At 47.0% G+C, this 72089-nt stretch overlaps 1 protein-coding gene across 1 annotated transcript; it reads left to right on the plus strand.

Annotated features, from left to right (window-relative positions):
• Window positions 1–19976: 19976 nt before the first annotated feature.
• LOC141198126 (forkhead box protein I1c-like) lies at window positions 19977–47915 on the plus strand. The gene is made up of 3 exons (XM_073662941.1): window positions 19977–19987; window positions 46370–46809; window positions 47362–47915. Exons 1-3 carry the CDS (start codon window positions 19977–19979, stop codon window positions 47913–47915), a joined length of 1005 nt encoding a protein of 334 aa, XP_073519042.1.
• The last annotated feature ends 24174 nt before the right edge of the window (window positions 47916–72089 follow it).

A 72089-nucleotide genomic window follows, 5' to 3' on the forward strand; every position in this document is an offset into this window, starting at 1 on the left:
CTGACAGAGAACCATGGTTTTAAATAGTAGGCCTGTAATTTACTAATATTATTCTACACAGAGACCTAGTGTGAATAGCTTCACCAACACACTGCAACAGAATGAAAATGGAAGAAATGTCTGATTTTTGAACAGTCTTATAGGTGATATGTCTGACAGAGAACCATGGCTTTAAATAGCAGGCCTATAATTTACTAATATTATTCTACACAGAGACCTAGTGTGAATAGCTTCACCCACACACTGCAACAAAATGGAAAAAGAGGCCAATATTTCCCACGTTCAGTTCATATTTCTGGATTTTTGGAACAAATCTGGCTTTATTTTGCAGTGAGAACAAGCAAATGGAGCAGAAAAATGGTGTACTCTGGATTGCTTTTTAAGAAAATAACCAGGATTAAGAATGAAAAATTTGCCTTTTATGTCTAGAAATATTTGTAATTATTACAGCAGCAGCAGACAGGACGTTCAAAGGACTTTCTTGTGCTGTATCATACACTGCAGTATGCCACATACACTGCCTGCCTAGCACTGATTATATGCAGCTGGATTAGCCCTCAGAAGGACTGTTAGTTCAGATGGATATATATATATATATATATATGTATATATATTTATATATGTTGTGGAATACCTATATTAACAGGACGTAAAATGGACCATCTTGTGCTGTATCATGCACTGCAGTCTGCCACATACACTGCCTGTCTGCCTCATACACTGCCTGTCTGCCTAATTCCTGCTATCACCACTGAATATATGCAGCTGGATTAGTCCTCAGAAGGACTGTTGGTTCAGATAAATATAAATATATGTTGTGGAATACCTATACTTAATATAAACAAGCAAATCTCTCCCTTACTCAGCAGCATCTCTGACTACTCTGCCTGATTCCGGGGTAGACTTTGACGAGCATGGCGGCACCCGGTCTTATATACACCTGATGATGTTGTGCTGCCAGCCGATCACTGTAATGCCCACAATAAACATTGCTGCAGCATTACAATGCATGGCAGGCAATCCCTGCATGTTCATTGGCTATAAAGAGCGCCAAACATGCAGGGAGGGGACCCGAGTTCCCGTCCGAGCAACCCGGAAATACTCGCTGAGTGCCAAGCTCGTCGAGCACAGTGATGTTCGGCCGAGTACCGAGCAGTGGTGAGCACATTCGCTCATCTCTAATTATGATCTATTTTTTCATTTTTTTATTTTCTTTAAGGTTTAAGACTAAGATTTACAAATATTTTAAAAAAAGTTTCTTGGAATTTTTATAACGTGTAACCTTTATATTAAACTCTGTATAAACTAGTGTTATTCCAGCTTTGTTTCTTTAGCTTTTTTTTGACCAGAACAGCCTCGTATACTACATTAACCTTGTCTTCAAAAATACCAGAACCATGAGAGAATCCAGCCGCCATTATAAGGCAATCATATTCTCTTCTTCGCTAAGGCTGTGTAACCACTATGCATGTTAGGCGTCGGGCATTTGCTGCATTTGAAATTGGTTCACAACCATCAGTGGATTCTGTGGTCTCCCATTCTGATACAGCTGAGGCTGATGCTGCTCAGCATCATCGTCAGTCCCAACACCTAGCTGGTGCACGAGATGTACAAGTTGTCTCTTGGATCTTTGTTCCTAGCAACATGAAGCGTAAGCAGCCTTAGATGGAGGGAGGCAGGTAGCTTCGTCTGACAGTCTGGCTCCGACAAAGGGGTCGCCATACACCCCGAGTAGTCAACAGACACCGTATTACCAGCACTGCCTGTAAGCCACATGGAGAGATACTCCTCAGTCCGGTAGCACGCCGGCTGGGAGCACGTATATGCCGGCGTGTATCACACACGCATCCTAGCACCTGCTGTGTAGTCCCTGTGCTGTAAACAGGGCTACAGATACATTGTTTATCGCACATCCCTCGTGCAGTTAACCGAGAGTGCGAATCCCTATTCCCATTCTGGTGTGCAGTTACACGGAAGGGATTGTTATTTCAGTTGGTTGTTTTAACTTCTTACCCGGAAGGTGTTCGGCCGCAGTCCTCCAGGCTGCATAGCGGACTCCAGGTTCGGTTGCTTTCCATTATTTAATAAAGTTGTTTGCAACCGTCCTCTAACAGTATCAGAGCGCCAAGGTCTTGCCGAACATGGCTGACAACCAGCAACTGCAGCGCTATATACAGCAACTTGAGGCCAGACTTAGGACTCTGGAACAAGCTTCCCCGGTGGCTGATATCACTGCAGTAGCTACCCAGGCAGCTTCTCATGTAGCCAATCTGGTTAACTCAGCAGCTGCGAATGCTGCGGCAGCTGCAATCGCCCCATTACCCCGTTTTGCTCTCCCAGAAAAATTTTCTGGTGACAGCAAATCCTGCAGAGGTTTTATTAATCTGTGCTCCATTCAGTTGGAGATGATGGAGGCATGGTTCCCCTCCGAAAGGGCCAAAGTGGATTTTGTCATCTCGTTACTTTCTCACAGGGCCTTAGAGTGGGCTACACCCCTGTGGGAGTGGAGTGACCCGGTAGTGGCTAATGCAGGTCTCTTTCTTACAGCCTTAAAAAATGTCTTCCTAGGACCTCAGGTCATGCATGATAAGGCTCTTAAGCTTCTTGCGTTGGTCCAGGGTTAGGTCACCGTCAGCCACTATGCCATCCAGTTCAGAACCTTAGCGGCTGAATTGGATTGGTCTGAGGGGTCTTTAATCCTGGTGTTCTGGAAGGGTCTGGCTGGGCATATTAAAAATGCTCTATCTACCAGAGAGATTCAAACCTCCCTGGAGGAGTTAATCTCTCTCGCTAACCGAATAGATTTGGGTCATGCAGAACACAAGTTAGAGCTGTAGGTCCCCAGACCTCAGAGTCAGTTGGCACCTTCATTCTCTAGACCCATTTACAAACCCGCGACTCCCGACCCGGAGCCTGAGGCTATGGATGTATCCCGGATGGAGTCGAGCCCCTCTCGTTCCCGACCTGCACATCTCTTGGAGTACCTCATTAATAAGGGTTCCAAGCAGTCGGGAAAATGAGTGTGTCTAACCGCCGCTGGAGGAGGTGTGTTAGATTCCGGGGCTCCTTCCTCCAAATTATTGTATAAGGTGACATTGATCTTCGGAACAACCACGGTTACTGCCAAGGCGTGGGTGGATTCCGGTGCCGATAGCAATTTTTTGTCATCTATGTTTGCCCAGAAGTACACCATTCCTATGGAGTTACTTCCAAGACCAATGAACATTAGGGTAGTCAATGGTTCACTACTGGACACACAAATCACCCACCAGTCGATTCCCCTCACCATGTCATTTCCTCAGGGTCACCGGGAGGTTATCTCCTTTCTTATCATTCCCGATGGATTAGATGAGGTGCTATTGGGTCTCCTGTGGTTACGTTGTCACACTCCACACATTGGCTGGAATTCGGGGAGAATTTCTTCCTGGAGTGAGAATTGTGTGTCTCAGTGTATGGTTACAGTCGCTCGGAGGGTAGTCTCTGAGCCTTCTTCCGACTTGGCCACTCTCCCTGTGCAAAATCAGACCTTTGCGGATGTCTTTCCCAAAAAGGCTGCAGACACTTTACACTGACCATATGGCTGTCCTATTGATTTGGTCCCCGACACAGATCCTCTGTCTGTCCCCGAGACCCAGGTCTTGTCAGATTATATCAAAAAGAACCCTCGGGTAGACCTTTTGTCCCAGTCCATGGATACGGCTGAGGACGATGACGAGCTCAGGCTCACTCTTCCTTCTGGGAGGACGTTCGTTCCCCCTAATCTACAAAATGAGGTGCTCTCCTGGGCACATGCCCCTATGATCAGAGGTCATTTTGGGGTCAAACGTACCACAAAGTTCCTTCAATGGTCGTATTGGTGGCCCCGGTGGCGCCAGGACGTTAAGGAATATGTTCTATCGTGTGTCTCCTGTGTGAGAGATAAATCATCCTGTCAAAGTCCGACTGGTCTTCTCCACCCATTACCCGTGGCGGATTCCACAGATCTGACTCCGCTTCTTCTGAATAATGGCCAACATCGGCGCATTCCGGTTCCTATGCCAGTTCCCTCTATGGAACCTGGGGTCAGAGATTTGGCTATGGAAGAGTTGGAGGTTTGGGACCATACCCAGGATGCTATATTGGCCTCCAAGAATCGAATGAGAGAGTCGGCTGACACTCTTCGTCGTCCTGCTCCCGTATTCTATCCGGGCGACAGAGTGTGGCTCACGGCTCGCAATATTAAAGTACGCGGGGAATCTCTTAAGTTTGCCCCCCGCTTTATTGGTCCATTCAAAATTTTGGCCCAAGTAAACTCAGTAAGGTACCGCTTACAGTTACCACGACACCTGAGGAGTCACGACAAGTGTTGAGCCACCCCCGTAGTGTTCGAGTTCGGTTCGGTTCGTCGAACACCCGTGTGTTCGCCGAACTGTTCGTCGAACTGTTCGTCGAACACCTTCGAACACCATTAAAACCAATGGCAGGCAAACAAAAACACATAGAAACACATAGAAAACACCTTCAAAGGTGTCCAAAAGCTGACAAACTGCTCAGAAGACACAACTAACACATGGAAAAGTGACAAGTACATATAGTCATGCGAAAAGAAAAGAGGTGGAGGAGTAAAAGGAGAGGGAGACACAGATATAGGCATGTCATGCCCTTCTAAAATCCAAAAAGTGAGAAGCCGACACGGCCAGTCCGTTCCTGCCTGTGCCACCTCTGTGTCGCCGGGTTTGTGCCAGAGCCGCGGTGGACATTGACGGCCAGCCCCCCTATCCCAATACTGGTGCCTGTCCGCCGGTGGGTCGAGGTCCCCCACGGTGGGGGGGGAGTAACATCTGCAGAAGAAAGACCATCTTCCAGCCAAACTAAGATGTCGACTTCTTTTCGTGGACAATGTGATACGATCCCATTCTTACGGACACGCCCATCGCTACAAATTCTAGATGAGGCACAAAAACAGCAGGTGCTTCAACGGATATCAAGTGCTCCTTCAAGTGGGCTCTCCATCACCTCAATTTCAACATCACAAATACTCCAGTCCTCAGAGGTGTCACCCCAATCGCACTTGCTTCCTCACAGCTCCCAAGTCTCCAGCTGCCCGTCTGAGTATGGGGTAACACAGATGGCTGAGTCTGCCCAGCTGTTTACTCATACTATAGCCTGGGAAACGGAGGTCTGCTCCAGAGCTTCTGTTAATCCAGATGAGGAAATGATCTGATCCGATGCCCAGAATCTTTATAAGTTGGATCCAGGACCAGATGAAGAAGGTTCTGAGCATAATGTAGACCCTTGTTCCCAAACTGTAACTCCTGTTGGTGGAGACAATGATGAAGACGATGATGAGACTCAAATACCTGATTGGAGCGACAACTTGACTTTTCGGTCAGGGCAGGAAGAGGTTGGCTCTGAGGGCGACGGGTGTGATAACACACAGGGTGATGATGACGAAGTTGGAGATCCCACTTACTGTCAACCCACAGTCAGACAGTCGATGAGGTCAGCAGAGGAGGTGGAGGAGGATGTGACTAGCTCTGGGGATGGGGATGACTCGGTACCTGGGCATTTGCCTGGCCTTGGGGATGTCGCGGTGGTCGGCTCCCTGGCCCGTACCCTGGGGTCTCTCTTTAAAAGGGTGGATAATTGTTAATTTTATAAGAGTTCATGACGCCACCTGTGGTATCTGGTGACAAGCACCAGCGCTGCAGCAGTCCACTGAGGCCGGTGATAAGGCAGCTCGATGGTATAGCTCCCCACAGGTGGAGCTAGGTCTCAGGGCAGCGTATGCAGGGGGAATGCAGGACAGGCGAGACCCAGCTGGGTCAGAGCAAGAACGGGAACGGACACGGTAGTCACTTCAGTACCTTTTACTGGTGGAAATTCAGGCACATCCCGGAGCACTGTAGGGTGAAGGGTGCATATCAGGATCCTCTCCAATGAGCGGGTGTAGGGCCTCCTGTTTCTTGCCTCTGCGTAGTAAGTTTCTGACCTGCCTGGAGCTAGGCCTAACTTTGTCTCTGTCCTGCGCTGGCTGACCTTGTGGTAGGGCCTTCTCTTGGAGTTCACGCTCCCAGTATGCGGGGCCTAAGCGTCTCCTGGCTCTGTTACATATCAGCACCTTAGCGATCCTGGGACTTGTAGTTCTCCAGGGATTCCGGTTATGCCTTACTGGGTCATAGAGATACTGGTAAGCTCGGATCCTGTGTCCGGTAAATGCTTCAGGGTGAGCTGGTTAAGCTCCTCTGCCCCTTATGTACTAACTCGCCACTCGCCTTCGGCCTACTCGGGCCCTCACTAGGCTATACACACTAACGGCAGCTTGCCGCGCTTCACTGATCTTACGGCACCGGCACACCTTAAGCTCTATCTGGGCTCCCTGAATCTAGCAAGCAGGAGCCTCGTGCTCCACTGCTGAACTTTTAACTGCGTTCTCTAGACTAGACTGAGCTCCACTGCAGACTGACCTCTCTTAGGCTTCTCTACTGCAGGAACTCTTCAGAGGAACTGAACTGCCTAGCTCCACCTTCCCTATTTATATCGCTAACGGGCTCCCTCTGCTGGTCTGAGGTGGAAGGTGGAGATGTGTGAATGTTTATGGGGGCCTCTTGTGGAGGATTCCATCAATGCACTCTTGTAGGATCTGTGATACCAAGCGCAGCGGGGCATCACAGATGCTATTGACGACGAGGTTAGGTTGCGCCTTCCTGAAGAGAGACGGAGTACTGGAAGCACGTCAACAACTGCATCCTCAACCACAACTCTGCCTCTGACCACAAGTCGTAGTGGCTCTTCAGGTCACATGGGCTCTAAGCCTTGCATAGCCTGGGCATTTATTCAGATCGATAAGGATGACCCAACTCGTGTTATCTGTAATATTTGTCAGCAAAAGCTAAGTAGAGGCCAAAAAATACATAGTTTGAGTACTTCATGCAAGTACCGTCACATGGATATGAAGCATAAGTTGCAGTGGGAAGCTCACTGTGCTACAATGCGGCCTAACCGGCTGGGCCAACCACCGTCTGCCCCATCTTGTGCATCCGCAACCTCTTCATCCTCTGTGACTGGGGGGACAGAAGTCACACATGTTTTTGGACGCAGACCTGCCACCTCTTTACGCGCAACAGCCAGTGTGATTGGCAGGTCGTCAGTTCATTGGGAAGTGGAAACACCTGCTAGTGTTGAGCGCTCTCCGACATCGAGAGCACCACCTTTGGATCAAGGCAACCTAACATGTCCGCCTGCATCTTCCTCACAGACCAGCAGTTGCCGGGGACACCCTACTCAACACCGTCTAAGCACAACAGCCAGCCCTCGGTCCCTCAGATGTGGAAAAGTAAAAGACCATTTCCTCCTAGCCATGAGAAAGCTAAGAGGTTGAATTTCACCATCTGCAAGCTGTTGGCTACAGAAATGCTGCCTTTCCACCTGGAGGACACAGAGGATTTTCAAGACCTTATGTCCGTCACAGTGCCCCAGTACCAGATGCCCAGTCGGCACTACTTCTCAAAGAAAGGTGTGCCTGCGCTCCACCAGCATGTCGCACACAACATCACCGCTTCTTTGAGAAACTCTGTGTGTGACAGGGTGCACTTCACCACAGACACTTGGACGAGAAGGCATGGACAGGGGCGTTACATGTCGCTGACTGGGCACTGGGTAACTATGGTGACAGCAGGACAAGGGGCTGCTGTCCAAGTCTTACCGTCCCCACGAGTTGTGTGTTAATCCTCTTTATCTCGAACTTCCTCCACTGCTTCTGCCTCCTCAACCTCCTCTCGGTCCTCCACCTGCACCCAAAGCCTGTCTGGTAATGCCACCTGCTTTCTAACTGCGCAGAAGGAATCCTGCACACCTCCTTACTATGCTGGCAGCAGGGCTCAACGCATCAGTGTTTACTTTGAAATGTCTGGGAAATGTGAGTCACACAGCTGAGGAGTTTTGGTCAGCTCTGGAGACCCAGTTTCATGAAAGGTTGTCTCCACTGGACCTGCAACCAGGGAAGGCCATGTGCGACAATGCTGCAAACTTGGGTGCGGCACTTCGCCGGGGCAATGTCACACACGTGCCTTGTATGGCTCACGTGTTGAACCTGGTTGTCCAGCAATTTTTAGCCCACTATCCCAGACTAGATGGCCTTCTGCAGAGTGCACGGTCGCTGTGTGCTCACTTCCGCCGTTCGCATCCCGCAGTTCAACGACTTACATCTCTACAGAAGTCGTTGGGCCTGCCAGTTCACTGGCTGAAATGCGATGTGCCGACACGGTGGAATTCAACTCTGCACATGTTGCAGCGACTGTGGCAGCACCGACAAGCCCTGGTGCAATACGTTCTGACGTATAGCCTGGGCCAACGAGATCCAGAGGTGGGGCAAATCACGCTGGATGAGTGGTCTCAGATCAGGGACCTATGCACCCTTCTGCACAGTCTTGAAATGGCGACGAAGATGTTTAGTGCTGACGATGCCATTATCAGCATGACTATTACGGTGATTTACATGCTGGAGCACATGTTAAACAGAATTCGGAGTCAGGTGGTGGGACAAGAGGAGGTGGAGGAAGTAGAGGAGGAGTCGTATGCGGAAGGGATAACATCTCCAAGGTCCAGACGGTTGGCAGCACCAAGGCGGCAGGCATGGGAGGGTGGGGGAGAGGGATTAACAAGGGCGCATGGTAGCAGCCAAACTGTTGAGGAAAGTGCAGGAGCCGAGGAAGAAGTGGAGGACGAACTGGCAATGGGCATGGAAGACTCATCAGATGAGGAAGACCTAGATCACATTTCTGTTGTGCGAGGTTGGAGGGAGAGGGCAGAGGAAGGAAGCATGATTCTTACCTCGCTACCAACACAACAAGGACTTGGTCCTTCTGGATGCGCAAGACACATGAGTGCCTTCTTCTGCACTACCTGCAACATGACCCCCGGATTTTCAGAATTCGAAGTAATCCCGACTACTGGGTTGCCACACTCTTAGATCCCCGGTACAAAAGTATATTTGCCGAAATAATTCCTGCCTTAAAAAGGTATTGACGAATGCAGGAGTATCTGTTGCAGAATCTTACATGTGCTTTTCCACAAAACACCAGTGGTGCACGTAGTGAATCTCACAGTTCTAACTTGCCAACGGTGGGACTGTCGAGTCTTCATCACTCAAACAGTAACAGTAACACAGTATCTGCTGGTAACAGCAATTTTGTGGAATCGTTTCACCACTTTTTTAGACCATCCTTTGCAAGGCCACAGGAGACAAGAAGTCTGACACATAGTCAACGCCTAGAGAGGATGGTACAGGAGAATCTCCAAGTGAACATCGAAGCCATGACTGTGTCACTGGACCCTTGCTCATTTTGGTATTCCAATCTTGAAAAATCGCCGGAGCTCGCCACTCACGCCTTGGAGATCTTGTCATGCCATGCAGCCAGCGTTCTCTCTGAACGTGTGTTCAGCGCTGTTGGTGGTGTTCTGACAGATAAGCGCACGCGGCTGTCCACTGAGAATGTAGACAGACTCACGTTCATAAAGATGATCAAATCATGGATTCGCAAGGACATTTCTACCCCTGTGTCATCCTTGGGAGACTAAAAGCTTGGGGATTTGGTAAAATCACCTCACCAACCGTTTTAAGCAACAGTGGGGCAATTGATGCCACTTAACCCTAGAACGCATGACCATAAAAATCTACACTTTCACATACCTGGGGCCCTTTAGGCCCGTGTGCAAATAACATGGAATAACTCAAACTCAAATGACAAACAACTATATACATGAAGAATACCTAGAGTTTCAAAATTCTAACTAAAGCAATCTTGCAGAAAATAGAAAACAATTAACTGGGCGGGCCTGCAAGGCCACAGGTATGCGTTCTAGGGTTAAGTGGTGTCTGTGCCACAATTTTGGGAGTCCCCTTGCTGTGTCTTACGTGACGTTGGCATCGTCAATTCCAGGTGGGTTGGGTCGCACCCCCCCCTTTTAACTGTAAGAAACTACATACACTATGGCTTGGGGTAACACAGATGGTTGAGTCTGAAGAGCTGTTTACTCAGAGATCTGCTCCAAATCTTCAGTGTCTGCTAGTCAGCGTAGAATTTTTAACTGCATCTTGCCTAGGCAATACTTTGGGCGTAGTAGCCCAGCTGCGAAGCAAGCTGCACCGCCTGTGTATCTAATAAGAATTTTTAAATTAATCTAGCCTAGGCAGACTGTGGGGACCCCCAACAAAACCAAGATGCTCAGCCCCCCTACCGCCCCCCTTTCATGGACAACCCAATAATGTAACTCTTACAACTGGATGGGTGAGGATCGGTCACAGCTTTATTAACTCTTTATACTCATTCCATTAGAAAGGCATTTTATTTCTAAAATAATTCAGCTTGTTGCAGCATGCCCTGGGTCCCCACTCCGGCAAGTTGGCCAACAAGTGTAACTCTCCAACCTGTCCTTTCTATTTCCAGGCCACGGAGGATCCAGCGTACTCGTATGCAGGACTCTGACCCCCACCCATCACTCTTAACGCTTGTTCCACTCCGTCCTGGAGTCCTGACAGGAATATGTCCAGTCCAATACCTATTAAGTGAACACCGTCGGGCCGTATGAGGCCTGCTTTATCTCCTTCCAGTTGTCGGTGTCGTATCACTACACCGCCTCTGTCTCTTCTAAATTTTGCCATCTGAATATTTATTACCCGCCTTGTCCATTCGATGGCCGTGATGTCTCGCGCACCTTGCCATACCGCTATCGGCACAATCTCTGACCATACTATAGCTAATTTTGTGAAAAATTCTCTGAAGCGCTCAGTGTCTAGTTTCATTATTGCCATTAGTTATGCGCTCTTGTGATCACCTAGGTTGTTTCCCCCGGCCTGTATAACTAAGATGACCGGACCTCTTGCCTCTCTCCCTACCTTGATTACCTCCATTAGTACCTGTGGCCATAGCAGGCCTCTAATACCTCTCCAGTTGAAATATGTGTTATGAAACTCTAATTTCCTCCCGCCTGGGTGGACTTTCGCCCTTTTTTGTGTCCAATATATATACGAGTGGCCTATCACTCACACTGTTGGCTTAGCGTCATCTGTAAAAGAAACAAACCACGTTAGGATAACAAGTCCAGTCTTATGTATCTCGCCAAACACGTGGATCGCCATCTCCCTATCCTCTGAACTTCCGTTTCTGACAGTCCTGCTCTTGCTGCTTCCGTGGCCGCACCTATGCGGAATGAGTGTGTCCCGTAATCTTTGGGGTGGTTCCCTGCCGATGTTATGCATTTATTAAATATAGCTTGGAACAGGTATCTTGATAATGGCGTTCCATCAATGTGTGATACGAAGAAATTACTTTGCGATCTGATGGTTAGATATGTTTTTAGTATTGTTACCCGACTCAGTGTACCGTTTGTGGGTTGTAGAAGTACCCAAGTACCCCTGCCCGCTGGAACCGTTTTCGATTGGTGTATGCGTACACGTATTGCATTATTGGCTATGACTACTTCCTGGTGTAATAAGCGTCCACTGGTGGTAAATTTGGATTGAGGGACTAATTCGCTTATACATAGCGCCCCGAAGAAGGCGATCACAAATGCAGTAGACATTAGTGTTGCTTCAAATTGTGAGTGTCATGTTAATGGTGTTAGGGATAAGATGTGAGAAATCAGTTTTAGTGACACGGGACGGGACGTCTACATTCCTGACTTGGCTGACCCCTTTTCCACCCTTTTATGGATTGTCTGATGATGAATCTTTGTCACATCTCCCCAATTCAGTAGTTGGAAGTGAAATGCTACTCCGGTCAGACACCGCTGCGCTGACGCCCCTGATATGCCCCTCATCATTAGCTGGTGGAGAAATTCTATGGTGACTTGTGATCTGGCTTGTTCACATTGGTCAACCCGTCTGCCTGCTACTAGTCGTGTCCACTCTTCCCATGCCTTACCGTATGCTTGCCACGTTGACGGGGCAACTGACGCTCTGATTAATGGCATCAACTATTCGCCACTAGATCCCATAGGGAGGGTGGGCAACTGTTGCCCGATGGGTGGGCGTTGTGGAAGAGCTCTGTGAAAATCTGCCAATTGAATTGTTATAAAGCATTAGCAGCAGCTTTATACCCCTCAGCATAGTGGCTAGCGCGGACCCATACATTGTGTTTTAGGCACAGGAATACTAGCCTGCGTAGTAGGCCTAGCACTGGGAGAGACGATGATGCCATCTTATTAATGCAATGCGCTAGGCTGGTGTTTTGTGTTATGAAGCGTATATTTTTGTTAGCCAGGCGCGCGCCCCATATTTCTATTGCTACCACTATTGGGAAAAATTATTTTCAGGGCTAGATGCAGCTAAAAATTATTAATTTCAAAGCTGGTGGAGCTTGGTATAGATGGCCTAATACAATGAGTCCCACACACTGCTAGAAGCCCAAATATTTTTTCAGAGGTAGATGCAGATAAAAATTATTTTTAATTTGCAACCTGATTGAGGTCAGTATAGATGGACTAATAGAGAAAGTCCCACACACTGCTAGAAGGCCAAATATTTTTTCAGAGCTAGATGCAGATAAAAATTATATTCAATTTGCAACCTGATGGAGGTCAGTATAGATGGACTAATAGAACAAGTCCCACACACAGCTAGAAGCCCAAATATTTTTTCAGAGGTAGATGCAGATAAAAATTATATTCAATTTGCAACCTGATGGAGGTCAGTATAGATGGACTAATAGAACAAGTCCCACACACAGCTAGAAGCCAAATATTTTTTCAGAGGTAGATGCAGATAAAAATTATTTTTAATTTGCAACCTGATGGAGGTCAGTATAGATGGACTAATAGAGAAAGTCCCACACACTGTTAGAAGGCCAAATATTTTTTCAGAGCTAGATGCAGATAAAAATTATATTCAATTTGCAACCTGATGGATGTCAGTATAGATGGACTAATAGAACAAGTCCCACACACAGCTAGAAGCCCAAATATTTTTTCAGAGGTAGATGAGGATAAAAATTATTTTTAATTTGCAACCTGATGGAGGTCAGTATAGATGGACTAATAGAGAAAGTCCCACACACTGCTAGAAGGCCAAATATTTTTTCAGAGCTAGATGCAGATAAAAATTATATACAATTTGCAACCTGATGGAGGTCAGTATAGATGGACTAATAGAACAAGTCCCACACACAGCTAGAAGCCTAAATATTTTTTCAGAGGTAGATGCAGATAAAAATTATTTTTAATTTGCAACCTGATGGAGGTCAGTATAGATGGACTAATAGAGAAAGTCCCACACCCTTCTAGAAGGCCAAATATTTTTTCAGAGCTAGATGCAGATAAAAATTATATTCAATTTGCAACCTGATGGAGGTCAGTATAGATGGACTAATAGAACAAGTCCCACACACAGCTAGAAGCCCAAATATTTTTTCAGAGGTAGATGCAGATAAAAATTATTTTTAATTTGCAACCTGATGGAGGTCAGTATAGATGGACTAATAGAGAAAGTCCCACACACTGCTAGAAGGCCAAATATTTTTTCAGAGCTAGATGCAGATAAAAATTATATTCAATTTGCAACCTAATGGAGGTCAGTATAGATGGACTAATAGAACAAGTCCCACACACAGCTAGAAGCCCAAATATTTTTTCAGAGGTAGATGCAGATAAAAATTATTTTTAATTTGCAACCTGATGGAGGTCAGTATAGATGGACTAATAGGGAAAGTCCCACACACTGCTAGAAGGCCAAATATTTTTTCAGAGCTAGATGCAGATAAAAATTATATTCAATTTGCAACCTGATGGAGGTCAGTATAGATGGACTAATAGAACAAGTCCCACACACAGCTAGAAGCCCAAATATTTTTTCAGAGGTACTGTAGATGCAGGTAAAAAATTATTTTTAATTTGCAACCTGATGGAGGTCAGTATAGATGGACTAATACAACAAGTCCCACACACAGCTAGAAGCCCAATATTTTTTCAGAGCTAGATGCAGACAAAAAATTATTTTGAATTTGCAACCTGATGGAGGTCAGTATAGATGGACTAATAGAGAAAGTCCCACACACTGTTAGAAGGCCAAATATTTTTTCAGAGCTAGATGCAGAAAAAAATTATATTCAGTTTGCAACCTGATGGAGGTCAGTATAGATGGACTAATAGAGAAAGTCCCACACACTGCTAGAAGGCCACATATTTTTTCAGAGGTAGATGCAGAAAAAAATATATTCAGTTTGCAACCTGATGGAGGTCTGTATAGATGGATTAATAGAACAAGTCCCACACACAGCTAGAAGCCCATTATTTTTTCAGAGGTAGATGCAGAAAAAAATATATTCAGTTTGCAACCTGATGGAGGTCTGTATAGATGGATTAATAGAACAAGTCCCACACACAGCTAGAAGCCCAAATATTTTTTCAGAGGTAGATGCAGATAAAAATTATTTTTAATTTGCAACCTGATGGAGGTCAGTATAGATGGACTAATAGAGAAAGTCCCACACACTGCTAGAAGGCCAAATATTTTTTCAGAGCTAGATGCAGATAAAAATTATATTCAATTTGCAACCTGATGGAGGTCAGTATAGATGGACTAATAGAACAAGTCCCACACACAGCTGGATGCCCAAATATTTTTTCAGAGGTACTCTAGATGCAGATAAAAATTATTTTTAATTTGCAACCTGATGGAGGTCAGTATAGATGGACTAATACAACAAGTCCCACACACAGCTAGAAGCCCAATATTTTTTCAGAGGTAGATGCAGAAAAAAATATATTCAGTTTGCAACCTGATGGATGTCTGTATAGATGGATTAATAGAACAAGTCCCACACACAGCTAGAAGCCCAATATTTTTTCAGAGGTAGATGCAGAAAAAAATATATTCAGTTTGCAACCTTATGGAGGTCAGTATAGATGGACTAATAGAACAAGTCCCACACACAGCTAGAAGCCCAATATTTTTTCAGAGCTAGATGCAGAAAAAAATTATATTCAATTTGCAACCTGATGGAGGTCAGTATAGATGGACTAATAGAATGATGCTATGCCCAAAAGATTTTACTTCACTAGGTGCAGTAAAAAAATTGGTATTCTATACACAGGTGGTATATCTTGCAACACAGATAGGCTACTCCACTGACTAACACACTCTGCAATAGGCCAAAAAGGATTAGCTTTGCTAGATTCAGACAAATGCTGTGAAAAAAACTTGCACAGCACTGGCACAGACCTGCCTGGCAAAAACTGATAGGAACTGATGTAACCTAGTCCTGAAAAGGACTCCAATTACAATTAGTCTTTACTCCCACAACCTATCTATTTAAGAGCACAGACCTGCCTGATAAAAGTCATAGGAAATGCTGTAACCTAGTCCTTAAAAGGACTGCAATCACAACTATTCCCTACTCCCAAGCTATCTGTAGATTTGTGCGAAAATTGGCTTGAAATTAACAAGGTATAGCGCACACAGCAACAGCGGTGCCGTCTAACACGCAGCTGCAGCAGTGAGAAAATGGTGGCGACGGGGAAAATGGCTTGGTCTTATAGGGCAAGGACATGTGACATACACTGCCAATGACACATGCCCTTGCTTGTGTGAAAAAAAGCACTTCGCTCCGTGTGTGCGCTGCTGATAAGCTGACAGATTGCACCTCCCCACTTTAAATGCGGGAAAGAGAAAAAAAAAATGGAGTTGTTCCTGCAGAGATCCATCCCCTGCCCCTCCCCCCACCCCGCTGTACACTCAAACTGCGTATTAACATTAATTTTCATCATCATTACTGAGAAAAAATCCAGTTATGATTTTGGTGCACGAACAGTTATCGAACATAACCTCGAACAGCCGAATTTTTCTCAAATTGTTCGTGTTCGCCGAACGGCTCGAACACCGCCAAAAACAGCTCGAATTTCAGATTGGCGAACAGTTCGAGTAGAACAACGCTCATCTCTAGTCACGACACTTTTCATGTGTCGCTCCTTAAACCCGTTCGCCTGACAAAACTCGCTGAACCCCAACCTGTTACAGACACAAGGGGTGATAATCTCGAGGTGCAGGCTATTATGGGGTCTAAGATGGTTCATGGAAGAAAAGGTTACCCAGTACATTGGAGGGGCCATGGATCTGAGGATCATCCCTGGGAACTGGTGGACCACATTCATGCTCCCCTGCTCATTGAGGAATATGAGCGTCAAGTGGAGGGGGATGTTAGAAGGGGGGATAATGTTAGGCGTCGGGCGTTTGCTGGATTCAAAATGGCTTCAGAACCATCAGTGGATTCTGTGGTCTCCTATTCTGGTCCAGCCAGGGCTGATGCTGCTCAGCATCATCGTCAGTCCCAATGCCTAGCTGGTGCACGAGATGTACAAGTTGTCTCTCGGGTCTTTGTTCCTAGCATCATGAAGCGTAGGTTGTGGAGGGAGACAGGGCTGCTTCAGCCTAAGTCCAGGATTCACTGCACTGAGCATGCCCGTGACATGGCGGACCGTGATTGGTGGTTTGGGAGTCAGCTGATCCAGTGACCTGGCACCGCCTGATTGGTCGTGGGTGACGTCACCAATAGTGTGACGGTGGGCAGGGCTTAATCTTTAAATAGCCCGCCCACAAACATGGCGGCGCGCTCTGATCATTGAGCTGTGATGTTGTTGTTGTGTGGACGCTTGGTCGTTTGGGCTCCACGTGTGCTTTAGCTTCTGTCAGGCAGGTTTAGCGGGGGATAGGCAGCCTTAGATGGAGAGAGGCAGGTAGCTTCGTCTGAGAGTCTGGCTCCGACAAAGGGGTCGCCATAAATCCCCAACAGTCTACAGACGCCGTATTACCGGCACTGCCTGTAAGCCACGTGGAGAGATACTCCTCAGTCTGGTAGCATGCCGGCTGGGAGCACGTATACGCCGGCGTGTATCACACACGCATCCTAGCGCCTGCTATGTAGTCCCTGTGCAGTAAACAGGGCTACAGATACATTATTTATCGCATATCTCTCGTGCAGTTAACGGAGATAGTGCGAATCCATATTCCCGTTCCGGTGTGCAGTAACACGGAAGGGATTGTTATTTCAGCTGGTTGTTTTACCTTCTTACCCGGAAGGTGTTCGACCGCAGTCCTCCAGGCTGCATCGCGGACCCCGGATTCGGTTGCTTTCCATTATTTAATAAAGTTGTTTGCAACCGTCCCCTAGCAATGCGTTTTTCAAGCGTTTTTGATGCGCAATTTCCTCAGCATAAATGCTTGAAAAATGCTTGGTAATCTGGGCCCCATGATCCCCAATGAATATCCGCATGTTGTGTGCACATGCTGCGGAATTTTCCGCAACAGATTTTCCTTGCGGAAAAATTAGCAGCATGTCCATTATCTGTCTGTTTCCGCATGTGGATTTGAGGTCACAATGCATTTGAAAAACGCTAGTCAAATCTGCATGTAAAAACTCTTAAAAAAGCGTGTAAAATCCGCAAGCATTTTTACTACCAAAACATGCAGAAATGCTGTGGAAATTTTCTGTTTCAATTCTGCATCATGGGTACATAGCCTAAGAAGAGAAACAACAGTCTAATGCTAACAAAGCCTAAAGGTGGCTATGAAGCGAAGGTCTGAATGATTGGCCCAACTTCATTTTAAACTTGTACGCTCAGCCCTGCGCGTATATTTTTTTCAATGTGGAAAGGGAAATACTCATGTGGTTGGCACCAAAATTGCTCGTCCCCTAATCAGTGCTGATTGGGAGAGAAGACTGGTGGCGGCTGCTCATAGTTGTTATTATAAGGATATTTTCCCATAGAAGCTCTGCCCTGATTCAACTAACAGTTTTTGCCAAATTACTTGAGTAAAACCGATGAACAGGTTGCAAATTTTTAGGTGCTACTTTTTTTCATTTATACACCATTTCTGGACAACTTTTTGAAAAGTGGGGAAATCATTAGTGTTGAGCGAATTTGTTTGGCATTTCAAATTCATGTTCATGTTTGGGATTCCGGTTTGTTCATGCCAAAAAATCATCTCCGGCCACGAACATACCTGATTTGCCACGCTGTCACGCAGATAACATCGAACATGAACCCAAATTTGAAATGCCCGACAAATTCGCTCAATACTACAAATCATCCCCAGTACAGCATCCTGAAAATTGATCTTAATTTAATGCCATAAACGTGAATGAGTCCATTGCACTCTCAAGACGAATTTATGCACAACTCTGCTAAAGTCATGCAAGCTTCAGGCTACTATGTTAGCTGCTACAAATAAAGTTTTGAGAGCTAATGATTATGCAGAAAGCAAAATTCACACCCTTATAGGAATGAAGAATGACCCTAATTATCCACCATTATTATACTTGGCACTCTCTGACTAAATACAAAAGGTATTCAATTCGGTTGTGTTTAACACTTGCATCAGACAGGTTGTCTGCGATTCTTCCCTTCACTCATATGTAAACTATGACAGGGCGGGGGTCTCCAACCACTCTAGTGCATTGTAGTGCGTCCACTGATTAGAGGGGCAGGAAAGATGGTGTTTAAAAAATACCTGTAAAAAGTAAATATAAATGAAATGAAAAAAGGTAGTAAATGACTTAAATACTTTCGGTTTACAATAATGATGCTTAAAAGGTATATTTAAAATATACATACATGTAAAAACATTAGCAATAATATAAATGCTATGAAACAAAATAATTATTTATTATTATAGCGCCATTAATTCCATGGCGCTTTACATGTTTAAAAGGGATATAAATAGCAAACAACAAATACAATAATTTGAACAAAAACAAAATAACTATAAAGACAGAAATATATTTAGTTTATAATAATGACATGTAAAGTCATGTTTAAAATATGCATATGAGTAAAAGTATAAAAGAAAAAGCAATAATCTCTAAATATAATATGAAATAACAGGTAATGACATAAATACACTAGGCTTGCAATATTTACAGTACATATACTGCAAAGAATTTTATAAAACATACATAGTTAAAAATATTAAGAAAGAGAAGAAAAACCTCAAATAAAATTAAACAAAAAATAAAATCTTATAAAGAATTAAATATATTAGGCTAAGAATAATTAAATGTAAAGACATTACCAATAATCGTAAGAAAATGAAATTTATTTTATAATAAACTATTGTTATATACATTATAATGTTTTATTGCTTATTAACTTTTGATTCTATTATTCATAAAATTTTGTTTTTTTTAAGTATAGTCATAAAATATATGGAAAAGTAAAATATCTAAGTAAATATAATAAGACTAGTCATACAAGTAGCAGTGACGTAATGATCATGGCAATTAAATGAATATTATAGGTGGAAAAGTTGTTGGTAGGATTGTTGTAATATTATTTTTCCTCGTCTACTACTACTTTTATTAACGAATTCCTAATTTTATAAATACTTTTCATCACAAGTGGAAACGATCTGATTGTAAAACAGCACATGTTCTCCTTCAACTCATCGGAAGACTTAGCTCTATGTCTTTGGGTTTGTTCTCAATACCATTGTTACTAATGTAGATCTTATGTACAGAAGATTTCTGTGAGGGGGATATAGCAAACCCCGATGGACCCAAACTCTCGAGTGGCCCATTAGATAATGTAACCTTTCAATCAGTTTGTAATTATCAAATAATAAATCTCTCCTCACAACCAAGGAAGGTTCATAGTGATCAGAATCTAAACTACAACAATCAGATGATACTCCTAGGTATAATATACTTTCCCAATGTTCTCTTATTCTCTCCTATCGACACAGTTGTTCTACTCTTCAGATGATTTACTCTTGAGGTCCCAAGTTATAGTTGACTGTCGAATTCGTATCAAGACCTCTTGACTGATCCCCAACACATGAAGTCGGAAGGGAATAAGAATCAGGTAGTATGAATTTAAAAACCCAATCTCTTTGTTCTCCATCTTACTCAGTTCTTCTCATATAAAACAAATGCATGCTCAGCAAAGCTGAACATTCATGTGTATGGGAGAGTTGGAAGAAATAGCTGTCTAAAGCCTAGATCTCATTCATGCCTCAGCTGTAAGATGGGCACTTTTATCAGGGGTTCTATTTAAATCTCCCAAAAATGGAATTCATTTGGAACCCCGGGGGAGCCATTGTAACTTTTTATTCGGTATAGCCTCTGTTCCAGCAGTGCTTGTCTTTTTTAGACAGACACAAAAGAAATGTTTGACCATGCTTAAAAAATACACCACCAGAATGGACACCATAGTATAAAAAGACCCTGTTCACCTCATAATACTGAATGGCTCCATCAGGGGTTTCTCCTGAATTTTGTTTTACAGGATTTAGATAAAAACACCTGACACAAATACTCATAGTAGAGCACTATATCAATATGAACCCAGCCTTAGGTGTATGGGAGCCTAAAGAGATCAACAAGATCAATGACATCTAGTGGTGGTATGGCTTTGCAGTTAGTTACCATAGTACAAAAAAGGAGGATTCCCCATATTTGGAGACAATTTTTTCATAACATTCAATCCTAATTAGACAATATCAGCACAAATTACTTTCTTGAGAATAAGGCTTTCCAAAGGCCACCTAACGATAAGACCATTCTCTAGAAATACAGAGCAGATTTTCTGTGCCAGATTCTTAGATCTACCATATATTATCCTGTTTGAGAAGACCACTTTTCAATGCAACTGTAGGGAATCTTCCTAGAGAAGGTTCATTGTATTCTATCTTGCTCGGACATTCCTGGGGCCATGTCAAGTTTTGCAGTTCAGCATCATTGAAATAAATGGTGCAATACAAGATGCTGCCCATAGTAAAGAGTGGCACTATTATAGATAAAAATAAATTGACTATTTCACTGAATTTTCCATGACAATCTTTTGCTCCATCTTGGAAGCCTGTCCATCTAGTATTAAATTCCATTTAGATTTATTGTAGTGTTTTTTTAATTCCCCCTTAGCTGTAATGATTGTATCCCTGCTCAGAAGGAAGAAGCCGGGGACAGGAAAGTTCTGTAAACAAAAAGTTTAATCTCTAAAGAGATTTATTGTTCCGCGTTGACTCACAATTGAGAACATTATTTTTCTCTCCACCTTCCAGACTGGAAAGAAAAGCAAAAGTGTCTGGGGGTCTAATTACAAAACAAACAGTGTAAATGGCGGAGTGTGTAGTGCTAGACTGCTGAGCATGCAGAAATTTCTTTTACTGTACTACAAAATTATTGGAAGGCTACCTTTCACAATTAAAAATAAATGAAACCTTAATTCCACCGATTGAAGACTTCCATCAAAGTCAGAGACAAAGGGAATACTATGAGCTAGACGTTTAGGCCCATAAATTTGTAATTACACAGATATTATATGAAACTTTTAGAGATTCTATTCGATTTGCAAAATTCAAATTTAATTTATTTGTCATAAATCGAATTGTTGAAAGCTGTTAATTATGCTCTGAGGCTTCTCCAAACTACAGAGCTGTCAAAAAATATGCTTACCTCATCCTTCACTTCCTACCCAGTCCTCCTCTGGTTTGCTTCCCCTTTTGGCTCCATTCTTCTCTTCTATTTTCAGTTGTCTTAAATTTTTGGCATCAACGGAACAGTGTAGGCCTCACATAATGCAATGATTTCAATTGAGGCACAAAAACTGGGGGCGGAAGTAAATACAGAAGAAATAGGGAGCATGCGAGCCAGCAGAGTATCATGCAGAGAGTTGTGGCACCAGTACTGGTGAGGGGCAGGTTGAGAATATTGGGTTTTTTTTTTTTTTTTTTTTTACCTCTTAGCAACTGCTAAAAGAATCAAGAAAAATTAAGTCGAGCTGCCATTTTACTTTATTTGAGTAGCAAAAAATTAAGCTCTTGCAATTAATTTTTTTGTGGGGAAATTCAGTTGTTGCCTTATTTTGTTTCCTTTCTTGCTTGTAACTACAACATTGTATATATTTTACAACAAATCCCTTGTCAAATACCCTCTTAAAAAATCCCAAGTTATTAGGCTGTGTGCACACGATGCGTTTTTCATGCATTTATGCTGTGGAATTTCCGCAGCGGAAACGCATCAAAAACGCATGGTAATCCGCACCCCATGGTCCCCAATGGCATTCAGCAATGTCAATGCTCATGCTGTGGATTTTTCTGCAGCATTTCTGCAGCGCAAATAAATCCGCAGCATGTTCATTAATTTTGCGGAAGCGCAGTGGAGCGCCGCCATTGACTTGCATTGAGACGCATAGAATCCTTGTCTGTACATTTGTACAAGCGGATTATATGCATCTCTATGTGCGGATGGTACCCGGGTGTAGAGGAGTGAAGACTCTCATCCAGACCTGGGTACCATTGTACCTGTAAAAAAAGAATAAAATAATAAATAAAGTTTATATTCACCTGTCCGGCGGCCCCTGCAGCGCTTCTCCTTCCAGGACCTGAGATGACGTCGCAGTCATGTGTCCGCAGGCTGTCTCGCGAGATGCCGGCAACCCGGAAGAAGCCAGGACGAGCACGACAGCACACGCCGGGGCATCGAGGGTGAGAATAGCTTTATTTTTTATTTTTACGGTCACACTATATAAACACATGCCGGTTGCATGGATTTATATAGTGTGACCTAGTTGTCAAGCACTTTCCAAGTGATGCTATCGCTTGGAAAGTGCTTGTCAGTCCGCATGCGGAAACACATGCGTTAACACATGTGGGTACGCATGTGAATCCGCATGTATTCCACATGTATTCTGCAGGAAAAACGCATGCACAATATGCATGCGTTTTTTCTGCCAGGGAGATGCAGAAATGCTGCAGAAATTTTCTGCTTCATTTCTGCATCGTGGGCACATTGTCACGCTGTCTTTGTATACTGGAGGTAGGGGGCCTAAGCTGACCCTAAGCTGGGGCCCTGACTAATCCCTCAACCTGGAGGTACTGTTAAAGGTACAGAGGTCCAGGCCGCCAGCGTAACCCCTACCTCCTGAAGATCCCTGCACCTCAGTAATCTAGTCCTGAGAAGGACCCCGATCACAACCAAAGGGAACAAGAAATAATATGCCCAAACACAGTATTTAGACGAACGAGACAGTACAAGGGAAAAACCAAAACCACCTTGCATACAAACAACTTCTCAACTACAACAGAGGGAAAACCAACGGGAAAGGAGATAAATGATAAAGCGAGGAAAGGGAAAAAACACTTCCAAATACACTTATCTCAGCAACTCCAAACACCACGATCCGCTCTGTCAGTCTGAATGAAATGCTTTCACCGACACCTCCCAAACAGACCAGCAGGTATATGAAGGAGTCTCACTACAGAAGTATTGATTGCAGCTGGGCGAGGCTGGACCTCATCTAGCCCAGAGAGAGAGAGAGAATTAACTCCCTCACTGCCGAGAAACACAAAGCACCAACAAGTCAGCTGCGAGAAGTCAGGCTGTGTACTCGTGATGATCTTCGTGGCAACACACCCGTGACAGTACCCCCCCTTCTACGAGGGGCCTCCGGACCCTCAGGGCCAGGTTTATCCGGGTGAGTCGTGTGGAAGGCCCGAACTAATCGGTCTGCGTTAATATCCGACGCAGGAACCCACATCCTCTCCTCAGGACCATACCCCTTCCAATGAACCAGGTACTGAAGGGACCGGCGATTAAAGCGTGAATCAATGACCCTCGATACCTGGAACTCCAAGTTACCATTGACAACCACTGGAGGGGGAGGTAAAAGTGACGGTACCACCGGCGCCACATACCTCTTAAGCAATGATCTGTGAAACACGTTGTGAATTTTAAACGTAGGGGGGAGGTCAAGACGGAATGCCACCGGATTAATAATAGAACTGATTCTGTACGGCCCGATGAACCTGGGACCCAGTTTCCAGGAGGGAACCTTAAGTTTTATATTCCTGGTAGACAACCATACCCGATCGTTCACACTTAGGTCCGGACCAGACACTCTCCTCCTATCAGCCATACGTTTGTATCGGTTCCCCATAGTATTCAGATTCTTCAGCACCCCTCTCCATACTGAAGCGAGTGATGAGGAAAATCGTTCCTCCTCAGGAACCCCCGAAGAGCCCCCCCCACTGAAAGTACAAAACTGGGGGTGAAAACCATATGCCCCAAAAAACGGGGACTTACCAGTGGACTCGCTCCGCCTATTATTAAGAGCAAACTCTGCCAGAGGTAAGAAAGAAGCCCAGTCCTCCTGGTTCTCTGACACAAAACACCGGAGATATGTCTCCAAGCTCTGGTTCATACGTTCCGTCTGACCATTGGTCTGAGGATGAAAAGCCGATGAGAATGACAACTGCATCCCCCGCCGTGCACAAAACGCCTTCCAGAACTTAGACACAAACTGAGACCCCCGATCAGACACCACCTCGGAGGGTACCCCGTGAAGCCTCACAATCTCCCCAATGAACACCTGCGCAAGAGTTTTAGCATTAGGGAGAGCCGGAAGAGCGATAAAATGTGCCATCTTGCTGAACCTGTCCACTACAACGAGTATGACCGTTTTACCCGAAGACGGAGGGAGGTCCGTAATAAAGTCCATAGACAGATGAGTCCAAGGACGCTCCGGGATCTTCAAAGGTAAGAGGGCCCCAGACGGACGGGTATGTGAGGTCTTAGAGCGCGCACAAACCCCACAGGACGCGACAAAAGTAACCACCTCCTTATGTAAATTAGGCCACCAAAACCGACGCGAGAGGAGATCCACAGTTGCTTTACTCCCCGGGTGTCCTGCAAAAACTGAGTTATGGTGTGCCTCGATCACCTTTTGTCGCAACTGATCTGGAACAAACAGTCTCCCTGGAGGTCCAACAGGGGCGTCCCCCTGAGCCTCCAATACCTCCTCCTCCAGCTCAGAGCATACTGGCGAAACCACCACCCCCTCCTGAAGGATAGGAATCGGGTCGTCCGTATTCCCGGCCCCCGGGAAACTACGAGATAAGGCATCCGCCTTTACATTTTTTGACCCAGGACGATATGTAACGACAAAATTAAACCTGGTAAAAAACAATGACCACCTAGCTTGTCTGGGATTCAGACGTTTCGCGGACTCCAGATATAGCAGGTTCTTGTGATCGGTGATGACGGTGACCGGATGAACTGCCCCCTCCAGAAAATGGCGCCACTCCTCAAAAGCTAACTTAATGGCCAAGAGTTCCCTATTGCCGACATCGTAATTCCTCTCAGCGGACGACAATTTTTTAGAGAAAAAGGCGCACGGATGCCACTTACCAGGGGACGAACCCTGTGACAATACTGCTCCCACCCCTACCTCTGAAGCGTCTACCTCTACAATGAATGGCTGAGACGCATCAGGTTGAATGAGTATGGGCGCCGAATCAAAACATTTTTTCAAAGAGGAGAATGCTTGACAAGCCTTGTCAGACCACCTAGAAAAATCCGTCCCCTTTTTAGTCATGTCAGTGAGAGGCTTAACCATGGACGAGAAATTACGAATGAACTTTCGGTAATAATTAGCAAACCCCAGGAAACGTTGTAGTGCCTTAAGATTCTCTGGCCGATCCCACTCAAGAACTGCCCGCACTTTCCCAGGGTCCATACGAAAACCGGACGCTGAAACCAGGAAGCCTAAAAACTGGAGTTCCTGTACGGCGAACACACACTTTTCCCACTTGGCATACAGTTTATTATCCCGCAAGATCTGTAACACCTGCCTAACGTGCTCCTGATGAGACACCAGATCCGGCGAGTAAATTAGGATATCATCCAGATATATGACAACAAACTGTCCCACCAAGCGGCGAAAAATGTCATTAACAAAGTGTTGGAACACCGCCGGGACATTAGTCAGACCGAATGGCATGACAAGGTTCTCATAATGCCCCTCCGGAGTGTTAAACGCCGTCTTCCACTCATCCCCCTCCTTCATCCTAATCAGATTGTACGCCCCCCTGAGATCCAACTTAGAAAACCATTTGGCGCCCACGATCTGATTAAAGAGATCGGGAATAAGTGGGAGCGGATACGGATCTCGGACCGTAATCCGATTAAGTTCACGGAAATCCAGGCAAGGGCGTAGGCCTCCATCTTTCTTCTTAACAAAGAAGAACCCCGCAGCCACCGGTGAAGATGAAGGTCTAATATGCCCCTTAGCCAGACTTTCTGAAATATAATCCTTCATGGCCTGCCTCTCAGGACCAGAAAGGTTATACAACCTAGCTTTAGGTAACTTGGCCTCAGGGAGCAGTTTTACAGAACAGTCATACACGCGATGAGGAGGTAGTTCCTGACACCCTTTCTCCGAGAATACATCCTCAAAGTCCGCCAGAAATGGAGGTAAGACGAAAGGAGTAACCGCACCAATGACCGTGTTCATGCAGTTTTTATTACAGAATTTACTCCATTGGCTTATCTCCCTGGTTTGCCAATTAATAACCGGGTTATGCTTAGCTAACCAAGGAAGGCCCAACACAATAGGAGTGGGAAGACCCTCCAACACGTAGCAAGACAACAGTTCTTTATGTATTGCCCCCACTTGAAGTTTTACATCATGCACAACTTGCAAAAAACTTCCCTGCCTGAGAGGCCTGGCATCGATCGAGAATATGGGGATGGGTTTAGCCAACTCACTCAACCGCATACCTTGAACCCGGGCAAACCGAGCATCAACCAGATTAGCCCCGGACCCACTATCCAGAAGAACAGATATCCTCTCAGTTCTCGTACCCACCACCACCTCCGCCGGTACGAGAAACTGAGACGAACCTAGGGACGAAATACCTACTCCCAGATTGCCGTCCACCACACAACCTGGGATCAACAGTTTTCCGACGACTCTTCACTCTGCAAGGGACGGGATGGACACCCCCCAATAAAATGTCCCTTTCTCCCACAGAAGAAACACCTTCCTGCCTTATGGCGCACCACCGGTCCCCTCCCCCAAAATGATGTCCCTCCTAATTGCATAGGCTCCTCTGGACTGACCAGGGGAACCACCATATGAGGGGACCTTGTAGGAGGTGGAGTCATCACAGGGGGTAGAGTTATCCCGCACCTCTCCCGAAGCCGTCTGTCCACGCGAATAGCAAGGGCCATAGCGGCTTCCAGAGACACGGGAGAGTCATACTGTGCCAACACATCCTGTAATTTGTCGGATAAACCATGACAAAACTGGCTCCTAAGAGCCGGGTCATTCCACTGGGTGTCCGTGGCCCACCTACGGAACTCCGAACAGAATTCCTCCGCCGGACGATCTCCCTGCTGGATCCTACGTAACTTAGACTCAGCAAGGGAGTACCGATCTGGGTCATCATATACGAGTCCCAGGGCAGCGAAAAACCTATCCACTGACTGGAGAGCCGGGGAGCCCGGGGGAAGAGAGAACGCCCAAGATTGTGGGTCCCCTTGTAGGAGCGAGATGACAATTCCCACCCTTTGTTCTTCACTCCCCGATGACCGAGGCCGCAGCCGAAAGTACAATTTACATGCCTCCCGGAAAACAAAAAACTTGTCCCGCCCCCCAGTGAACCTATCAGGGAGAGCTACTTTAGGTTCTGGTCCGGCTTGCTCCTGAGGATGCCAAACCTTGGACCTAACGTCCGCCAGCTCCATGGACAAACTCTGCAATTGCCGAGCTAGACCGGCTACTGGATCCATAGTAGCTGGAGAAAAACTAAGTGGGTCGGTGAAAATGTCACGCTGTCTTTGTATACTGGAGGTAGGGGGCCTAAGCTGACCCTAAGCTGGGGCCCTGACTAATCCCTCAACCTGGAGGTACTGTTAAAGGTACAGAGGTCCAGGCCGCCAGCGTAACCCCTACCTCCTGAAGATCCCTGCACCTCAGTAATCTAGTCCTGAGAAGGACCCCGATCACAACCAAAGGGAACAAGAAATAATATGCCCAAACACAGTATTTAGACGAACGAGACAGTACAAGGGAAAAACCAAAACCACCTTGCATACAAACAACTTCTCAACTACAACAGAGGGAAAACCAACGGGAAAGGAGATAAATGATAATGCGAGGAAAGGGAAAAAACACTTCCAAATACACTTATCTCAGCAACTCCAAACACCACGATCCGCTCTGTCAGTCTGAATGAAATGCTTTCACCGACACCTCCCAAACAGACCAGCAGGTATATGAAGGAGTCTCAATACAGAAGTATTGATTGCAGCTGGGCGAGGCTGGACCTCATCTAGCCCAGAGAGAGAGAGAGAATTAACTCCCTCACTGCCGAGAAACACAAAGCACCAACAAGTCAGCTGCGAGAAGTCAGGCTGTGTACTCGTGATGATCTTCGTGGCAACACACCCGTGACACACATAGCCTTAGAGGGGTAAGACCGGCTTGGTCAATTATTAGAATGAACAAGTCAGGGATTGTACCATTGGTACAATCTGTGCAGCTGAACAGGGGCACAAGAGTTAAGGAGACCCACTTTCATGCATTTACGATTAGTAATTGATCATTCTATGCTTATAGTCAGCAATTGTCCACATTAATGTGCTGATGAGAATGATGATCTTTTGTAGAAAACAAGAGATCATTTCATCTGATGATCGAACAATTTGCTTGTTTGTCAGGTGATGGGCAGCCTGTTAATATTGAATGATTATGGTTAATCGAGCATTCTTAGGTAAGCTCAATCACAATAATCGTGCAATGTAGCTGAACCTTTATGTGGCAAGCACGTTGATTTTAAAATTGTGATAAACATCTGGTTAACCCTCAGCAAAACTTGAGACAACCTAATTGTGGTTTGGTGTTAGCCTAAACTTTCACACACGCATGCCCTAGAGCTTTGACTATAGGGGGAAGCAGTCAAAGTGAGCAAGAAACCACAAGAAACTATCACCGATATGAAAAGTGATGTCATGATCAGTGATGTCTGTTTCAATGGCTAGGTTGGTCTTTGCTTTCCCTGTTTATGCATTTTCTCATTTTCAATGCTCACTGACAGTGCGCTCTTTTGCCAGCTTGTCACTTCTCATTAGATCTGGCGAGGGAGTGCACTCTCACTACATAGTCAAAGGAAATTAGCACTTGGAACAGGGAGCTCATATTGGTCATACCTCACAATTGACAAGTGACGCACACAAAGTACAGCAGGGACTAGCCCAGACCCTTAAACAGACATCGCTGATGACTCTTCCTTTCAGTTTGGGACAGAGCATGCACTGGGGATTCTCAAACTGAACGTCATCGAATTGAAAGTAAAAAAAAATAGCTAGTGTAGAGAGGGAATGCTAGAGAATTTTTAATTGAAATATATTAGAAAAGTTATTAGATTGTTGAATTAAATAGACATTTAGAATAAAATTGGAGTTTGGTTTCGGTTAAATCCTTGCTAGAAAGTGCAAACAACATGGAAGGGATACCTTTATTCCTGCACTCCATTTTGCCCATTGATACTATTTTCAACAGATATTACAATTAATCCTAGCCAAATGGTGGATCAGCAATTATAATGAGCACCATGCAGTACAGCATGCAGTGGCACTGTCGGGAAATTTAACAGTTATATGCAAGTTTACTAAAAAATAACAGGTGATCATTGCACACTCTAATAAAAAGACCCCTTTATAACACAGGAAGCTTTTTAATTTAAAGGCTTTCTACAAAGGTTTTTTTTTCTTTCAAGTAAAGGTTTTTTTTTCTCAATATCAATTAACTCTTGCAAATGTATTTCAATACTGCCAACTACTGTTTACTGGGCTGTGTTCAAAAACACATTTTGTATGCAAATAAATGTATTCACAACATACATACTGTACATTGCATTGTAGTTAATTTTCACAGCTCTTTATATTTTTTTTTGCGGAGACTTCCTGCACATCAGGGGTTTGTATCTGAATCTTTTTACAAGCTGCCATTGTTTTTATATGTAGAGTTTCATTGCATGTGAAAAAGGATGTCTCCAGCGGCGGACCTTCTGTGTTTATACACAATATTGATATTCATTGACCAGAGAATGCCATCACAAAGATAACAAAGACCCCAAATTACTCTGTAAAAAAAGTCAAAATATCAAGATTTTATTGAATTGCCAGCCTTTATTTTTCCCCTATTTTAACATATGCAATTCCACTGAATAAAAAAAGGCACAAGTTACTAGCACACCACAGAAATGCATCAAGGCACATAACTAAAGGACTGCAAAATCATTAGCACAACTGAAAAAAAGATACATGCAATTTAGAATTCATGCCACACCTGACTGCTTCCCTGTAGCCGGCCCTGGTCTTTCAACTATCTCAGATTGGGTTGCAAGCCACGAATATGCATGCCACGAATATGCATGCCACGAATATGCATGTGAAAAGCTGAGCATGGAGACATTTGAGTTAAAAGAATGGGGAAATTAATTAAAAGGAACCTGCCAGCTGAAAAATGCTGCCCAATCCTTGCCCAAACTAGTACATTTTATTTGACCTTAGCATGTCCGTGAATTTGTAACTGAAATACCTTGAACAAAAGACACACTAAGGCATTTATATATGTGGTCCTGAAGAAGGGGACTTGACACCTTTTTATACTAGCAGAGGTAGGCAATTAATTAGCTTGAGGGGCCACATGAGAGATCTTGACTGTTGTGGAAGGATGCAGAGAGTGGTGATATTGGGACACCGGGCAGTGGCAGTATGGTGCGGCCGGTGGCCCAGTGTTTTCAGCCCTTCGGCTGTCTTGGTTCATGAAGCCTAGAACAGTTGGAAGGCAGGATTTGGCCCACAGGCCACACTTTGACCGGGTCTGCTGTAGTGACACCGTGGCCGCACTCATTAGATGGGGTGGAGGCTAAGGGAGAATGATGCCAAGCCATTCAACAGCGTAGCTGAGAGCAGCTCCTGCAACACTTAAAGTCAGTGCCCATCTCAAAGCTTTGCACAGGATGTGTTTGGTACCAAGTGTGTGGGGGGTTTGTCCTGGGTGTTTTCTATATTCCAAATAGCTGATACCTTTTTATTATGACTAGAGATGAGTGGATCTTTTGAAATTGAAATATATCCAGTGTCCCAAAAAAATTTGATTTGAACCAATAAGATTGCATGCGTAGAATACTATGAATTTCCTTTGAAGTCAGTTGAACATGTTTTGAGCTCTGTAATGGAAACAGTCTTTTTAATGTCTAAATGACTTCCAGTTATGTGGCTAGGGGAAACCGGATGGTAACTAGAGGTTAATAACAGCATATTTCTCAACACACTGCAGTATCACACTTTTTAGGTTACTAAAATTGTATAAACAGTCTAAAAAAATATCTTTTTTTTGCAGGAGCAGATGCATGCATTGTTATTGTTTATAGAAAGGTGATGCAAAAGGAAGGAGCCGTGGCATTTTTGCATGGTTTGGTGCAGCAATTAATAGCCCTGTTTGGGAGAATAAAGGGCTTTGCGCTTTGCTAAATTAAGAAGTGAATCTGCCAGGCCAGCATCAGCAGGGGAAGCAAAACTACCAGCCTGACTACCACCAGCATGCTCAGGCACATGACAGCAAAGCACCCGACTAGTTGGGCTGAATGCCAATAGACCAGAGAAAAAATAAGACAGACTTGATGCTACTGGAGCTGGAATTACCACTTCACAACTCTCCAGTGCTTTGTTTCCATCCATTTCTGGGGGCTTCTTGAAGTATGTTTGGCGCCATTGTCCTGCTGGAAGACCCATGACCTAGGATGCAAATCCAGCTTTTTGACACTGGGCACTACATTGCCACCCAAATCACTTGGAAATATTCATATTTCATGATGACTTGCACACAGTCAAGGCACCCAGTGCCAGATGCAGCAAAACAACCCCTAAATATCTTTGATCTCCACCATATTTGACTGTATTTACTGTGTTCTTTTATTTGCAGGCCTCATTCCATTTACAGTAAGCATTTGAATGATGTGCTTTACCAAAAAGCTCTATCTTGGTCTCATCTGTCCCCTAGATGCCTGCTGGCTCTCTAAAATAGTGGATGCTGTCTGCTGGCACTCTATAAATTGTGAGGGCTGCCTTCTGGAACATACAAGTTTCAAAATGTACAGTATTAATACGAAAAAGAAAATTTGCCCACCTAAGATGGATAAATTATATTGCAGTAGCAATATACGGCTATGCATAGCATAGCTGGCTGCTGGCCCACTAACAATAGTGAGGGCCCACTGATGGCTCTCTACAAATAGTGAGGGCAAGCAATGTGAACTGAGGTCTAAGATGGTACACATGCAAGAAATAGGAGCAAATAGTATGGGCCGCCTGATGGCCCTGTGAAAATAGGCTTTGTGACTTTGAGTCCCTCCTTCATATATGAAACAGCATGTGTCTGATCATGTCTCACACACCACATGGCCAGATAAGATAGTATACCAATAAATAGGCCAATTATATAATAACCTCTCCACTTCACCAAGTAAACTGATATAACCAACCAGAGATTTTTAATAACAATTAACAATTCTTTATTCTAAACATGATTAAAAACAATGAACAGTAAAAAAAGCATGAGGTATCACAATGATGGGCATCAAGTGGCATGACCAATTAAATGACACTTTATTTTTATTGATTGTATGACAGTTTACATAGCTCAAGTGCTTAGTGCTTAATGCTAAAGACTAGTGTTGAGCGAGTATGTTCTATTAATCCTTTCGCCGATTGTATGCCCGGGCCGAGCTCCGAGTATTTATAGCTGCTCGGTGATAAGGTTAAATCGCTCCCGTGTGCATGATTTGAAGCTGTTTGACAGCTTTATTACATGTGAGGAATGTGTAAGAAATAGACATTCCTCCCATGTAATAAAGCTGTCAAACAGCTTTAAATCATGCACACGGGAGCGATTTAACCTTCTCACCGAGCAGCTATAAATACTCGGAGCTCGGCCCGAGCATACTCTGACAGAACATACTCGCTCAACCCTACTAAAGACACATTATAATGGTGCCACAAAGTGGTGAAAATTTTTGTTTTTACAAGCAAACAACTGTAACTTATTTAAATAACCGACACAGAAAGCAATGTTGTTTTACCACACATTTTATGCACCTTAGTGTAAAAAATATTAATCTTAAAGAGAGCTCGTAGACTGTCCCACAGATGGTGTAACATGGGCATTGAAGTTAGTACATCTAAAAAAGACTTAACTCACTGTGATATCATGATTCATCTATGCCCAGGAGACACCATCAAAACACACAAGTCCACATTAATTGTAATAACATAGTTACCCAAATGGGGAAAGAAGACCGGTCAGCCACCAAGAAATACCCCCCTTACGCGCGTTTGATTTCGCACAAGCTTCTTCAAGAAGGGGTGATGCTATACAGGGACATAGATCTTATATACCCTACCTCAATTGCGGCATATACTCAGGCGCGGCCCCGCAATGACAAACATCGCAGGCCCGGACCTCGGCGTCTGATGTCAGGCTCCCACAATCCTCCACTTGACGTGTCAGAGCATGAGGCAGGGAGCTAGACATCACTGAGATGCTTGTGGTTGTCATGGCTGCGGAGCTCGGTTGTAGAAGGACACGCACCATGCTGCCATCTAGAGGTTTTTTAAAAATCATACAAGCATCCATACTAGCCATAGAAAAACAAACAAATGTATCAAAACCACCGGGCATTATGTTCTTTCTATTCCTCCTAAAATTTTAATAATCATTATACTATAATAGATAATTAAATATTATACATACAAAGAAAATAATTAAAAATAAATAACAATAAATTTTACATAAGAGAAATATCATTAATAGCAGCATTCCATTTCATAATTAAAAGAAATTCATCAAAATACATAATTTGTAAAAAAAATATTTTATTGAATGTAAAACATTTATGTGAAAAAATCTGTGATAAAACAAGTGAGATGTGAAAAATACATCAAAATATATAAACAGTGGTGTACGATAAATCTCAAATTGCTGTAAGATATGATAAAAAAGGGGAGGGTAAGATTTTAAATACTTGATCCAGAGACTGGATCAAGAAGATAAAATCACCCATCCAGACAATAAAATGCAAGATAAGACCTTGAAAAAATACAGGGAAAAAATGTGACAGAAAGGAGTGTTAAAAAGAAAGGGACACTGCAATTGGACTATCAGCCCACCAAAATGGTGGACAGAGAGTGCAATCACAACGTCCAGTGGAGTGAAATATGCTGAACAGATGAAAATTAATATTTGATTAAACTTGCTATATATATACTCGTTACAACCATTACAAACTATGAAATAAATAAAAAGAAAAATGATTATTAGCGATGAGCAAGCATGCTCGCTACTGCTCGGTGCTCGCCTGAGCATCTCACTGCTGGAGATGCTCGGCGCTCGCCGAGTATTTCCGGGGTTGATCGGCGGGAGCTTGGGTCCCCTCCCTGCATGCTTGACGCTCTTTACAGAGCCAATGAACATGCAGGGATTGTCTGCCACTCACTGTAATGCCGCAGCCAGGTTGGTTGTGGCATTACAGTGATTGGCTGGCCGCACAGCTCGTCACAGTCACTCCGGAATCAGACAGTGTAGGGAGAGCTGCTGCTGAGCTAGGGGGAGCTTTGCTTGTTTATAGTTAGTGTAGGTATACAGACTATATTAGAGACAAATATCCATCTCAACAAACAGTCCATCTGAGGACTAATCCATCTGCAGAAATAACAGCCAGGCAGTGTATATAGGCAGGCAGGCAGTGTATATAGCAGACTGCAGTGCATATAGCACAAGAGGCTTCGAGGGCCAAGAATAATTTTTTTTTGCATTTTAATCCTCATTATTGGCTAAAAACCAATCCAGAGAACACCTTTTTTCTGCACCATTTGCTTGTTGGCACTGCAGAATACAGCCAGGTCCTTTCCATATTACAGCGCTAAAAATCCAGCTATTTAAAACTGTGGTTTATCCGTCACAAGGATCACATATAATTGCGCTGAAAATACTGCCATTTCAGGCCTCCATTAAAAATTTGTTTCAGTGTGTCAGTTAAGCTATTGACACCAGTTTGCTGTTCAGAATAGTTACCTACAGGCCAGGCATTTAAAACTGTGGTTTGTCCGTCACACGGATCACATATAAGTTCGCTCCAAATTCAGTCATTTAAACAAACTGCGGCCTACATAGTAGATGGTGTGGCAAGGGACGGGAAACTGGACCTGATGATGATGGTGCATGCAGAGGCCAAGGCCGTGGGCAAGCTGGAATTGTGGCACACCAAATACCCACATCTTCTCGCTCGACCTTCCTGTCCCAATTAATAGGGTACCTCAGAACACAACTATTGAACACAGAGCAGTGTGAAAAGGTTATTGGTTGGATAGCAGATAATGCTTCCAGCCACTTAGCCACCTCCACCCTGTCTTCCACACGGTCAAGTCTCAGTAGCCGTGAGTCTGGACCGCATATTCCTCACCCTAAAACTCCTTCCTCCCACCATGCTGAGTGCCCAGAGACAACTGATCCCACACTTGGACACTCCGAAGAGCTGTTCACTTTTCCATTTATAGATTCGGGCCTGTTGCCTGGTCCACTTGAAGCGGGGCAAGAAGAGATCGCATGTAGTGATGCCCAAATATTTTAGCAGCCACGGTGACACAAAGGCAATGGTGGGAAAGTGTCAAAAGAGGTGGAAGATGATGAGACACAATTGCCAGAAAGTCAGGAGGAGGACCAGAGTGCGGAAGTGGAAGATGAGGTGGTGGATGATATAGTAACTGACCCAACCTGGCAGGAGGACATGCAGAGCGAGGACAGTAGCACACAGGGGGAGGGAGGCAGAGCACCCCATCAGGCAGGAAGAAGCAGTGTGGTGGCCGCAGATAGAAGGCAGGCAACCGTTCCCCGTAACACCAACACGAAGGAAGTTGCCAGTACAACTGTTAGGTCTTCCCGAGACTGGTTGTTTTTTAAAGACTCTGCCTTTAACCCCAAAAAGGCCATTTGCACCATCTGCCAGGCCAGCATCAGCAGGGGTGGCAAAACTACCAACCTGACCACCACCAGCATGATGAGGCACATGGCAACAAAGCACCCGACTAAGTGGGCCGAACCCCAGGGTGCAGGAACAGTGTCTGCGGGTGGCACCACTGTTTTTTCCACTGTTGTGCATGCAAGCTAATCCCCTGTCCATGGTGCATGCGAAGATGCATCCTGCCCTGCAACTGTCATTGCACACTCTCAAGTAGCAGCATCAGGAAGCACGTCCAGGTCCTTGTCCCAATGCATCGTTCAGTTGTCCATACCCCAGTCCTTGGAACGCAAGCGCAAATATGCAGCCAACGCCTCACAGGCCACACTACTAAATTCCCACATTTCGCGACTGCTTGCTCTCGAAATGTTGCCTTTCAGGAACATAGAGAGACGGAAGCATTCCACAACCTGATGGCGGCTGTCCCTCGGTACTCGGTTCCCAGCCACCACTATTTCTCCCGTTCCCCGCATTACACAAGCACGTGTCCTAAAACATTAGCCATGCCCTCAGCAACGCAGTTACCGGGAAAGTCCACCTAACCACGGACATGTGGACAAGTACTTGTGGGCAGGGACGCTACATCTCGCTGATGGCAAACTGGGTTAACATAGTGGAAGCCGGGACCCAGTCGGAACACATCCTCCTGACGCCAAGGATTGCAGGCCCTAGGTCAATCAGGGTTGCCCCCACAGTCTACAGCTCCTGCACATCATCCTCCTCAGCTACCTCCTCCTCTTCAGCCTTCATCTCTGAAATGACCACATCAGTCACAAGCTGGAAGCACTGCAGCACTGCCTCGGCAAAGCATCAACAGGCTGTACTGAAGCTAATATGCTTAGGTGACAAACTGCACAATGCTGAAGAGTGGTGGACAGCTCTGAAAAAGCAGGCAGATCTGTGGCTCACACCTCTGAACCTACAGCCAGGCATGGTCATGTGTGACAATGGCCGGAACCTGGTGGCAGCTCTGAGGCGAGGTGACCTCACACACGTACCGTGCCTGGCCCTTGTGGTTTACCGGTTTCTCAAATCCTACCCAGAGCTGCCGGATCTGCTTGTTAAAGTACGCCGCCTGTGTGCCAATTTTAAAAAGTCACCTACAGCTTCCGCCACCCTTGCCGTTTTTCAGCAGCGTTTGCAGCTTCCGGCTTACAGACTGGTGTGTGATGTCCCCATGCATTGGAACTCTACACTGCAGATGTTGAGAAGGATTTCTGAGCAGAAGAGGGCAGTTGTTAAGTACCAGCATCAACAAGGTCATCGGTATTCAGTTCAGACTCCACACATAAGACCTCAGGCGTGGACATGGATGTCAGACATATGTACCATACTCCAAAACTTTGAGGACTCCACCAAGATGGTGAGTGGTGATGACGCCATAATTAGCGTCACCATCCCGCTTCTCTGTAGTGTTGAGCCACCCCCGTAGTGTTCGAGTTCGGTTCGGTTCATCGAACACCCGTATGTTCGCCGAACTGTTCGTCAAACACCTTCAAACACCGTTAAAACCAATGGCAGGCAAACAAAAACACAAAGAAACACATAGAAAACACCTTCAAAGGTGTCCAAAAGCTGACAAACTGCTCAGAAGACACAACTACCACATGGAAAAGTGACAAGTACATATAGTCATGCGAAAAGAAAAGAGGTGGAGGAGTAAAAGGAGGGGGAGACACAGGTATAGGCATGTCATGCCCTTCTAAAACCAAAAAAGTGTGAAGCCGACACGGCCAGTACATTCCTGCCCGTGCGACCTCCGTGTCGCCGGCTTTGTGCCAGAGCCGCGGTGGACCCTGACGGCCAGCCCCCCTCTCCCAATACTGGTGCCTGTCCGCTGGTGGGTCGAGCGAGCCCCCCTGCGGTGGAGGCAGGTCTAATCTTTTTAATTTAAATTGTCTCTCTAATTTGAATGAATACACTTTAAATCCTTTTACAAGGATCTATTGGAGGGCAAGTCTCATGCCAGCAGCCGCGTAATTCCAGCTCCAGTAGCGTCCACTAAAGCTGCTGCAGTTAAAAAGCTTTTATAAGGATCAAGCTCGGCGGTGCCTCCCCGATGCTCTTCACTGAGTGTCCCGGGGGACCGAACCATTTCCTTTGAAAAAATTAAGTGTCCAAACTACAGGTGGTGTAGCTTGCTTAACAACTGGGATAATCCGCTGACTAGCAGACACTGCTACTAGGCACAAAGTATTTCCTGGGCTAGATGCAGTTAAAAATTTGTAATTAGATACTCTCGTTGGATGCTGAGAAAGCATTCCATAGAGTCTCCTGGCACGCCATATATTATTCTCTTAAAAAGCTTGGGGTAGGGGTCTAGGGGACCCTTTTATAGGCAAAATCACGGCCCTGTATCGCAATACGTCACCTAGGCTGAAGATAAATGGAACATTTTCATCACCTTTCATAATCACCAATGGGACAAGGCAGGGATATCCTCTGTCCCCTCTCTTATACATCCTAGTGATGGAGCACCTGCTCTCATCAATTCGCCATAACCCCAATATTAGGTGGATTGAGGTGGGAGGCACCGAGTACAAGTGCTCTGCATTTGCTGATGATGTCCTAGTATATATCACTCAATCACATATATCCATCCCTGCTGTTATGGCTGAAATAGATCACTTTGTTACATGGTCAATTTTTAAAATCAATGCAGCGAAGTCTGAGGCCCTCGATGTCTCCCTCCCCAAATCCATACAGGATTCCATCCAGTCCAACTTTCCCTTTGCCTGGCCCTCACAGGGTATCAAATACTTAGGAATTCCTATTCATAGAGATCTCTCCCGTCTATGTTATCTTAATTTTGGACCCTTTATTGAACAACTCCATATAGACCACGGTTGGCAAGTTAGAACTGTAAGATTCACTACCTGAGCCACTGGTGTTTTGTGGAAAAGCACATGTACACTGTGTTCCAAATTATTATGCAAAAAGTGTTTAGGAGTGATAAGGTAAGAAATTTTTTTGTTTGTCAGTTAAACTCATTGATGGTGATGTGTGTCAGGGCTCTTTATATCACTGTAAGCAATTGCAGACACCTGTGCTAATTAGTTTGGCAGGTGTGTCCAATGAAAGGCAAGACTACTTAAGAAGGCTGTCCCACATTATTAAGCAGCCTACATTTTCTGCCAAAATGGGAAAGAAAAAGGATGTGTTGGCTGCTGAGAAGCAACAAATTGTGGAGTGTTTAGGTCAAGGCATGACTACAATCAACATTGCCAAGACACTTCATCCTGATCATCATACAATCAAGAAGTATGTAGCTGATTCACAGTACACACGTGTGCGTGCTGATAAGGGAAAATTGAGGACTCTTTCCTACTGGCAATTACGTCAGGTTAAAAGAACATTGGCAAAAAAGCCTTGTCATAGCAGCAGACAAGTTTTTGAAGCTGCTGGTGCCTCCAACGTCCCCCAAACAACAAGATGCAGAGTCCTTCAGAGGTTTGCAGCTGTGCGTAAGCCATCCTGTCGACCTCCTCTATCCACTGCACACAAGCAGGAACGGCTCCAGTGGGCCAAACAATACATGAAGACTGACTTCAAAACTGTTTTGTTCACCGATGAGTGCTGTGTAACGCTCGATGGTCCAGATGGATGGAGTGGAGGATGGCTGGTTGATGGACACCCCACGCAAACACGGCTACAGCGCCAACAAGGAGGAGGTGGAGTAATGTTTTGGGCTGGAATCATGGGGAGAGAGATTGTCGGCCCCTTTAGGATCCCTGAAGGGGTAAAGATGAACTCCATAATGTATGTGAAGTTTCTCAAGCAGCACTTCCTGCCATGGTTCAAGAAGAAGAACCGTGTATTCCGCAGCAAGATCATTTTCATGCATGATAATGCACCGTCTCATGCTGCACATAACACATCTGCATCTCTGGCTCATATGGGCATAAAAGGGGACAAACTTATGGTGTGACCCCCATGCTCCCCTGACCTCAACCCCATTGAGAACCTCTGGAGCATCATCAAAAGGAGTGTCTATGATGGTGGGGGGCAGTTCACATCTAAGCAACAGCTCTGGGAGGGTATTCTGTCCTCATGCAAAACAATTGAAGTAGAAACCATCCAAAACCTAACAAATTCAATGGACGAGAGAGTTCAGAAGCTCCTTTCGAACAAGGGGTCCTATGTGCAAATGTAACATCACCTAGAATAAGTTTTGAGTTGAAAACTGTTTGATTTCAGTTTCTAATAACCTGCTAATGCTTATAATTTCAAAAATGAACATTTTTTTGTTCTTTATTAAAATGAAAAGGTTGATCGAAAAGTGTGGGGGATCTAAGAGTGTGGCAACCCAGTAGTCAAGATTAATTTGAATTCTGACAATCTGAGGGTCATGTTGCAGGTAGTGCAGCAAGAAGGCACTCAAGTGTCTTGCGCATCTAGGAGCCCCAAAATTATTTTCCGGGCTAGATGCAGCTAAAAATTATTATTAATTTGAAAGCTGGTGGAGCTTAGTATTGATGGCCTAATAGAATCAGTACTGCAAACTGCTACAAAGCCCAAATTATTTTCCAGCCAAGATACAGATAAACATGATTAGTAATTTTAAATCTGGTGGAGTTTAGTATAGATGGCCTAATAGAATCAGTACTGCACACTGCTACAAGGCCCAAATTATTTTCCAGCCAAGATACAGATAAACATGATTAGTAATTTGAAAGCTTAAAACGGTTGGTGAGGTGATTTTAACAAATCATCAAGCTTTTACTCTCCCCAGGATGACACCGGGGTAGAAAAGTCATTTCGGATCCATAATTTGTTCATCTTTATGAACGTGAGTCCGTCTACATTATCAGTGGAGAGCCGCGTGCGCTTATCTGTCAGCACACCACCAGCAGTGCTGAACACACGTTCAGACAGAACGCTGGCTGCGGGGCATGACAAGATCTCCAAGGCTTAAGTGGCGAGCTCCGGCCATTTATCCAGATTGGAAGCCCAAAAAGAGCAAGGGTCCAGTGACACAGTCATGGCTTCAATGTTTACTTGGAGATACTTCTGTACCATCGTCTCTAGGCGTTGACTATGTGTCAGACTTCTTGTCTCCTGTGGCCTTGCAAAGGATAAGCTATAAAAGTGGTGAAATGATTCTGCAAAATTTATGTTACCAGCAGATACTGTGTTTCTGTTACGTTTTGAGAGCTGAACACTCGACGGTCCCACGGTTGGCAAGTTGGAACTGTGAGATTCACTACGTGCACCACTAGTGTTTTGGGGAAAAGCACATGTAAGATTCTGCAACAGTCTCTGCTGATACTCCTGCATGCGTGCATCTCTTTCTATGGCAGGAATAATTTCTGCAAATTTACTTTTGTACCGGGGATCTAACAGTGTGGCAACCCAGTCGTCAGGATTATTTCTAATTCTCACAATTCGAGGGTCATGTTGCAGGTAGTGCAGCAAGAAGGCACTCATGTGTCTTGCGCATCCAGGAGCACCAAGTCCCTGTTGTGTTGGTGGCGAGGTAACAATCATGCTTCCTTCCTCTGCCCTCTCCCCCCAACCTCGCACAACAGAAATGTGATCAAGGTCTCCCTCATCTGATGAGTCTTCCATCAGTTCGTCCTCCACTTCTTCCTGGGCTCCTGCACCTTCCTCACTAGTGTGGCTGCTACCATGCACCCTGGGAAAACCATCTCCTCCACCCTCACATGCCTGCCGCCTTGGTGCTGCCAACCGTCTGGACATTGCAGATGTTAGCCCTTCCGCATACAACTCCTTCTCCTCTGCTTCCTCCACCTCCTCTTGTGCCACCACCTGACTCCGACTTCTGTTTAACATGCGCTTCAGCACGTAAATCACCGGAATAGTCATGCTGATATTGGCATCGTCAGCACTAAACATCTTCATCGCCATTACAAAACTGGGCAGAAGGGTGCATAGGTCCCTGATCTGAGACCACTGCTCCTGCGTGATTTGCCCCACCTCTGGATCTCATTGGCCCAGGCTATATGTCACAACGTATTGCACCAGGGCTTGTCGGTGCTGCCACAGTCGCTGCAACATGTGCAGAGTTGAATTCCACCGGGTAGGCACATCGCATTTTAGCCGGTGAAGTGGCAGGTCCAACGACTTCTGTAGAGATGTAAGTCGCTGAGCTGTGGGATGCGAACGGCGGAAGTGAGCACACAGCGACCGTGCCCTCTGCAAAAGGCCATCTAGTCCGGGATAGTGGGCTAAAAATTGCTGGATAACCAGGTTCAACATGTGAGTCATACAAGGCACGTGTGTGACATTGCCCCGGCGAAGGGCCGCACCCAGGTTTGCAGCATTGTCGCACACAGCCTTCCCTGGTTTCAGGTCCAGTGGAGACAACCATTAATGAAACTGGTTCTCCAGAGCTGACCACAACTCCTCAGCTGTGTGACTCACATTTCCCAGATATTTCAAAGTAAAAACCGCCTGATGACGTTGAGCCCTGCTGCCAGCATAGTAAGGAGGTGTGCAGGATCCCTTCTGCGCAGTTAGAAAGCTTGTGGCATGACCAGACAGGCTTTGGGTGCAGGTGGAGGACAGAAAGGAGGTTGAGGAGGCAGAAGCAGTGGAGGAACTTTGAGATAAAGAGGATTGACGCACAACTCGTGGGTACAGCAAGACTTGGACAGCAGCCCCTTGTCCTGCTGTCACGATAGTTACCCAGTGCCCAGTCAGCGACTTGTAACGCCCCTGTCCATGCCTACTCATCCAAGTGTCTGTGGTGAAATGCACCCTTCACACACAGAGTTTCTCAAAGAAGCGGTGATGTTGTGTGCGACATGCTGGTGGAGCGCAGGCACACCTTTCTTTGAGAAGTAGTGCCGACTGGGCATCTGGTACTGGTGCACTGCGATGGACATAAGGTCTCGAAAATCCTCTGTGTCCACCAGGCGGAAAGGAAGCATTTCTGTAGCCAAGAGCTTGCAGATGGTGAAATTCAACCTCTTAGCTTTCTCATGGCTAGGAGGAAATGGTCTTTTACTTGTCAACATCTAAGGGACCGAGGGCTGGCTTTTGTGCTTAGACGGTGTTGAGCAGGGTGTCCCCGGCAAACTGACGATCTGTGAGGAAGATGCAGGCGGACATGTTAGGTTGCCTTGATCCAAAGGTGGTGCTATCGATGTCGGACAGCGCTGAACACCAGCTGGTGTATCCACCTCCAAAGAAAATGATGACCTGCCAATCACACTGGCTGTTGTGGGTAAAGAGGTGGCAGGTCTGCGTCCCCAAACGGGTGTGACTGCTGTCCCCCCAGTCGCAGAGGATGAAGAGGCCGCGGATGCACAAGATGTGGCAGACGGTGGTTGGCCCGGCCGGCTAGGCCGCATTGTAGCACAGTGAGCTTCCCACTGCAACTTATGCTTCATATCCATGTGCCGCTTCATGCATGAAGTACTCAAACTATGTATTTTTTGGCCTCTACTTAGCTTTTGCTGACAAATGTTACAGATAAGACGAGTTGGGTCATCTTTATCGATCTGAAAAAATGCCCAGGCTATGCAAGGCTTAGCACCCATGTGACCTGAAGAGCCACCACGACTTGTGGTCAGAGGCAGAGTTGTGCTTGAGGATGCAGTTGTTAAAATGCTTCCAGTACTACGTCTCTGTCCAGGAAGGCGCAACCTGACCTCGTCGTCACTAGCATCCTCCTCCACCTCCTCTGCTGACCTCATCTCTTGGCTGACTGTGGGTTGACAGTAAGTGGAATCTCCAACCTCGTCATCATCACCCTGTGTGTTATCACACCCGTCGTCCTTAGAGCCAACCTCTTCCTGCCCTGACAAAAAACTAAAGTTGTCGCTCCAATCAGGTATTTGAGTCTCATCATCATCTTCCTCATTGTCTCCACCAACAGGAGTTACAGTTTGGGAACGAGGGTCTACATTATGGTCAGAACATTCTGCGTCTGGTCCTGGATCCGACTCATAAAGATTCTGGGCATCAGTGCAGATCATTTCCTCGTCTGGATTCACAGAAGCTCTGGATCCGACCTCTGATTCCCAGGCTATAGTATGAGTAAACAGCTCTGCAGACTCAACCATCTGTTCTACCCCATACTCAGACGGGCAGCTGGAGACTTGGGAGCTGTGAGGAAGCAAGTGCGATTGGGGTGACACCTCTGAGGACTGGAGTATTTGTGATGTTGAAGTTGAGGTGGAGGAGAGCCCACTTAAAGGAGCACTTGATATCCGTTGAAGCACCTGCTGTTTTTGTGCCTCATCTGGAATTTGTAGTGATTGGCGTGGCTGTAAGAAAGGGATCTTATCACATTGTCCGCAAAAAGAAGTAGACATCTTAGTTTGGCTGGAAGATGGTCTTTCTTCTGCAGATGTTACTGTTGCTTTAACACCTACCCCACGGACACAAGCTTTTCTTCCCTTCCCAACACGCCTATTCCCCTTTCCACCAGCAGCAGGCCTTTTTCCACTCATTTTGGTGGTTAACTAATTGACAACTCTGGAGTTGTTTGCACAAAAAACAATGGATGGGACCCGAGCAGAGCTGAGTGGCCAAACTGTGGTATTAGCCCAAAAGTATTGGCGGGGTTAGATGCAGATAAAAATTATATTGAATTTGCAACCTGATGGAGGATAGTATAGATGGACTAATAGAACAAGTCCCACACACTGTTACAAGCCGAAATATTTTTTCAGAGCTAGATGCAGAAAAAAATTATATTGAATTTGCAACCTGATGGAGGTTAGTATAGATGGACTAATAGAACAAGTCCCACACACTGCTACAAGCCGAAATCTTTTTTCAGAGCTAGATGCAGATAAAAATTATATTGAATTTGCAACCTGGTGGAGGTTAGTATAGATGGACTAATAGAACAAGTCCCACACACTGCTACAAGCCGAAATATTTTTTCAGAGCTAGATACAGATAAAAATTATTTTGAATTTGCAACCTGCTGTAGGTTAGCATAGATGGACTAATAGAACAAGTCCCACACACTGCTTCAAGCCGAAATATTTTTTCAGGGCTAGATGCAGAAAAAAATTATATTGAATTTGCAATCTGCTGGAGGTTAGTATAGATGGACTAATAGAACAAGTCCCACACACTGTTACAAGCCGAAATATTTTTTCAGAGCTAGATGCAGAAAAAAATTATATTGAATTTGCATCCTGATGGATGTTAGTATAGATGGACTAATAGAACAAGTCCCACACACTGCTACAAGCCGAAATATTTTTTCAGAGCTAGATGCAGATAAAAATTATTTTGAATTTGCAACCTGCTGGAGGTTAGTATAGATGGACTAATAGAACAAGTCCCACACACTGCTACAAGCCGAAATATTTTTTTCAGAGCTAGATGCAGAAAAAAATTATATTAAATTTGAACCTGATGGAGGTTAGTATAGATGGACTAATAGAACAAGTCCCACACACTGCTACAAGCCGAAATCTTTTTTCAGAGCTAGATGCAGAAAAAAATTATATTGAATTTGCAACCTGATGGAGGTTAGTATAGATCGACTAATAGAACAAGACCCAAACACACTGCTACAAGCCGAAATATTTTTTCAGAGCTAGATGCAGATAAAAATTATTTTGAATTTGCAACCTGCTGGAGGTTAGCATAGATGGACTAATAGAACAAGTCCCACACACTGCTACAAGCCAAAATATTTTTTCAGAGCTAGATGCAGAAAAAAATTATATTGAATTTGCAACCTGCTGGATGTTAGTATAGATGGACTAATAGAACAAGTCCCACACACTGCAGCAAGCCAAAATATTTTTTCAGAGCAAGATGCAGATAAAAATTATTTTGAATTTGCAACCTGCTGGAGGTTAGTATAGATGGACTAATAGAACAAGTCCCACACACTGCTACAAGCCGAAATATTTTTTCAGAGCTAGATGCAGAAAAAAATTATATTGAATTTGCAACCTGATGGAGGTTAGTATAGATGGACTAATAGAACAAGTCCCACACACTGCTACAAGCCGAAATATTTTTTCAGAGCTAGATGCAGATAAAAATTATTTTGAATTTGCAACCTGCTGGAGGTTAGTATAGGTGGACTAATAGAGCAAGTCCCACACACTGCTACAAGCCGAAGCCCAAATATTTTTTCAGAGCTATATGCAGATAAAAATTATTTTGAATTTGCAACCTGGTGGAGGTTAGTATAGATGGACTAATAGAATGATGCTATGCCCAAAAGGTTTTACTTCTCTAGGTGCAGTAAAAAAAATTGTATTCTATACACAGGTGGTGTAGCTTGCAACACAGATAGGCTTCTCCACTGACTAACACACACTGCAAGAGGACAAAAAGGATTTGTTTTGCTAGATTTAGCCAAATGCTGTGAAAAAAACTTGCACAGCACTGGCACAGACCTGTCTGGCAAAAAGTGATAGGAACTGATGTAACCTAGCCCTGAAAAGGACTGCAATTGCAATTAGTCTTTACTCCCAACCTATCTATTTAAGAGCACAGACCTGCCTGATAAAAGTGATAGGAACTGATGTAACCTAGCCCTGAAAAGGACTGCTATTTCAATTAGTCTTTACTCCCACAACCTATCTATTTAAGGGTGGCCAACTTTGCAATTGGGAACTATTCACCTTCAGCCAACTCTTGCTTATGGCTTAATTGTCCAGGTGTCAACAATATGCCTAGCTATCTTCATGGGAACAACCCAAGCTCATATATGCCACCTTCTTATGGATCCCATAGACAATTCCTGCCAAATTCGTCACGTTGCAGTGGTTCGGATTTTGCTTGGTTATCCATACCTTCTCAGGAGGAAGTTCTGAAGATTGTGAGGCCTCCATATTCCTACTCAGCTCTTATTGCTATGGCCATACAAAATGCTCAGGAAAAGAAACTAACCCTGAACCAAATATACCAGTATGTGGAGGACAATTTTCCATTTTATAAGAAGAGTAAAGTAGGATGGCAAAATTCTATTCGCCACAACTTGTCTCTGAATGACTGTTTTAAGAAAATGCGAAGAGATGAGAATGACCCAGGTAATAATATGACTACAATTATCCTAATTATATTTTTAGTCGCAATAGTATTAGTATTTTCCATCGAGTCTCCCTTGGTTTTGTATTTTAATTTCTTCTTTTTTTTCATTTAAAATGTCAAATCATAAGTTAAATCACTTAAAAATATCTGTAAATATCTTCCAATCTGCAATTCAATTCATAGAGTTCTTACCCTCAGGTGGCCCAAGTATAGTCCTGTATAGAGCAATAGTACAAATAAAAATTAACAGTTTGGTAGAAAGCATATTTTTTCATAAGTGTATTGACTTTTACATCCAACCTCAAACAGGAAGAATTATTTTAACAAAAAAAACTTTTGAAATACTTTAGATTTTTCCCCTAAATGACTTGAAATTTCCCATAATTTTTTTCAATCATGTTTTTCACTTAGTGAAACAGTAAAAATGTCTTTATTTTCATAGGTTTGTTTTAAGAATCTATACTTTAGTGTTGTTATATTTAAATGTATTTATTGTTTCTAGTTCATTAAATTTGAAAAATAATAATTTTTATTATTTTTACAATGTTTAGGCAAAGGCAATTACTGGACCTTGGATCCTAACTGCGGGAAGAAGTTTGACAATTGGAAATTTTGTCGGAGAAGAAAGCGCAGGTCAGAATCCAACAAGCCTGATGCTGTCTTGGAAAAAGGTGAAGAAGGTGGCAAAGATCTAGGGAGTAAAGTTAGTGATAACCCATCCATGATGACCCCATCATTCCCAGAGGTGGAAGCCTCTTCAAAAGATTGGAATAGCACATTTCCCACAGAAATCACCTCTACTCCTTGTGTCAATAACTTTTTTAGCAGTATGACATCCTCTTTGGACTCCAGCTCAGTGAACAGGCAGGTGTCTCTGGGGCTGGTCAACGAACTCTCCCAGAGGAACGCCACTGGACTAAGCAATGGCACCTCAGCTTCCTTAGTGGATCCATTTGCAGATTTGCAGCATACTATACACCTCAATAGAAGCCCCTCTTACAATTCTTTCACAGGTTCCCTTCAAAGCAGTCAATTCGATAGCCATTTTCACAACAATTTCAGTGTCGACAGCTTCATATACTCCAGAGCGGGCACCAAATTGTAGCCCCAGGAGAGAAGTTAGGTAACGTTGGCTGCTGTTGGCGGAGATATTTGTTTTTTATATATATTTTTTTGGAACTAGTGCAAATGCGCAATATGGAAATTGGACTTGAAAACATCTACTGGGATGTCTTCAAGAAAGAACACATTATATTCACAATAGGCTGCCACTGTTTTACATCTCAGAATTTCCATAGGACTTTTTTTTAGCGTTAACGGTAAATGACAATGCAGAGTTATCTGCCATGTACATAGTTTAATATATTACACAATGTGTAAATTTGAGAGAAGCGGGTGGCTTTTTTACTGTTTTATTTATCAATTTTGATATTTTTATCTTTTATTATCCAAGAGACTGTTTGTATGAGTTTTGCAATAAATCGTGTAATAAAAAATTTGTTTTTGAATTACATTTTCTTACCGATCGGGAAAGAAAAATAAGTGAAAACAAAAGGGGTTTCATGAAAAAAAGAAAAAGTGCTTTTGTTATAAGGATTTCTATATCTTTTGCAATCTATTTATCTTGTAGCTATATACCCATATATCTTATCTCTCCATCTATATCAAATATATTTATCAATGTCGTATAATCAGTCTATTTCACATCTATCAATGTTTGTATTTCATATCTAATTATCTCTCATATCTTTCTTAACTAACTGCTGCATATATATATATATATATATATATATATATAATATACACTAGATGGTGGCCCGATTCTAACGCATCGGGTATTCTAGAATATGTCTACCGACGGTGGCGTACTTATTTTAAATCTGCCGCCAATTGGCTGGAGACCGTGTTTAAATTTGGCGCCACATTCGCAAATTGGTCGCCGCGGGTGGCCGGGAGCAACCAGCAGAGCGGTGTTTAAATTTGGCGCTGATATTGCTGATTGGTCGCAGCCGAAGGCCGTGACCAATCAGCGAACCGTGTTAGTGAGGACCGGGGAGCATCCGCCTGCCTTATAATGCCCCATGCAGGATGTCACTCACCCCCCCGATATAATTCCCCATGCAGGATGTCACATTCCCCCCTCCCTTATAATGCCCCATGCAGGATGTCACATCCCCCCTCCCTTTTAATGCCCCATGCAGGATGTTACACCACCCTCCCTTATAATGCACCATGCAGGATGTTACACCCCCCTTATAATGCCCCATGCAGGATGTCGCATCCCCCCTCCCTTATAATGCCCCATGCAGGATGTCACATCCCCCCAATAGTGGCCCATGCAGGATGTCACATCCCCCTCCCTTATAATGGCCCATGCAGGATGTCACATCCCCCCTCCCTTATAATGCCCCATGCAGGATGTCACACCCCCCTTTATAATGCCCCATGCAGGATGTCACTTCCCCCCCCATATAATGCCCCATGCAGGATGTCACATCCCCCCTATATAATGCCCCATGCAGGATGTCACATCCCCCCTCCCTTATAATGCCCGATGCAGGATGTCACATTCCCCCCTTTCTTATAATGCCCCATGCAGGATGTTACACCCCCCTCCCTTATAATGCCCCATGCAGGATGTCACATCCCCCTTCCCTTATAATGCCCCATGCAGGATCTAACACCCCCTCCCTTATAATGCCCCATGCAGGATGTCACACCCCCCTTCCCTTATAATGCTCCATGCAGGATGCTACACCCCCCTCCCTTATAATGCCCCATGCAGGATGTCACATCCCCCTTCCCTTATAATGCCCCATGCAGGATGTCACATCCCCCTTCCCTTATAATGCCCCATGTAGGATGTCACATCCCCCCTCCCTTATAATGCCCCATGCAGGATGTAACGGGTCTGGGTGGCGGAACCTCTGAGCTACTATACAAGGGAGCGGTCCTTGTAAGGGAGCGGGTGGTGACCAGGGAAGACGGGCAGGCAGTCACAGCAGGTGACCGGGACAGTCTCTGAGTGAACGGGCTGGAGGTCACGGCAAGTGACCGGGGCAGTCTCTGGATGAACGGGCAGGAGGTCACGGCAAGTGACTGGGGCAGTCTCTGAATGAATGGGCAGGAGGTCACGGCAAGTGACCGGGGCAGTCTCTGGATGAACGGGCAGGAGGTCACGGCAAGTGACCGGGGCAGTCTCTGGATGAACGGGCAGGAGGTCACGGCAAGTGACCGGGGCAGTCTCTGGGTAAAGGGTTGGTACGACCTGTGGCGGCTGATGGTAGACGTGAGCTCCCAGGTGAGCAGGCGAGAGTCTCTGGATAAACGGGTGGTCACAGCATGTGACGGCGGAGCCTCCAGAAAGACCAACAGACAGGCGGCAGATGAGCGCTCCCAGGTGAGCGGGCAGAAGTCACTGGACAGGCGGGTGGTCACAGCACGTGACGGCAGAGCCTCCAGGTAGGCTAGCAGACAGGCAGCAGATGAGCGCTCCCAGGTGAGCGGGCAGGAGTCACTGGACAGGCAGGTGGTCACAGCACGTGACGGCGGAGCCTCCAGGTAGGCTAGCAGGCAGGTAGCAGATGTGCGCTCCCAGGTGAGCGGGCAAGCTGGTCCATAGACAGACTGACAGGAGTTGGAAGGCAGACCGTCGGACCTCAGGCAAGCAGGCAGGTAGCTGATGTGCGCTCCCAGGTGAGCGGGCAAGCTGGTCCTTAGACAGACTGACAGGAATTGTAAGGCAGACCGTTGGACCTCAGGCTAGCAGGCAGGTAGCAGAATATCAGGCAGGAATAAGACAGCAAGCTGGCAGGAATCTGGCAGGTATCTGGCAGGTAACTGGCAACGGGACCTGAGGGCTGAAGCAGAGTAGTGAACAGTGCAACAACATTGCTCGGGCACCTCCATTTTGGAGGAGGTGCCTTATATATGGTGAAGTCCTCCGGCCATTGGCCGGGGACTCCTTAGGACGGCGCGCGCGGCCCCTTTAAGAGGGAGGGAGAGCACGCGCGCGCGCCCTAAGCACAGTGGCCGGGAAGGAGCGCGCGCTGCCAGCAGAGCGGGAGGAGGATGCCGGGCACGGAGCAGAGATGTGAGGGGAACAGCGTCCCTGCCTAGCAGAGGGCAGGGACGCCGGCGCTACAGTACCCCCCCCTTTAGGCCCCCCCTTTTTTAGGCCAGACAGAAATTTAGCAAGGATAAGAGGGGCATGGATGTTCTCCCGGGGCTCCCATGTTCTCTCCTCAGGACTAAACCCCTTTCAATCCACTAGAAAAAAGGTCTTTCCTCTTACCCTTTTGGTGGCAAGAATGTTCTCTACCTCAAACTCGTCCTTAGCAGAAACCGGAGCAGGAGGCGTACCTGTAGACTTGGAAAAAGAGTTAAGAACCACAGGTTTGAGGAGAGATACATGGATGGAGTTAGGGATCCGTAAGTTGGCCGGGAGTTTCAATTTATAGGCCACCGGGTTGATCTGACTGATGACCTCCAGAGGACCGATGAACCGAGGCCCTAACTTGTAAGAAGGTATCTTGAGTCGGACATATTTAGATGAGAGCCAGACTTTATCTCCAGGACGAAATTGTGGAGGATCCAGGCGTTTTTTGTCAGCGTGTCTTTTCATCCGATCGGACGACTGAAGGAGTGCGGATCGGGTACTCTCCCAAATAGAGGAAAATTTGCTAACGAGAGATTCCACAGCTTGGTTGTCCACAGAGGTGGAGACAGGAAAAGGAATCCGAGGATGCTGACCGAAGACTACAAAAAACGGGGATTTGGAGGAGGATTCGCTCTCGTGATTGTTATAAGAGAACTCGGCCCATGGTAGTAGATCCACCCAGTCTGAATGATGGGCATTAACGAAGTGCCGGAGGTAACTGGTCAGGTTCTGATTGATCCGCTCCACTTGACCATTGGACTGTGGGTGGTAAGCGGAAGAGAAGTCCAGGGTGACGTCTAGCAGTTTACAAGTGGCTCTCCAGAAGCGTGAGGTGAACTGTACCCCACGATCCGACACGATGTGGAGGGGCAGGCCATGAAGACGAAAGATGTGACGAATAAAGTCTTTAGCTAGCTCGGGTGCAGACGGGAGGCCTGGCAGGGGAACGAAATGAGCCATCTTGGAGAAGCGGTCAGCGACCACCCAAATGACCTTACAACCGGCAGAGACTGGGAGGTCAGTTATAAAGTCCATTGCTATATGCTGCCAGGGGGCAGCAGGTACAGAAAGCGGAAGGAGGCGACCGACTGGCAGATGTCTCGGAACCTTGTTGCGGGCGCAGGACACACAGGCAGAAACAAAGTCTATTACGTCCTTGTGCAGGGTAGGCCACCAGTAGTGCCGGGTAATAAGCTGGAGGGTCTTTTTCTGACCGGCGTGGCCAGCCAGTTTAGACGAGTGACCCCAGTGAAGGATCTTCTCCCGATCAGGTACTGATACGAACGTCTTTCCGGGAGGGAGACGATTTAGACTCAAGGGAGCCACCTGCATTACTCTGGCGGGATCGATGATGTGTTTCGGATCTTCCTCGAGATCAGACACCAGAAAGGATCGAGACAAGGCATCCGCCTTGACGTTTTTGTCAGCCGGGCGAAAATGAAGAACAAAATCAAAGCGAGCAAAAAACAAGGACCACCGGGCTTGGCGCGGGTTAAGTCTCTGGGCATGCTGGAGGTAAGCCAAGTTCTTGTGGTCAGTGTAAATTATTACCGGGTGAAGAGCCCCCTCGAGCAGGTAACGCCACTCCTCCAATGCCAGCTTGATGGCCAATAACTCTCGGTCTCCTATGGAATAATTGCGCTCTGAGGAGGAGAAGAGTTTAGAGAAGAAGCCGCAAGTTACCATCCTCCCGGAAGATGATTTTTGAGTAAGTACCGCTCCTGCTCCAGTGGAGGAGGTGTCAACTTCCAGGAAGAACTGCTTGTTGCCGTCCGGGCGATGCAGCACCGGGGCGGAAGAGAAGGCCTGTTTTAAGGAAAGAAAGGCCTCCTCTGCTTCGGGCGGCCACTTTTTGGGATTAGTACCCTTACGGGTGAGCGCGGAAATTGGGGCAGTCCGGGAAGAGAAGTGTGGTATGAAGAGGCGGTAGTAGTTGGCGAAGCCCAGGAATCGCTGAATGGCCTTCAACCCCTCCGGTCGAGGCCATTTCTCGATGGCAGACAGTTTCTCTGGATCCATTCGTAGGCCGGTCTGAGAAATAATGTAGCCCAAAAACGGAAGCGAGGTCTGCTCAAAGAGGCACTTCTCGTGTTTAGCGAAGAGGTGATTCTGCCTGAGCCTGAGCAGGACCTGACGAACGTCCCTCCGGTGAGTCTGGAGATCCGGAGAGAAGACCAAGATGTCGTCCAGGTACACCACTACGCAGGAGTAGGGAAGGTCCCGGAAGATGTCATTGACCAACTCTTGAAAGACGGCAGGAGCGTTACAGAGACCAAAGGGCATTACCAGATATTCATAGTGGCCGTCCCGGGTGTTGAATGCCGTCTTCCATTCATCCCCCTGACGGATACGAACCAGGTTGTACGCCCCACGGAGGTCCAGTTTGGTGACGATTCTAGCCCCCCTCAGATGATCAAATAACTCCGGAATGAGCGGAAGGGGGTACTTATTCTTCACCGTGATCTGGTTAAGGCCTCTATAGTCTATACAGGGACGGAGAGAGCCGTCCTTCTTTTTGACGAAAAAGAAGCCTGCTCCCGCCGGGGAGGTGGATTTCCGGATGAATCCCCTGGCCAGATTCTCCTCAATATATTCGGACATCGACCGGGTCTCAGCAGCGGATAATGGATAAATAGGCCCACGGGGAGGAGTAGTACCGGGTAACAGGTCGATAGGGCAGTCGTATGGTCTATGAGGGGGTAGTGTCTCTGCCTCCTTTTTATTAAAGACATCAGCATAAGACCAATAAGGAATCGGAAGTCCAGGTAGATTAGCTGGGGTAGGAGAAGGACGGACGGGATGGACGGGAACCACACAGGTCTTATGGCAGTCCTGTCCCCAGCGAAGGACTTCTCCGGTCTGCCAGTCAAGCACGGGTACATGTCTCTGGAGCCAAGGTAAACCTAGCAAGAGGGCGTGAGAGAGTCCAGGCAGAACATGAAAGGAGATACTCTCAGAATGCAGCATTCCCACCTGCAGAGTAATGGATTCGGTGATGAGTTGGATGGGACGTGGTAAGAGACCCCCATCCACGGCAGCAACAGACAAGGGTACAACCAGAGGTTTGGTGGGGATGCGGTATTTCTCTACCAGGGACTGTGAAATAAGATTCCCCGCTGCTCCAGAGTCAAGTTGGGCTAGTTCGAAATAACGGTTCTCCCCGCAGACGATTGAGACTGACAGCAGCAGAGATGGAGAGGATTTATTCTTGTCTAGGTCGACCTCTCTGAGCGAACCTAGACACAGGCGTTTCCCGACCTCTCTGGGCAGGCACGGATCCGGTGCTCCTTACTGCCACAGTAGAAGCAGCTCCCCTCGGCACGGCGTAAGTCCTGACGGGTTTTGACCATCTTGGTCTGGTTGACCTGCATAGGCTCAGGAGAGTGTACCTGGGGAGAGACGGAGGGAGTGACGGGTTTCTGAAAAGTAGGAGCTAGATGTGGAAACCTCCTCTCACGGATGACCTCTTTGGCACGCTCCTGGAACCGTAGGTCAATCCGGGTGGCAAGAGTTATTAGGTCATCGATAGTGGTAGGAATGTCCCGACCGGCAAGTTCATCTTTAATACGGCCGGACAGACCCTCCCAGAAGACGGATACCAGAGCGTCGTTATCCCAGGCCAGCTCCGAGGCAAGGGTACGGAACCGTATGGCATATTGGCCCACGGTGAGACTTCCCTGACGGAGGCGTAGCAGTGATGATGCGGATGAGGTTCTCCGTCCGGGTTCGTCGAAGACTTTCCGGAAAGCCGTGAGAAAGGCAGGCAAGTCAGACACCAGGGGGTCTCCTCTCTCCCATAGAGGATTTAGCCAGGCCAGGGCCTCCCCGGTGAGATGGGACATGATGAAGGCAATTTTGGCCCGGTCGGAGTTAAACTGGTGGGACAGGAGTTCAAAGTGCAGGGTGCACTGATTTATGAAGCCCCGAGCCTGGGCGGAGTCGCCTCCGAAGCGAGGAGGTGCAGAAAGCCGGGGTCCGGGGTAGGATACCATGGTATTAGTGGACAGCGGAGTTGCCGGATTGCGAGTCCTGGCACTGGCGGAGGTTGCTGGCGGAGCAGTCAGAGTGTCCAGGCGAGAATTGACATTCCGCAGGTGACCCAGGATGGACTCCTGTTGGGACCTCTGACGGGACAGTTCATGACACAGGTCCGAGAGCGAGGGAGCTTGGGTGCCACCGGCTTCCATGGCCCGAGCAAACTGTAACGGGTCTGGGAGGCGGAACCTCTGAGATACTATACAACGGGGCGGTCCTTGTAAGGGAGCGGGTGGCGACGATTGAAGACGGGCAGGCAGTCACAGCAGGTGACCGGGACAGTCTCTGGGTGAATGGGCTGGAGGTCACGGCAAGTGACCGGGGCAGTCTCTGGATGAACGGGCAGGAGGTCACGGCAAGTGACCGGGGCAGTCTCTGGATGAATGGGCAGGAGGTCACGGCAAGTGACCGGGGCAGTCTCTGGATGAACGGGCAGGAGGTCACGGCAAGTGACCGGGGCAGTCTCTGGATGAACGGGCAGGAGGTCACGGCAAATGACCGGGGCAGTCTCTGGGTAAAGGGTTGGTACGACCTGTGGCGGCTGATGGTAGACGTGAGCTCCCAGGTGAGCAGGCGAGAGTCTCTGGATAAACGGGTGGTCACAGCATGTGACAGCGGAGCCTCCAGGAAGACCAAGAGACAGGCGGCAGATGAGCGCTCCCTGGTGAGCGGGCAGAAGTCACTGGACAGGCGGGTGGTCAAAGCACGTGACGGCAGAGCCTCCAAGTAGGCTAGCAGACAGACAGCAGATGAGCGCTCCCAGGTGAGCGGGCAGGAGTCACTGGACAGGCAGGTGGTCACAGCACGTGACGGCGGAGCCTCCAGGTAGGCTAGCAGGCAGGTAGCAGATGTGCGCTCCCAGGTGAGCGGGCAAGCTGGTCCATAGACAGACTGACAGGAGTTGGAAGGCAGACCGTCGGACCTCAGGCAAGCAGGCAGGTAGCAGATGTGCGCTCCCAGGTGAGCGGGCAAGCTGGTCCATAGACAGACTGACAGGAGTTGGAAGGCAGACCGTCGGACCTCAGGCAAGCAGGCAGGTAGCTGATGTGCGCTCCCAGGTGAGCGGGCAAGCTGGTCCTTAGACAGACTGACAGGAGTTGTAAGGCAGACCGTCGGACCTCAGGCTAGCAGGCAGGTAGCAGAATATCAGGCAGGAATAAGACAGCAAGCTGGCAGGAATCTGGCAGGTATCTGGCAGGTAACTGGCAACGGGACCTGAGGGCTGAAGCAGAGTAGTGAACAGTGCAACAACATTGCTCGGGCACCTCCATTTTGGAGGAGGTGCCTTATATATGGTGAAGTCCTCCGGCCATTGGCCGGGGACTCCTTAGGACGACGCGCGCGGCCCCTTTAAGAGGGAGGGAGAGCGCGCGCGCGCGCCCTAAGCACAGTGGCCGGGAAGGAGCGCGCGCTACCAGCAGAGCGGGAGGAGGACGCCGGGCACGGAGCAGAGAGGTGAGGGGAACAGCGTCCCTGCATAGCAGAGGGCAGGGACGCCGGCGCTACACAGGATGTCACATCCCCCCCCTCCCTTATAATGCCGCATGCAGGATGTCACATCCCCCTTCCCTTATAATGCCCCATGTAGGATGTCACATCCCCCCCTCCCTTATAATGCCCCATGGAGGATGTCACATCCCCCCCTCCCTTATAATGCCCCATGCAGGATGTCACATTCCCCCCTCCCTTATGATGCCCCATGCAGGATGTCACATCCCCCCTCCCTTATAATGCCCCATGCAGGATGTCACATACCCCCTCACTTATAATGCCCCATGCAGGATGTCTCATCCCCCCCTCCCTTATGATGCCCCATGCAGGATGTCACACACACCCCTACTTATAATGCCCCATGCAGGATGTCACATCCCCCCCATAGTGGCCCATGCAGAATGTTACAGCCCCGTCCCTTATAATGCCCCATGCAGGATGTCACATCCCCCCTCCCTGATAATGGCCCATGCAGGAAGTCACATCCCCCCTATATAATACCCCATGCAGGAAGTCACATCCCCCCCCCATAGTGGCCCATGTAGGATGTCACATCCCCCCCCTCCCTCATAATGCCCCATGCAGGAAGTCACATCCCCCCCATAGTGGCCTATGCAGGATGTCACATCCCCCCTCCCTTATAATGGCCCATGCAGGAAGTCACATCCCCCCCTATATAATACCCCATGCAGGAAGTCACATCCCCCCCCATAGTGGCCCATGCAGCATGTCACCCTCCATCATTTCTAATGGCCCCTCCACGATGTCACACACCCCCACCCCACCATGTAATGCCCTATGCCCCCGTACAATAAAAATAAAAAATCCAATACTCACCTCACTTCTCAGCTGTTGCTCCGGACTCCAGCGTAGCTGGCATCTTCCCACTGCGTGCTGTGACCGCTCAGGAGAGAGCGCGGTGTAAAGACGTCACAGAGCAACAGCGGAAGACACAGGAGCTGCTGCGGAGGCACGGGGAGGGGTAAGTATGGCGCCGGGGCCCTGAGTAAGAGGGGTGAGGGGAGGGGAGGGGAGGAGAGGGGAGAGGGGAGAGGGGAGTGGGGGCGTCACACTTGCCGTTGGGAGATAAGCGGCCGTAGCCACTGATCTCCCAAAGGTAGCCGCATGGAGGTCAGCGGCGCCTCCGGTCGGGGGACTTATGCTGCGAGCAGCCGGTTGCATCTCCCGGCTGCATCGCCGCTGACCTCCGTGCGACAGATGAGCCGCTAACGGCCGCCATCTTTTTCTGAAATGCCGCGTCGCTGATTGGCCGCGGCCGGAACAATCAGCGGCGCGGTATTTTCTGGACAGAAGGACAGACAGACAGACGGGATAAGACAATTACATATATTAGATATATATATATATATATATATATATCTTTCTATTCTATCAAATATCCTTAGATCTCTCTATCTCATATCTATCCATCTATTTCATATCAATCTCTTTCGTACACCAAGGGCTCCCATAGTTAAATTTTTCTTAGAGATAATTAAATTGATGATAAGTAAATGAATTCCCTGTTTTGTTCACTCTGCCAACCAAAAATAAAAAATTCTTATGTAGTCCAAAATGGTATTAATAAAACCTTCAACTCTTCCCATAGAAAAAAAGCCTCCTCCTTACAACTCTTTATGCTGATAAAAAATGTTATAGCTTACATGTTTTGTAAATCAGTGTCTTACCATGCAAAAATAGCAAATTCTAAAAATACCATGTTACCCGGGGGTTGCTGCGATCATACTGACTGTTAGGCGTCGGTCTGGTTCGGGATTCGAAATGGGTCCAGGACCTTCTGTGGTCCCCCATTTCAGTCGTCAGTCTCAACGCCGAGCTGGTCCACGAGACATACAGATTGTCTCCCATGTATTGGCACCTAGCAAGGTTAAACATAGGTTGCAGAGGGAGACAGGGTGCTTGGAGTTTAAGTCCAGGATTGGCCGTACTGAGCATGCCCGTGACCTGGCAGATCGTGATTGGTGGGTTGGCACCCACCTGACCCGGTGACCTGGCACCGCCTGATTGGTCCATGGGTAAAGTCACCAATGGCGCGTCGGTGGGCAAGGCTTAGTCTTTAAAAGGCCCGCCCACAAACATGGCAGCACGCTCTGGTCATTGAGCAGTGATGCTATGGTGTGGACGACTCTGTTCCACGTGTAGTTTACGCTAGGCAGGTTAGCTCCATAGAGGCAGGTAGCTTCGTCTAGCAGTCTGGCTCAGCCAAAGGGGTCGCCTAACACCCCTCTTTAATTCTATACAGAGAGCATTGTAAAAGACAGACAAGTGGGATGCTGACGCTAATGATGGTGTCATCGCCACTCACCATCTTGGTGTACTCCTCAAAGTTTGTCAGGATGGTGCATATGTCAAACATCCAGGTCCACTCCTGAGGTCTTATGTGTGGAGTGTAACGGGTCTGGGAGGCGGAACCTCTGGGCTACTATACAAGGGAGCGGTCCTTGTAAGGGAGCGGGTGGCGACCAGGCAGGCAGTCACAGCAGGTGACCGGGACAGTCTCTGGGTGTACGGGCAGGAGGTCACGGCAAGTGATTAGGGCAGTCTCTGGAAGAACGGCCTGGAGGTCACGGCAAGTGACCGGGGCAGTCTCTGGAAGAACGGGCTGGAGGTCACGGCAAGTGACCGGGGCAGTCTCTAGGTAAAGGGTAGGTACGACCTGTGATGGCTGAACCTCCAGGTAGGCTAGCAATGCAGATGGAGGATGTGTGCTCCCAGGTGAGCAAGCGAGAGTCTCTGGAATAGCAGGTGGTCACAGCACGTGACGGCGGAGCCTCCAGGTCGGCAAGCAGGCAGGTAGCGGAGAAGCGCTCTCAGGTGAGCAGGCAAGAGTCTCTGGAATAGCTGGTGGTCCCAGCACGTGACAGCGGAACCCCCGGGCAGGCAAGCAGGCAGGTAGTGGAGAAGCGCTCCCAGGTGAGCGGGCAAGAGTCTGGAATAGCTGGTGGTCACAGCACGTGACAGCGGAGCCTCCGGGCAGGCAAGCAGGCAGGTAGCGGAGAAGCGCTCCCAGGTGAGCGGGCAAGAGTCTGGAACAGCTGGTGGTCACAGCACGTGACAGCGGAGCCTCCGGGCAGGCAAGCAGGCAGGTAGCGGAGAAGCGCTCCCAAGTGAGCGGGCAAGCTGGTCCATAGACAGACTGACCGGAGTTGTAAGGCAGACCGTCGGACCTCAGGCAAGCAGGCAGGTAGCTGATGTGCGCTCCCAGGTGAGCGGGCAAGTTGGTCCTTAGACAGACTGACCGGAGTTGTAAGGCAGACCGTCGGACCTCAGGCAGGCAGGCAGGTAACAGGAAATCAGGCAGGATTAGGACAGCAAGCTGGCAGGAATCTGGCAGGTAACTGGCAGGTAACTGGCAGCGGGACCTGAGGGCTGAAGCAGAGTAGAACGGTGCAACAACATTGCTCGGGCACCTCCATTTTGGAGGAGGTGCCTTATAAATGGTAAAGTCCTCCGGCCATTGGCCGGGGACTCCTTAGGACGGCGCGCGCGGCCCCTTTAAGAGGGAGGGAGGGCGCGCGCGCGCGCCCTAAGCACAGTGGCCGGGAAGGAGCGCGCTGCCAGCAGAGCGGGAGAGGGACGCCGGGCACGGAGCAGAGCAGTGAGGGGAACAGCGTCCCTGTCTAGCAGAGGGCAGGGACGCCGGCACTACAGTACACCCCCCTTTAGGCCCCCCCTTTTTTAGGCCAGATAGAAATTTAGCTAGGATGAGAGGGGCATGGATGTTCTCCCGGGGCTCCCACGTTCTCTCCTCAGGACCAAACCCCTTCCAATCTACCAGAAAAAAAGGTCTTTCCTCTTACCCTTTTGGTGGCAAGAATGTTCTCTACCTCAAACTCGTCCTCAGCAGAAACCGGAGCAGGAGGCGTACCTGTAGACTTGGAAAAAGAGTTAAGCACCACGGGTTTGAGGAGAGATACATGGAAGGAGTTACTTTCAGAATGCAGCATTCCCGCCTGCAGAGTAATGGATTCGGTGATGAGTTGGATGGGGCGTGGTAAGAGCCCCCCATCCACGGCAGCAACAGACAAGGGTACAGCCAGAGGTTTGGTGGGGATGCGGTATTTCTCTACCAGGGACTGTGAAATAAGATTCCCGGCTGCTCCAGAGTCCAGTTGGGCTAGTTCGAAATAACGGTTCTCCCCGTAGACGATTGAAACTGACAACAGCAGGGATGGAGAGGATTTATTCTTGTCTAGGTGGACCTCTCTGAGCGAACCTAGACACAGGCGTTTCCCGACCTCTCCGGGCAGGCACGGATCCGGTGCTCCTTACTGCCACAGTAGAAGCAGGTCCCCTCGGCACGGCGTAAGTCCTGACGGGTCTTGACCATCTTGGTCTGGTCGACCTGCATAGGCTCAGGAGGGTGTACCTGGTTAGAGACAGAAGGAGTGACGGGTTTCTGAAAAGTAGGAGCTAGACGTGGTAACCTCCTCTCACGGGTGACCTCTCTGGCACGCTCCTAGAACCGTAGGTCAATCCGGGTGGCAAGAGTTATTAAGTCATCGAGAGTGGTAGGAATGTCCCGACCGGCAAGTTCATCTTTAATACGGCCGGACAGACCCTCCCAGAAGACGGAAACCAGAGCGTCGTTATCCCAGGCCAGCTCCGAGGCAAGGGTACGGAACCGTATGGCATATTGGCCCACGGTGAGACTTTCCTGACGGAGGCGTAGCAACGATGATGCGGATGAGGTCTTCCGTCCGGGTTCGTCGAAGACTTTCCGGAAAGCCGTGAGAAAAGCAGGCAAGTTGGACACCAGGGGGTCTCCTCTCTCCCATAGAGGATTTAGCCAGGCCAGGGCCTCCCCGGTGAGATGGGACATGATGAAAGCAATTTTGGCTCGGTCGGAGTTAAACTGGTGGGACAATAGTGCAAAGTGCAGGGTGCACTGATTTATGAAGCCCCGAGCCTGGGCTGAGTCGCCTCCGAAGCGAGGAGGTACAGAAAGCCGAGGTCCGGGGTAGGATATCATGGTGTTAGTGGACAGCGGAGCTGCCGGATTGCGAGACATGGCACTGGCGGAGGTAGTTGGTGGAACAGTCAGAGTGTCCAGGCGAGTACTGACATTCCGCAGGTGACCCAGGATGGACTCCTGTTGGGACCTTTGACGGGACAGTTCATGACACAGGTCCGAGAGCGAGGGAGCTTGGGTGCCACCGGGTTCCATGGTGCCCGAGCAAACTGTAACGGGTCTGGGAGGCGGAACCTCTGGGCTACTATACAAGGGAGCGGTCCTTGTAAGGGAGCGGGTGGTGACCAGGCAGGCAGTCACAGCAGGTGACCGGGACAGTCTCTGGGTGTACGGGCAGGAGGTCACGGCAAGTGATCAGGGCAGTCTCTGGAAGAACGGCCTGGAGGTCACGGCAAGTGACCGGGGCAGTCTCTGGAAGAACGGGCTGGAGGTCACGGCAAGTGACCGGGGCAGTCTCTAGGTAAAGGGTAGGTACGACCTGTGATGGCTGAACCTCCAGGTAGGCTAGCAAGGCAGATGGAGGATGTGTGCTCCCAGGTGAGCAAGCGAGAGTCTCTGGAATAGCAGGTGGTCACAGCACGTGACGGCGGAGCCTCCAGGTCGGCAAGCAGGCAGGTAGCGGAGAAGCGCTCCCAGGTGAGCGGGCAAGAGTCTCTGGAATAGCTGGTGGTCCCAGCACGTGACAGCGGAACCCCCGGGCAGGCAAGCAGGCAGGTAGCGGAGAAGCACTCCCAGGTGAGCGGGCAAGAGTCTGGAATAGCTGGTGGTCACAGCACGTGACAGCGGAGCCTCCGGGCAGGCAAGCAGGCAGGTAGCGGAGAAGCGCTCCCAGGTGAGCGGGCAAGAGTCTGGAACAGCTGGTGGTCACAGCACGTGACAGCGGAGCCTCCGGGCAGGCAAGCAGGCAGGTAGCGGAGAAGCGCTCCCAGGTGAGCGGGCAAGCTGGTCCATAGACAGACTGACCGGAGTTGTAAGGCAGACCGTCGGACCTCAGGCAAGCAGGCAGGTAGCTGATGTGCGCTCCCAGGTGAGCGGGCAAGTTGGTCCTTAGACAGACTGACCGGAGTTGTAAGGCAGACCGTCGGACCTCAGGCAGGCAGGCAGGTAACAGGAAATCAGGCAGGATTAGGACAGCAAGCTGGCAGGAATCTGGCAGGTAACTGGCAGGTAACTGGCAACGGGACCTGAGGGCTGAAGCAGAGTAGAACGGTGCAACAACATTGCTCGGGCACCTCCATTTTGGAGGAGGTGCCTTATATATGGTAAAGTCCTCCGGCCATTGGCCGGGGACTCCTTAGGACGGCGCGCGCGGCCCCTATAAGAGGGAGGGAGGGCGCGCGCGCGCGCCCTAAGCACAGTGGCCGGGAAGGAGCGCGCGCTGCCAGCAGAGCGGGAGAGGGACGCCGGGCACGGAGCAGAGCGGTGAGGGGAACAGCGTCCCTGCCTAGCAGAGGGCAGGGACGCCGGCACTACATGGAGTCTGACCTGAATATCGACGGCCTTGTTGCAGCTGGTACTCCACAATTGCTCTCTTCTGCTCACAAATCCTTTGCAACATGTGGAGGGTAGAGTTCCAACGTGTGGGGACATCACACACCAGTCAGTGTGCCGGAAGCTGCAAACGCTGCTGCAATGCAGCAAGGGCGGTGGAAGCTGTAGCCGACTTCCGAAAATGAGCTGACAGGCGGTGTACTTTGACGAGCAGATCTAGCAACTCGGGGTATGATTTAAGAAACTGCTGAACAACGAGGTTAAGCACATGAGCCAGGCAAGGTACATGTGTGATCTCGCCTCGCCTCAGAGCCGCCACCAGGTTACGGCCATTGTCACACACGACCATGCCTGGATATAGGTTCAGCAGTCTCAGCCACAGATCTGCCTGCTCTTTCACAGCTGTCCACAACTCACAAGCAGTGTGAGGTTTATCACCTAAGCTTTTGAGTTTCAGCACAGCCTGTTGCCGCTTGGCTGAGGCAATCTAAGATGGAGGCTGAAAATGAGGAGGAGGATGATGCACAGCAGCTGTAGACTGTGGGGGCAACTCTGACTGACATAGGGCCCGCAATCCTCGGTGTGGGGAGGATGTGTTCCGTCCCAAGGTCTGACTGGGTCCCGGCTTCCACTCTGTTTACCCAGTGTGCCGTCAGGGAGATGTACCATCCCTGGTCACAAGAAATTGTCCACGTGTCCGTTGTCAGGTGGACTCTCCCAGTAACTGCGTTGTTGAGGGCACGGAAGATGTTTTGGGACACTTGCTTGTGTAGTGCGGGGATGGCATACTGGGCATAATAGTGTCGGCTGGTGCCTGAGTACCGAGGGACGGCCACCGCCATAAGGTTGCGGAAGGATTCCTTCTCCACCAGCCTAAAAGGCAGCATTTCCAACGCAAGCAGTCGTGAAATGTGCGAATTTAGGACTGTGGCCTGTGGGGCGTTGGCTGCAAATTTGCGCTTTCGTTCAAAGCTCTGGGATATGGACAATTGAACGCTGCGGTGATATGTGGATGTGGACGTTGATGCTGTTTCTTGAGAAACTGCCATAACAAGTGAAGACTAAGAGGAGGGGGCATCTTTGCATGCAGTATGGACAGGGAATTGCCTTGCACGCACAAAAGGGGGTTCTGTTACATGCACAACAGCGGAAGAAGCAGTGGTGACACCCGCTGACACTGGTCGTGGACCCTGGGGTTCGCCCCACAAAGTCGGATGCTTTGCTGACATGTGCATGATCATGCTGGTGGTGGTCAGGCTGGTAGTTTTGTCAAACCTGCTGATGCTGGCATGGTAGGTGGTACAAATGGCCTTTGTCGGGTTATCAGCAGAGTCTTTAAAAAAATTCCAGATTCTGGAAGACCTACCAGTTGTACTGGCAATGTCCCTTGTGTTGGTGTTACGGGGAACTGTTGCCCACCTTCTTTGTGCAGCCACCACACTGCTTCTTCCTGCCTGTTGGGGTACTCTGCCTCCCTCCCCCCTGTGTGCTGCTGGCCTCAATCTGCGTGTCCTCCTGCCACATTGGGTCAGTTACTAGATCATCCACCACCTCCTCCTCTTCCACTTGCGCACCACGATCCTCCTCCTCACTTCGTGGAAATTGTGTCTTTGTCATCGTCCACCTCTTGTGACAAATTGCAGCGTCGACTTCCTCTGGCCGTGGCTGTTCAAATATTTGGGCATCGCTACATGGGATCTCCTCTTCCACCACTTCAAGCGGAGCAGGCGAGGGGCACAAATATGGAAATGGACCAGTGAACAGCTCTTCAGAGTGTCCAAGTGTGGGATCAGTTGCTGTCTGACGACACTCGGCATGGTGGGAGGAAGGAGCATCAGGGTGAGGAGGAGTATGCGGTCGAGACTCACGGCTACTAAAACTTGACCGTGTGGAAGACAGACCGGAGGTGGTGGTGCCCAGGTAACTGGAAGTATTTTCTGCTATCCAATTAATAACCTGTTCACACTGATCCGTTCGCAATACTGGTGTTGTAGTGTTCTTCCCTAGTAATTCGGTCAAGAAGTGGGAGCGAGAAGATGTGGCTGTTGATAGTGGCACATTTTCACTTGGACACGGCCCCGTCCTCTACACGCACCATCACCAGAAAGTCCAGTTCCACGTTCCCTGCCACACGCCTTGCCCATTGTAAATTAAGTAAAACAGTTTACACTCGCACTATCAATAGAAAGAGGGTAATAAAAAGGAGATTAGAACCGTGGAAAAAGAAAACCACAGTTCTAGTTATCTGGCCTACACCAGAATCTTTTAAACAGATATATGTGTCTCAATAGTCAGGGAGACACTATTAGTTTTTTTTTTACGGAAAAAATGCCAAAAGCAGGATAATACCAAGATTTGACCCATGGAACTGCAAAACCACAGTTGTAGTTATCTGGCCTACACCAGACTCTTTTAAACAGATATATTTGTGTTTGAACAGTCAGGGAGACACTATTACAGTTTTTTTTACAGAAAAAATGCCAAAAGCAGGATAATACCAAGATTTGACCCGTGGAACTGCAAAACCACAGTTGTAGTTATCTGGCCTACACCACACTCTTTTAAACAGATATATTTGAGTCTGAACAGTCAGGGAGACACTATTACTGTTTTTTTTTTATGGAAAAAATGCCAAAAGCTGGGTAATACAGATATTTGAACCATGGAACTGTAAAACCACAGTTCTATTTGTCTGGCCTAGACCAGAATCTTTTAAACAGATATATTTGTGTCTGAACAGACAGGGAGACACTATTACTGTTTTTTTTACGTAAAACAGGCCAAAAGCAGGATAATACAGAGATTTGACCTGTGGAACTGCAAAACCACAGTTCTAGTAATGTGGCCTACACCAGACTCTTTTAAACAGATATATTTGTGTCTCAATAGTCAGGGAGACACTATTACAGTTTTTTTTTTACAGAAGAATTGCCAACAGCAGGATAATACCAAGATTTGACCTGTGGAACTGCAAAACCACAGTTGTAGTTATCTGGCCTACACCAGACTCTTTTAAACAGATATATTTGTGTAAGAACAGTCAGGAAAACACTATTACTGTTTTTTTTAAGGAAAAAATGCCAAAAGCAGGATTATACAGAGATTTGAACCGTGGAAATGCAAAACCACAGTTGTAGTTATCTGGCCTACACCAGACTCTTTTAAACAGATATATTTGTGTCTGAACAATCATGGACACACTATTACTGTTTTTTTTATGGAAAAATGCCAAAAGCAGGATAATACAGAGATTTGAACCGCGGAACTGCAAACCCACAGTTGTAGTTATCTGGCCTACTCCAGACTCTTTTAAACAGATATATTTGTGTCTGAACAGTCAGGGAGACACTATTACTGTATATTTTACGGAAAAATGCCAAAAGCAGCATAATACAGAGATGTGATCCGTGGAACTGCAAAACCACAGTTGTAGTTATCGGGCCTACACCAGACTCTTTTACACAGATATATTTGTGTCTCAATAGTCAGGGAGACACTATTACAGTTTTTTTTTTATGGAAAAATGCCAAAAGCAGGATAATACAGAGATTTGAACCCTGGAACTACAAAACTACAGTTGTAGTTATCTGGCCTACACCAGACTCTTTTAAACAGATATATTTGTGTCTGGTCAGGGAGACACTATTACAGTTTTTTTTTTTTGGAAAAAATGCCAAAAGCAGGATAATACAAAAATTTGACCCGTGGAACTGCAAAACCACAGTTGTAGTTGTCTGGCCTACACCAGCCTCTTTTAAACAGATATATTTGTGTCTGAACAGTCAGGGAGACACTATTACTGTTTTTTTTTTACGGAAAAAATGCCAAAAACAGGATTATACAGAGATTTAAATCGTAGATCTGCAAAAACACAGTTCTAGTTATCTGGCCTACACCAGACTCTTTTAAACAGATATATTTTTGTCTGAACAGTCAGGGAGACACTATTACATTTTTTTTTTACGGAAAAAATGCCAAAAGCAGGATAATCCAGAGATTTGAACCGTGGAACTGCAAAACCACAGTTCTAGTTATCTGGCCTATACCAGACTCTTTTAAACAGATATATTTGTGTCTGAACAGTCATGGAGACACTATTACTGTTTTTTTTTTTACGGAAAATATGCCTAAAGCAGGAGAATCCAGAGATTTGAACCGTGGAACTGCAAAACCACAGTTGTAGTTATCTGGCCTACACCAGACTCTTTTTAACAGATATATTTGTGTCTGAACAGTCAGGGAGACACTATTACAGTTTTTTTTTACAGAAAAAATGCCAAAAGCAGGATAAAACAGATATATGTGTGTCTGAACAGTCACAGACACTCTCAATTTTTTTTGGGAGGGGGAATACCAAAAGGTTAATAAGACGCGTATTTGTACAGTCTGACTGAGGGAAAAAAAAATACAGGATTTTGATGAAAAAAATAAGGATTTTTCCTGGCCCCTGATGCCGGGGATAAGTGTAGCAATTTGGCCAACAGGAGCACACAGGACTGTAATGCAGCATTTGCTGGTATAACCACTGCGTTTCCTATACAGCCTGCCCGCCTGCCTGATATCTGGGATGAATATTAGTCCTGAGAAGGACTGTTTGTTTGATTTGGCAGGCTTTAGAGACCCTACACTAACTATTTTGCAGTATAAATATCTCCCTAGCTCTGCAGCACTGACCCTACAATGTCTGATCCGGAGCGACTGAGTCCAAGATGGTGGCGCCCGGTTTTAAATACTCACTGTAATGCCACAAACAACATGGCTGCAGCATTACAGTGACTGGCTGGCAATCCCTGCATGTTCATTGGCTCTGTAAAGAGCACCAAACGTGCAGGGCGGAGACCCGAGCTCCCGCCCGGGTAACCTGGAAATGCTCGGTGCTCGCTGAACATCCCGAGTAGTGAGATGCTCGGGCGAGTACCAAGCAGTGTCGAGCATGCTCGCTCAACACTACTAACCCCTGATCCAATGTGCTGCCGTTCACCCTCTAATATCTAACAGGCTGGAGAAATTTGTACCTACTGCCACTCTATCTTCAGCTCCTTTGTGAGAAAATGTATTTGGGCAGCCACTCAGCCTACCAAATAAAATCCCTGAGAAGGAAATTGGGTATGGCTTTGCTACTGGTACTGGGGTCAGTGCTAATACCATGGCGTCGTACCATAGTTTGCTGGAAATATTCCAGGCTGGTAGGAGGCAAGCAAATTCCCACAGAAAAGTACCAGCAGTAATGTTCAGGCCACATTTCAAGTGCAAGCAGCTTTAGAGGACTTCCTGGGAGAAATGACACGCAGGGTAGATACGGTTTCCCTCTATGCCAGTCCTTTTTACCGAGTTAAATACAACTCTCAGCAAAAAAAGGCCCTGGCCACATTCACCTGTCCACGTATTTGTGGTTAGGCGGTCCTTCCCAGCAAGTGCACTGTGGAGGGCACGGGTAATGTTGTGGGACCCATGCTTGTGGAAGGTGGAGGCGATACCGGGAAATATAGTTGCGGCTGGGGACCGAGTATGGACACCCGGCCACCGGCATGAGGTTGTTAAAAGCTTCCACCTCCACGAGCTTAAAAGGCCATAATTCAAGTGCAAAGAGCCCAGAAATCTGGCAGTATAGTATTGCAACCTGTGGGTGGGTGGGTGGCTAGCTGCCTTCATACTTGCACTTGCATTCCAAAGAATGGGGTAGGGACAACTGAACGCTGCAGTGGGACAAGGACATGGACGGTGATTGTTGCAAGTCTATGTTACGCTGGCGTGTCCTTTAAAAAAATAAAATAAAACTTAAAGGACACGTCGGGGTCCACCAGACTGCAGAGGAGCTGCAGCAGCTGAGTCACAGAGGAATGTTCAGCTAAGCACAGAGAAAGAAAAGAACTAGTGTGTTAAGTGCACACACAAGTAGTAACTAACCAAGGTACAATGCTGGGAGTTAACAACACTCCAGAAATGAAACTAATAAACCTCTGCACTGCAAGACACCGCTGAGCAGAGCAGAAAGGATTTGGCAGCATGAAAAGCCTGAGCACTAGATGGCGGCGTATAGAGCTGCAGATAGCTGCTGGCCAGGAAAGGCCTGGAACCTAAGTTCCTAAAGAGGAGGAGGATCTCTGCAGCACTCAATACATGGGTGTAAAAGCGGCAGTGTGACCACACATACAATGGCAGACCCTGGAATACTGGATCGGTAGCAAGGACGCCTCCGTGGCGTGGACACCAACCGGTGAACCGACACGGTAGAGCGTGCTGCTTCCAGCATTCCCCTAGCCCTAATTGATGGCTAGGATGACTAGGGAGCTTTCAGCAGGAACCCTTGACAACGACTCACACACACTGCATTTACTGCCAGAGACCTCACCCCAGGTTAGAAAGAGACAGACTAGGCGGAGCCCACGGAACCCTTAAATACACTAGAGACAGCCCCAGCCCCCCAGGACAACCAACCACGCTGTAGTGTACAGCATGGGGCGGGGCTTAGCGACACATGACCGCAAGGGGAGGTGCTTATCGGCACATGACCACAAGGGGGCGTGGCTTAACGACACATGAGCAGAAACCACACTTAGAATCCCTAGAACGGAACCTAAATGCTGACAATTACTGACCAGCAGGAAAGGGCCTGGCCGGACGCCGCGAGAAAGCCCTTCTCCTGCGTACCGGCCTAACAATGGCTCCATCATGAAAATTGGCACGTTTTGAAAATCAACTCCGGGACACTATATACAGTATAATCATTAGTGATGGGTGAGCACTAAAATGCTCGGGTACTTGTTGCTCGGGTCGAGAAAATTGGAATACTCGGATGCTTGACCCGAGCAATGAGCCCAATGTAAGTCTATGGGAAGCTCGAGCATTTTTCAGGCGGCTCCACCGGCCGTCTGCAAAGGGCCTAAAAATTGCCCAAATCGATGGGAATAGTGCTCAAATGACATGGGAACAGCAGGAGGAAGACCCCTGGAAGCATTTCTGACTCCCAGGTCACTGCTGTCAACAATGTTGTCAGAGGTATTACGCCAATTTTACGGACTGACAATAAAACATACAAAAACTAAACCAAAATGGATTTTCCTGGGAAATATGTTAAGGAACATCCTTTCCAGGGCAATGACTTGTATATAAGGTAAAATAAACAACCAAAAACAAAAATACTCCTCCACACCATGGGCTATGTTTACACGTAGCGTTTTTGATGCGTTTTTGCACTTTTTCATTGCTTTCAACCTTGACAAATGCATTCACAGGGAAATGTCATTTTAACATTTTATAACCTTATCTGGCCATGTGCTGTGTGAGACATGATCAGACACATCCTGTTTCATTTATGAAGGAGGGACTCTGAAAGTCACAAAGTTTATTTTTATAGGGCCATCAGGCGGCCTTTACTATTCTTAAAGGGCCAGCAGTCGGCCCTCGCTATTCTTAGAGAGCCATTAGCCAGCTATGCTTTGTTGTTTCCATTACTAAAGATTGGGTCTCCTATACTGTTATTGCGTATGCAATGAGTGGCAGGTCTGCCCAAAATTTGGATGCACCCCATTACCCCTTTGAAAATTTGGACGCACCCCAATTTGGAAGAGACTTAGAGGAGGGCTTTCTGAAAACAATGTTCCCATTATTAGGAAGTAGGTCTCCCATACTGTTTGCTTATGCAGTGAATGCAAGGGCAGCCAAAAATTTGGACCTACTCCAATGCCCCTTGGAAGAGACGTAGAGGAGGGCCTCCTAAAAAAAAAATGTTCCCATTATTAGGAAATGGGACTCCCATAGTGTTGGCCTGTGCAGTGAATGCAAGGGCTGAAAAAAAAATTGTGAGGCACTCCAATGTCCCTTGGAAGTGACGTAGAGGGCCTCATGAAAAAACGTTCCCCGTTATTAGGAAGTGGGTCTCCCATAGTGTTGGCCTATGCAGTGAATGCAAGGGCTTCCAAAAATTGGGAGGCACTTCAATGCCCCTTGGAAGAGACGTGGAGGAGGGCCTCATAAAAAAATGTTCACATTAGAAAGGAGCGGGTCTCCAATGCTTGTAATGCCCATGCACTAAGTGTATGGGCTGAAAAACATTTACCCTTGGGGGGTATACATGAACATACTGTATAAAAATTTTTTTTTACGGGCGTCATAAAGACCCTTAAAAAAATTATGTGGGTGTTGCATCACGGACCATGGTTATCCAGGTGATATGGTGGTGGAGGATGAGGATGGGAGAAGGAAGAGGACAAGTGCAAATAGCCAAAATTAGGAAGCTTAAACCCATGTCTGGGTGTGAAAAGGTGCTTGCGAATACACCTCCCAAAAAATGACACTGGATTTGAGTTTATGTTACGCTGCTATCATTCAGTGGTGTTGAGAAGTCTGGCCCAATCCAGCCCTTGTTCATTTTTATAAGAGTCAGCCTGTCAGCATTTTCAATTGACAGGAGGATGCGCTTATCAGTTGGGCCTGTGAGATGGGAGGGGCTGAGAAAATTCTCCCAGAACTTTGACAGTGATCCCCTGCCTCTGCTGGATTGAAGTTGTCTCTCTTGTCTGTACTCCTTGGTTGTCCAACGAACTGTGACCTCTGCCGCCAGCGTTTTCAGATGGGAATTTTTTTAATAGTTCCGCAACAAGGGCCTTCTGGTACTGCCCCATTTTTGTAGACCTGTCTGCCTCAGGAATAAGAGATATAAAGTTATTCTTGTAGCGTGGGTCTAGAAGTGTCACCAACCAGTAATGACTGTCACCCAAAATTTTGAGAATGCGAGGGTCATGGGAAAGGTAGCATAACATAAACTCACCCATGCGTGCCAGACTGCTAACAGGCAAGACTTCCGTGTCCTCAACAAGAGGACGATTGACCATGCTCTCCTCCTCCTCTCTGTCCTCAAGCCATCCGCGCTGAACAGACGGTATGACAGTTGTGCAGGTAGTACCATCTAAAGCGCTTGAAATTAGCTGATGTTCTTCCTCCTCCTCTTCCTCATTGTCACCCAATCCACATTGGGATGAGATGAGGCTGGGCTGTGTGAAATCACTCTATATGGTTCCTAGCTCCATCTCATCGTGCTCCACCTGAAATGCATCCACTTTGATCGTGAGCAGAGCGTTTCAGAAGACAGAGAAGTAGAGATAAGCTGT

This window comes from Phyllobates terribilis, unplaced genomic scaffold (assembly GCF_046119375.1).
Source record: "Phyllobates terribilis strain yellow unplaced genomic scaffold, ASM4611937v1 Scaffold_1__5_contigs__length_1240528914, whole genome shotgun sequence".
NCBI classification, from domain to species: Eukaryota; Metazoa; Chordata; class Amphibia; order Anura; family Dendrobatidae; genus Phyllobates; species Phyllobates terribilis.

Excerpts from the sequence above, each read along its gene's own strand:
- LOC141198126 (XM_073662941.1), top strand. Across the intron at positions 46,810-47,361 it reads AAGAGATGAGAATGACCCAG|GCAAAGGCAATTACTGGACC; the intron begins GTAATAATATGA and ends TACAATGTTTAG.